The 72,089-nt window shown below is 41.5% G+C and overlaps 2 protein-coding genes across 2 annotated transcripts; both read right to left on the bottom strand.

Annotated features, from left to right (window-relative positions):
• Positions 1–23,963: 23,963 nt before the first annotated feature.
• On the bottom strand, positions 23,964–24,911 carry LOC120524155 (olfactory receptor 13G1-like). The gene has a single exon (XM_039746034.1). The coding sequence runs from the start codon at positions 24,909–24,911 to the stop codon at positions 23,964–23,966; it is 948 nt and encodes a 315-aa protein (XP_039601968.1).
• Positions 24,912–49,885: 24,974 nt separating this feature from the next.
• On the bottom strand, positions 49,886–50,833 carry LOC120524154 (olfactory receptor 1052-like). The gene has a single exon (XM_039746033.1). It carries the CDS (start codon positions 50,831–50,833, stop codon positions 49,886–49,888), a length of 948 nt encoding a protein of 315 aa, XP_039601967.1.
• Positions 50,834–72,089: the final 21,256 nt, after the last annotated feature.

Genomic DNA, 72,089 nt, shown 5'->3' with positions numbered 1-72,089 from the left:
ATGGTGTTCCACAAGGCTCTATCCTGGGTCCACTGCTCTTCTCAATCTACATGCTTCCGTTAGGTCAGATTATCTCAGGGCACAACGTGAGCTACCACAGCTATGCTGATGACACACAACTGTACTTATCAATAGCACCTGATGACCCCGATTCTATTGATTCACTAACACAATGTCTGACTTGTATCTCAGATTGGATGAATAGTAACTTTCTCAAGTTAAATAAAGAAAAAACTGAAATCTTAGTGATTTGCAATAATGGATACAATGAGGCTATTAGAAATAAACTGGATACATTAGGATTAAAAGTCAAGACGGAGGTAAAAAGCTTAGGGGTGATTGTTGACTGTAATCTGAATTTTAAATCGCGTATTAATCAGATCTCTAGGACAGCATTTTTTAACTTAAGAAACATAGCAAAAGTTAGACCTCTTATATCACTGAAAAATGCTGAGAAATTAGTTCACATTTTTGTTTTCAGTCGACTAGATTACTGTACCGCAATCCTCTCAGGACAACCCAAAAAAGACATAAATCACTTGCAACGAGTGCAGAATGCAGCTGCTAGAATCCTAACTAGGAAAAGAAAATCCGAACACATTTCTCCAGTTTTGATGTCACTAACTGGTTACCTGTGTCATTCAGAATTGACTTCAAAATTCTGCTTATGGTTTATAAAGCCTTAAATAATCTCGCCCCATCTTATATATCGGAATGTCTGACACCTTATATTCCAAATCGTAACCTTAGATCTTCAAACGAGTGTCTCCTTAGATTCCAAGAACAAAACTTAAAAGAAGTGGTGAGGCGGCCTTCTGCTGCTATGCACTTAAAATCTGGAATAGCCTGCCAATAGGAATTCGCCAGGCTGATACAGTGGAGCACTTTAAAACACTGCTGAAAACACATTACTTTAACATGGCCTTTCTATAACTTCAATTTAACTTAATACTGATTCTCTGTATGTTCAATTATTCATAATAACTATTCATGGTGGCTCTAAAATCCGTACTGACCCCAGCTCTCTCTTCTGTCTCCTTTTCCAGTATCCTTTAAACTACTCAAAGCACCATGATGTTCCAACAATGAAGGATGGATTAAAAGCCAGAAGTCTGTATGACCATTAACATCAAGTGACTCCATGAGAACCCTAACTACAAAGAGGACTGTTTCATTTATGTTAGGTAGAATGCCCAGAGGGGACTGGGCGGTCCCGTGGCCTGGGACCCCTGCAGATTTTGTTTTATTTTTTTCTTCAGCCGTCTGGAGTTTTTTGGGTTTTTTTTCTATTTTTTTCTCTCCACCCAGGCCATCGGACCTTACTCCTTTTCTATGTTAAAAAAATAAATGTTGTCTTATTTTAATTTCTTATTTTGTCTTTTATTTTTCTTTTCTTCATTATGTAAAGCACTTTGAGCTACTTTTTGTATGAAAATGTGTTATATAAATAAATGTTGTTGTTGTTATCAGCAAGTGCTGAGGGTCTTCTGTGGCGATGCTCTGCCAAGCCTCTAATGCAGACATCTTCATGTGGGGCTTTTCCTCTTAAATATTTCTTCAGTATGTGGAAGGCCTACTCAGCTGGATTTAAATCAGGTGACTGGTTTGGCCATTGAAGAATTTTCCATTTTTTGGGTTTGATAAACTCCCCAGTTGCCTCACCAGTATGTTTGGCTCATTATCTTGTTGGAGGATGAAGCACCGCCAGTGAGTTTGGAGTCACTTACTAGAATCTGAGAAGATCAGATGGTTCTGTACACCTCAGAATTCAATGTGCCACCACTGCTGTCAGCAGTTCCATCATTAAGTGTGCCAGGACCTGTGGCAGCCATGCATTTCCAGGCCATAAAACCTCCACTGCCATGTCTAACAGTTGAGGTGGTCAGCTTTGGATCTTGGGCAGTTCCTTGTCGTCTCCACACGCTGCTCTCGCTAACACTCTGATCAGGTTCACCTTTGTCTCGTCTGTCCACAAGACCTTTTTCCCAGAATTCTGCAGGCTCTTTGAATTTCTTTTTCTCAAACTGTCATCTGGCTGTCCTGTTTTAGTGGTTTACAATTTGGAACTTCTGGTCTGTCGTACAGGCGTTTGGGGCTTTTTCTTGACCATAGTGGGGATTCTTCCGTCCTTAGCAGTGGTGGTCTTCCTTGGCCTAACAGTCCCTTTGTGATTACTGAGCCCACCAGTGTGTTCTTTCTTCTTCATGATATTCCAGACAGTTGATTTCAGTTATCCTAAGGTTTTATCGAAGTCTCTGATGGTTTATTTTTATTCTTCAGCCTCCCAATGGCTTCTTTGATTTTCACTGACACAGCTCTTGTCGTCATGTTGAACAAAGACAACTGTAGACACCAAAGGGTAGAAGAATTGTTGTAATTCAGCTTTATTTGAGGGTTTTCTAGCATGAACCACCTTTTTAAGGTCATGCCATAGCATCTCACTTGGATTCAGGTCAGGACTTTGACTAGGCCACTCCAAAGTCTTCATTTTGTTTTTCTTCAGCCATTCAGAGGTGGATTTACTGGTGTGTTTTGGGTCATTGTCCTGTTGCAGCACCCAAGATCGCTTCAGCTTGAGTTGACGAACAGATGGCCGGACATTCTCCTTCAGGAATTTTTGGTAGACAGTAGAATTCATGGTTCCATCTATTACAGCAAGCCTTCCAGGTCCTGAAGCAGAAAAACAACCCCAGACCTTCACACTACCAGCACCATATTTTACTGTTGGTATGATGTTCTTTTTCTGAAATGCTGTGCTCCTTTTACGCCAGATGTAACGGGACATTTGCCTTCCAAAAAGTTCAACTTTTGTCTCATCAGTCCACAAGGTATTTTCCCAAAAGTGTTCGGCAGCAGCTTTAAAACTTACAAACATTTTAAGCAATCAGTCCATTTATAGTGCCAGCTATAATAGTGAATAGTAAATAGTAAGGTGGAAAGATTTAATACTAAAGTGAGAGCTGCTGTTGACAGAGTTGCACCTGAAAAGACAGTGAAAAAATCTTCTAGCATTGTTATACCATGGAAGACCCAAAGAGTGTCTGATTTAAAGAGAACATGCCGCAGAGCTGAGCGTCAATGGAGGAAGACTAAACTTACTATCCACCATGAAATATTAAAAGTCAAAATAACAGAATACAATAACACTGTCCGTCTTGAGAGACACTGCTATTTCTCCAAGATTATAAATAACAATGCTAGTAATCCCAGAGTCTTATTCTCTACAATTGATCGCCTACTAAACCCAGGTAACTCAAAGGAATGCCTCCTAAGTGCTTCCAGTGAAACCTGTGAGGCTATCGCTGTATTTTTCAATCAAAAAATTAATGATATTAGAAATAACATAGTATATCCCTCCAACACTAAGGATCCTCCTAAACCCCAGCATCCTGTTATAAACAAATTAAACTCTTTCACTAGGATAGATTTACCTGATTTACAAAAAATAATATCTCAATTAAAACCCTCCACCTGCGTCCTTGACCCGATACCAACAAGGTTTTTCAAAGAAGTATCAGGCGTGCTAATTGATAATGTTCTTGACATAGTAAATTCGTCATTAGATAGGGGTCTTCCCAGACTGTCTTAAGACTGCTGTAGTTAAACCCCTACTTAAGAAACATAATCTTGACCCCCAGCTCTTGAAAATTTTAGACCCATCTCTAACCTGCCTTTCTTAAGTAAAGTTCTGGAGAAGGCAGTCATTATGCAGTTAAATGACCACCTAAATAAACATGCTATTCTTGATAAATTTCAGTCAGGTTTTAGAACAAATCACAGCACAGAAACTGCACTCGTTAAAGTAGTAAATGATTTGTAGGTAAATGCAGACAGAGGCCATTTATCTGTTCTCATCCTCTTAGATCTGAGTGCTGCATTTGACACCATTGATCACAATATTCTTAGAAATCGCCTTAGTCAATGGGTGGGCCTCTCTGGCAGTGTCTTAAATTGGTTTGAATCCTACCTGACAGGGAGAAAATTTTTGTTAGTTGTGGGAATTACAACTCAAGACACATGATATCCATATGGTGTTCCACAAGGCTCTATCCTGGGTCCGCTGTTATTTTCAATCTACATGCTTCCGTTAGGTCAGATTATCTCAGGGCACAACGTGAGCTACCACAGCTATGCTGATGACACACAGCTGTACTTATCAATAGCACCTGATGACCCGATTCTATTGATTCACTAACACAATGTCTGACTTGTATCTCAGAATGGATGAATAGTAACTTTCTCAAGTTAAATAAAGAGAAAACTGAAATCTTAGTGATCAGCAATAATGGATACAATGAGGCTATTAGAAATAAACTGGATACATTAGGATTAAAAGTCAAGACGGAGGTAAAAAGCTTAGGGGTGATTGTTGACTGTAATCTGAATTTTAAATCACATATTAATCAGATCATTAGGACAGCATTTTTCACTTAAGAAACATAAGTAAAGTTAGACCTCTTATATCACTGAAAGATGCTGAGAAATTAGTTCACGCGTTTGTTTTCAGTCGACTAGATTACTGTAACGCACTCCTCTCAGGACTACCCAAAAAAGACATAAATCGTTTGCAACAAGTGCAGAATGCAGCTGCTAGAATCCTAACTAGGAAAAGAAAATCAACACATTTCTCCAGTTTTAATGTCACTACACTGGTTACCTGTGTCATTCAGAATTGACTTTAAAATTCTGCTTATGGTTTATAAAGCCTTAAATAATCTCGCCCCATCTTATATATCGGAATGTCTGACACCTTATATTCCAAATCGTAACCTCAGATCCTCAAATGAGTGTCTCCTTAGAATTCCAAGAACAAAACTTAAAAGAAGTGGTGAGGCGGCCTTCTGCTGTTATGCACCTAAAATCTGGAATAGCCTGCCAATAGGAATTCGCCAGGCTGATACAGTAGAGCACTTTAAAACACTGCTGAAAACACATTACTTTAACATGGCCTTTTATAACTTCATTTAATCTTAATTTAACTTAATCCTGATACTCTATATGTTCAATTCCTCATAATAACTATTCATGGTGGCTCTAAAATCGGTACTGACCCCTACTCTCTTTTCTGTTTCTTTTTCCGGTTTCTTTGTGGTGGTGGCCTGCGCCACCACCACCTACTCAAAGCTTCATGATGCTCCAACAATGATGGATGGATTTAAAGGCAGAAGTCTACGTGACCATCATCATCATCAAGCCCTTCCGTGAGAATCCTAAATCCAAAGAGGACTGTTTCATTTATGTTAGGTAGAATGCCCAGAGGGGACTGGGTGGTCTCATGGTCTGGAATCCCTACAGATTTTATTTTTCTCCAGCCGTCTGGAGTTTTTGTTTTTCTGTCCCCTGGCCATTGAACCTTACTCTTATTCGATGTTAATGTTGATTTATTTTGTTTTATAATTGTGTCTTTCATTTTTCTATTCTTTAATATGTAAAGCACTTTGAGATACTGTTTGTATGAAAATGTGCTATAGAAATAAATGTTGTTGTTGTTTGTTGTTGAAGTCTTGGCAATCATTGAGATGTTTCTTAGCAAAATTGAGATGAGCCCTAATGTTCTTTTTGCTTAACAGTGGTTTGTGTCTTGGAAATCTGCCATGCAGGCCGTTTTTGCCCAGTCTCTTTCTTATGGTGGAGTCGTGAATACTGACCTTAATTGAGGCAAGTGAGGCCTGCAGTTCTTTAGATCTTTGTGACCTCTCGGATGAGTCGTCTCTGCGCTCTTGGGGTAATTTTGGTTGGCTGGCCACTCCTGGGAAGGTTCACCACTGTTCCATGTTTTTGCCATTTGTGGATAATGGCTCTCACTGTAGTTCGCTGGAGTCCCAAAGCTTTAGAAATGGCTTTATAACCTTTACCAGACTGATAGATCTCAATTACTTCTGTTCTCATTTGTTCCTGAATTTCTTTGGATCTCGGCATGATGTCTAGCTTTTGAGGTGCTTTTGGTCTACTTCTCTGTGTCAGGCAGCTCCTATTTAAGTGATTTCTTGATTGAAACAAGTGTGGCAGTAATCAGGCCTGGGGGTGGCTACGGAAATTGAACTCAGGTGTGATACACCACAGTTAGGTGATTTTGGAACAAGGGGCAATTACTTTTCACACAGGGCCATGTAGGTTTGGATTTTTTCTCCCTAAATAATAAAAACCATCATTTAAAAACTGCATTTTGTGTTTACTTGTGTTATATTTGACTAATGGTTAAATGTGTTTGGTGATCAGAAACATATTGTGTGACAAACATGCAAAAGAATAAGAAATCAGGAAGGGGGCAAATAGTTTTTCACACCACTGTATGTGCAACATGATGGTGATGATAGGATGGAGGTTTGTGGGTATTTTTCTGTATTTCAGAAAATGATATGACCAATGTGATATATTATTATAACTTCAGGATATGAGCACATTATCTGTGGAATGATATGCATAAATATGTTGTAGTTAAACAGGCCTCATGTATTATTTGCAAAGTTATAAGTAGCCATAACACATAGTGGTACACTCTACATATTAATAGTCCTGTTAATTATTTAATTTCTTTGTCATTAAAGATGACGCTGGCCCTGTGGGAAGGGAAGAAGTCAGATCAACTGCAGAATCCATGCCAGAGACAAGAGAGGGTCTTGCATCTAGATAGATGACAGAGGCAACAACAACTGAGCAGGATAAAGAAAAAGATACTCAGGAAAATGGAAGCGATGGAGAGAAGATGTCTGATGACTTTTGCCTGTCCCCACTCCAAAGATCTTGATCTGTTTTTCTACTATCATCACCTGCAACAACCCCCAAGACATAGCGTGCTATGGTTGGAATAAAAGTGATTGGAAAGAGGGTACAAAGCCAAAACTACCTCTGCTCTACCAGGCAACGCTCTTGACACCTACTTGCAGCAACATCACATTATTACAATGGAAAGAGCAAGAGAAGATGTCTGTCTCTTTTCTTTTGTTAGCAGCTAGAATTACCCACACACCATTATTTTATTTTTTACTGACTTTTTATAGAAGGTAATAGGCTCCATAATCTTGGCTGAAACTGCTTGGCTGATCTCATTAATGGCTGTCAGGGTTTACTTTCTTCCCTGTCCACATCCTGTAAATGCTGCTTTTGATCTCCTTGTTCCTGAAACTGTAGATGATAGGATTCATCATGGGGGGCACCAGAATGGCTATGATGACCAACACATTGTAAGCTTCAGCAGAGATCTGCACTCCAAATCCTGGCAATACATAAGACATTATCTATGCCACATAGAAGAGACTGACAACCAGAAGATAGGTGAACATCACGCTGAAGGCTTTCTACTTCCCATTTGCTGAAAAAATCTTCAGGGCAGCCACCACAATTCTGACATCGGATAGAAGACAAATTTCTAAACCTCCTACGCCAATGATCATTGTGGTGCTGGGCAAAAGAGTAAGGGGTACTTGGGGTCCTTAGTACAAGAAATTTGAACCATATAGTTACAAAATCACAGAAACAGTAAGGCAGGATGTTATTGCAGCAAAATGAAAGTTCTGCAGAAAAGGGGATGAGGGTGGCAGCTGAAGCAAACAGGGCCCATAAGGGACTGTGGTGGATCTGCACATCCTGACGGTCAGCATTGGCAGGAAGAAGTTGCTGCTGTTCACCACATTAATCAGCACTAGGGCGAAAATTGTAGAAAAACAAGGGGTTCTAGAGATGAGGGTTTATGAGTATGCCCACAATTAGCAGCAGATTTCCAAAGAGTGTTCCCAGGTAGATGAGGACAAGTGCGCAGATGATAAAGGTCATTAAGTCCCTTTCAGTTGTGCACTGCAGAACAAACTTAGTGGTCTTTGGCATCATTAGAGGATCACCTATTTAGGGATGCTGTAAGGGAACCATTTTTGATTCCCAACGACCACAAATAGCTGGTAACAGATTTGTGAAATATGGTCCTGACATAAAATGGACTCCTGTGGCATATGACAACTCAGGCTCAGTTCAGATTTTCTTAATCTGCTAGTATCCTGTTAGGTAGCCTACCATACATTAAGATAATTGATTTAGCAGTGCCTGTTGGTGAGGGTACTCCATCTATCCATTTTTCAATTTTTTTTATTGTGGAGGCAGCAGTCTACGCAAAGATGTCCAGCTGTTCCTTTTCTTCGAAACCTACTCAAAACCCTCAGTTGGGGTTGCCAAGGTAGTCAACTAGTCTGGGAATGCCTTGGTAACCCCAACTGAGGGTTTTGAGTATGAGACAATGTCAATCATGTTACGTTATTATTAAAATGTTTCCTTTTCTTTTTCATTACTTCTTTAACACACTACTTCTCCGCTGCGAGGCGCGGGTATTTTGCTATATATATATATATATGAATGACCTCCAAAGAGCGTTGAGACTTTTGATATCGTGAACGTGTCTGCAAAAACTGGGGTCTCCTGCCCAGCAAAAGTCGAGCAGCCAGCGCGCGCATAGCTGTGCCGGCCTTTGAGACGCTGACTGCGCTTCTGCCTTAAGTCAAAGTGAGCACTTTTAATTTTTTTCATCCTCCCCCTGCGCTATAGCCCAGACAAGTGCAAACACGGGACCCCTTTACTACACCGCGGCAAAATAATATTAAGGCGATTCACACTTTCTTTTGCACGTATACGATTATGAGGTCCTCAGCTCGGATCATGAAGACACGCACAGGAGTCGAGGACTGACAGTGCCATCACAGCTGATTAATGGCAGGGACGTCTCACCAGTCTACACAAGACCCACCGCGACTGTCCCCAAAAGGCGATCATAACGTCAGCGAACACATCTCTCTATACTATATAAAAGAAAAAGGCAACTTTCCTTTCTTTACACCTTTTTTCCTTTTATCCCAAACCAAAGCCTTTCTCTCTTAACACTACAGAGGACACAAAACTAATTGTCTTTAATTGCTGGTAAGGCACATTACCAGAGGCACAAATTTGAACGTTCACATAGAAAATGTAATTTCTATACCACAGCCGTTGTGTAGCGCTTTTCAAAAGGGATCTACTACCGAGAGATGATCCATATATATTTTAGCTGCTGTTAGTTACTTACCTGTTGTGTTACACCGTCTTTAAAATGTAGTTTACCCGCAACCACTCCAGTAGTGCTCAATGTAGCTGTACTTCTTAAAACGTTAATGTTTTACTGTTTAATAACTTATAGACTATATTTTATTATTTTTCCCTTGCACTCAGTGACCAAAGCTATACACACACATATAGACACATACAAACATACACACAAGTATATATATGTGTATATATGTATGTATGTGTAAATATATATACACACACACACACACACATACATACATACATACATATGCACACACAAACATATATATAATGTGTGTGTGTGTGTACAAAGTATGTATGTGTGTGTATATACAGTATGATGTAGATAGGTATGTATATAGATAGATAGATAGATAGATAGATAGATAGATAGATAGATAGATATATATGTGTATATGTAAATATGTGCTATATATAGATATGTATATATGTATACAGATATGAAGATATGTATGTATATATATATATATATATATATATACTATATATATATATATATATATATATATGTAGACTCAAACACATTATGACAGCAGCAATCTAAGCTGTGAGAAAACAGTAAAAAGGAAGCATGTCAGACGTCGTGGTACATTTTCTGATGCAGCTAGACGAAAACAACTTCGTGCCGCTGCCGCCAAATACACAAAACAATTACATTGACAATCATGTTACGTTATTTTTAAAATTTTTCCTTTTCTTTTTCATACCTTCTTTAACACACTACTTCTCCGCTGCGAAGCGCAGGTATTCTGCTAGTCTATACTAATAAAAGGCAAAGCCCTCAATGACTCACTCACTCACTCAACACTCGTCACTAATTCTCCAACTTCCCGTGTAGGTAGAAGGCTGAAATTTGGCAGGCTCATTCCTTACAGCGTACTTACAAAAGTTAAGCAGGTTTCATTTCGAAATTCTACACGTAACGGTCATAACGGTCAACAACGTCCGCCATGTTGAACTTTCTTATTTATGGCCCCATCTTCACGAAATTTGGTAGGCGGCTTCCCTGCACTAACCGAAACCGATGTACGTACTTATTTCGGTGGTATGACGCCACTGTCAGCCGCCATATTGAACTTTCCTATGTCAATAATTCTCCAACTTCCCGTGTAGGTAGAAGGCTTAAATTTGGCAGGCTCATTCCTTACAGCTTACTTACAAAAGTTAAGCAGGTTTCATTTCGAAATTCTACACATAATGTTCATAACAACTGACAACATTCGCCATGTTGAACTTTCTTATTTATGGCCCCATCTTCACGAAATTTGGTAATTGGCTTCCCTGTGCTAACCGAAACCAATGTACGTACTTATTTCGATGGCGACTGTCAGCCACCATATTGAACTTTCCAACGTCACTAATTCTCCAACTTCCCGTGTAGGTAGAAGGCTGAAATTTGGTACTTATTTCGGTGGTATGATGCCACTGTCGGCCACCATATTGAACTTTTCAACGGTGTTTGTTACTTATGGGCCCATTTTCAAGAAATTAGGTACGCAGGTTCCCAACGCTAACTGAATCCTACTTATGTACATATATATACGTCCATAGCCTGCAGCTCAGTCACCGTGTGAGGCAGCGTTGGGTCCCCCATCCCAACACCTCCCACGTTGTTGGCTGCCTGCCTATATAAGGCCGTCCGTCGCTCCGGTCTCTACATTCCCTTCCTTGCTTCGCCACGAGATTCACATCTCCCTGCTGATAACTACAGCCTTTTTATTTAATCCACAGCTTCTCCGCTGTTTTATTGTTCATTTATTACGATTATAGTTATTGTGTAGGTATTTTAGACTTACTTTACATTGTTCAGGTACCCATTTCCTTTATCATTCCAACCGTACCCGCATTAACATGTCTATCGAGGTGATCACCATCAATCAAAGAACTGTCACTTACCAAGTGGTTTCCATGCCCGGAGATGGCACCTGCCTTTTCCATTCTCTGTGTTACATATTGCACGGCCATATCAGGCTCACTCTTGATATCCATTGTGTCTTATGTATTGAATGACTGGCACAGGTTCAAGGTGTGGACTGATGACGGTTCAGGAGATAATTAGACTACACAGGAGCACTAGAAGAGTGAAATGCTTAAGCCCTTCACCTATGGATCTGCATGTGAGTTGATGGCTGCCGCTGAATTGTTCGGTTGTCGCTTTCAAGTGTACCGAAATGGTCAAATATTTTACACCTTTGGACAACCACCAATGCCTCTTAAACATCTTAGATTCACAGGTGACGATTTCAGTAGTGGACACTTTGATGTTTATGAATGTTTAAACTCTCAAAAGCTGGATGTGAAGTTATCGATGAAACTGGTTGTATACTTACAACGTTTGACAGATGCCGAATGTCACTTCAACACAAGTCCTACAAATACTGTCGTAATTGAAACAAACCATGAAACTCAAACCGATTATGACAGCAGCAATCCAAGCGGTGAGATTTGAAACAAGATTACTGTTCACATGGCCGACTGTACGTTACATGCTCAAGAGTAAGCTCAGTGCACAGATTGGTCATATTACAATCGGAGGGACGAACTCACAATGTGGTACACAAATTAACAAATAATTATTGGCATATTTTCCCTCAGTTTAAAAATGTTTAATTTTCTTCTAATAAAAATTTTAAGGCAGTACTTCACCGCTGCAAAGCGCGGGTATTTTGCTAGTACTTTTTTTATATATATATATATATACATATTTAGAGAAGAGAAAGAAAGAAAGAAAAAAAATCTGTACCTGGATTGAATGAGATAATGGATGGTCTGGGAAATGCCGAAGATCGTGATTGGTTTCATCCCCACCACAGTAGGTTGCAGTGGTCCTAATATGGTAACCCAATTGGGACATCCGCAGGGGTGCTTGGGACTTGGAGTCTGAAAGTGCAGTCCTTTCGGGATCTCTGGGGATCAATAGAGGGTGCTGTTGGAGGAGGACCTCCCTACTTTTTCTGTAGCCCAGAAGTGCTTCCTGGAAGACATGGAATGACACCAGAAGCAATTTCGGGGCCGACATAAAAGGACTCCGCCGCCTCACTTCAAAGACCTACATATCACACATATCGTCTTCTGTGCCGTCTTTTTTTTCCGAGGCTTCTTCTAGACCTGACAGCAGCGGCAAACAGCACTAGATCACCACACAGAACGAATCACATGTATGATATTCCAATTCTCTGCAGATTTAGAAGTCTAAGATATCTATCTATCTAAGATTTAGACTTGATATCACTTTCATGGTGAAATGCATTAAAGTATGTATGTTGCATTTTACAGATAAATCATTAATTTCATTTAAATAATGAATACTGTTAATAATTACACACATGAGGGGTGACACGGTGGTGGAGCAGTAGCACTGCTGTCTCGCAGGGGGTCAAGTCGCTGGTATTCCCTGCCTGGAATTTGCATGTTTTCCTGCTGGTTTTTTTCTACCATGTGCTCCGGTTTCCTTCCAAAGATATGCCAATTTGGTGACACTAAAATGATGCCAGTGTGTATGTGTGTGCTTGTATTCACCTTGCGATGAGCTGATGCCCATCCAGGGATTGTTTCTGCCTTGTGCCCAATTCTTGCTGTAATGGACAAATCCCTGGATTGATGGATTTAATTATTAAGCATCCTTTTCGGAGATATTGCGGTAAGGTGTCATCGGAATTTAATGGGTGTTTCAGGTGACACAGTGAAGCTGAACCTGTTCTCACCGTGATGAGATCTCCTACTGCCACCTGCTGGATTCTTCCAGATTTGCGCGTAAGTATAAACAGTAAAACACTTGCGTAGCAGGAGTGTCTGCAGCAGCAGGCGTCGTGTCGCGTGAAGCATAAACTCGGCCTAAAGGTTAGCTTTGTTTTTTTTTTTAATTCAGTTTTATTCTCTCAGCCACGTTCACGTGTCCACCGATCTGACACTGTTATTTTCACATAAAGACATCCCATAACAGAGGTGATCTCAGATTGGAGAAAGAGAACAGAAGCCCTCCCCTTCCCACAAGAAACGTCCACTCACATATAAGAACAACGCAGCTGCACCAGGTGTAATGGCGAAAGATGGCACCGTTTGGATGTACCAAGAGGACGGGCATCATCCCGCTAGTCAGTCTGCCACACACTATGTCAATGTCAATTTATTTATATAACACATTTAAAACAACATAGTAATGCTGCGGCCAAAGTGCTTTACAATAATAGAATGAAAGTAAAAGCGTGGCTTACAGAGATCGCCAAGTCCAGTTTGTGATTGTGTTGTGTGATGGTCCTTACATAAAAAACATTTATATATTACTTATATAATTTGGTAACCTTTCTGAAAACATGCCTTCATTTTGTCATTATGGGTCATTGAGTGTCAATACAATAAAACGTGCAGAAAGCGATGGGGTTGGAATACTTACTTAATGCGCTGTAATTCCCTGGTCGATCAATATTAAGCCATAGGATTTCCATGTTTAATGAAGTTATGGTGCCCAAGACTGTCAGGGTCTTTAAGTGATTCAGCAGTAAAGACAGATCTTCCCACCATGTGTATTTTAGTTCAGCTATTTGCCACTAACCAATAGAAAATTATCCAAAATATTTAAAGTACTATAAATAAGAGTAACATGCAGAATGATGGCAATCTTAGTTATGAGAAAAGTGGAAAAAGCAACTTCCAGGGCCCTCCATAATGTTTGGGACAAACACACATTTGTTCTTGATTTACCCCTCTGCTCCACAATTTAAAATTACAAATCAAACAATTCAGACATTGAGATTAAAGTGCACACTGCAGACTTTCATTTCAGGGGATCTGCACACATTTCCGGTCACACAACACTTCTTCTGCACCGGTCCCCCCATTTCTGGGCACCATAATGTTTGGACACAGCATTAAAGCCATCGTATTTAGGATTTTGTCACATATCTCTTGCATTCAGTGACTGCTTGAAGTCTGCAATTCATAGACATCAGCAGGTTCTGAGGGTCTTCTCTGGTGATGCTCTGCCAAGCCTCTAATGCAGCCATCTTTATGGGGGGCTTTTTCTCTTAAATTTTTTCTTCAGCATGTGGAAGGCCTACTCAGCTGGATTTAAATCAGGTGACTGGTTTGGCCATTGAAGAATTTTCCATTTTTTGGGTTTGATAAACTCCCCAGTTGCCTCACCAGTATGTTTGGCTCATTATCTTGTTGTAGGATGAAGCACCGGCCAGTGAGTTTGGAGTCACTTACTAGAATCTGAGAAGATCAGATGGTTCTGTACACCTCAGAATTCATTGTGCCACCACTGCTGTCAGCAGTTCCATCATTAAGTGTGCCAGGACCTGTGGCAGCCATGCATGCCCAGGCCATAACACCTCCACTGCCATGTCTAACAGTTGAGGTGGTCAGCTTTGGATCTTGGGCAGTTCCTTGTCGTCTCCACACGCTGCTCTCGCTATCACTCTGATCAGGTTCATCTTTGTCTCGTCTGTCCACAAGACCTTTTTCCCAGAATTCTGCAGGCTCTTTGAATTTCTTTTTCTCAAACTGTCATCTGGCTGTCCTGTTTTTGTGGTTTACATTTTGGAACTTCTGGTCTGTCGTACAGGCGTTTGTGGCTTTTACTTGACCATAGTGAGGATTCTTCTGTCCTTAGCAGTGGTGGTCTTCCTTGGCCTAACAGTCCCTTTGTGATTACTGAGCCCACCAGTGTGTTTTGTCTTCTTCATGATATTCCAGACAGTTGATTTCAGTTATCCTAAGGTTTTATCGAAGTCTCTGATGGTTTATTTTTATTCTTCAGCCTCCCAATGGCTTCTTTGATTTTCACTGACACAGCTCTTGTCGTCATGTTGAACAAAGACAGCTGTAGACACCAAAGGGTAGAAGCAAGCCAATGTAAGTTATGAAGCCATCAAACCCACTTGAGCAGTAACAACACCTGTGATGCCAATTGTCCCAAACACTGAGGTGACTTGAAATGGGGGGACCACGTAGAAAATGTGTGGTCATTTCTATACGGTGTTACTGAAATGTCTGCCAGTCTCCTCAAAACTAACCACAATGTCTGAATTGTGTGATTTGTAATTTTAAACTGTGGAGCAGAGGAGGAAATCAAAGAGAAAGTGTGACTGTGTCCCAAACATAATGGAGGGCCTTGTATGTAGAATAACTGAATATGTAATGGCAGCCATGACAGTTCTAGGAATTTAACATGTCAGGTCCAGCTTATGATGGCACAAGAATTGGCTTTGCACTGTCTGTTATTTATTTATTTTATCGGTTTGTAGTTTATTTAATTTAATTTTAATGACAGTGAAGATGAAACAATAAAAAATTTGAAACACAAAATGATAATAATTATAATTATAATAACAACAACAACAATAATAATAATAATAATAATAATAATGCAAACCAAGTCTCAAATCCTAGACACAACACATTCACATTAAAGTCGAAAAAAAAAATAAATTAGGAAACAGGTCAAACATAAACGTTACTGTACCCCAATAAAGCCCGTCTAGATCAACCAACAAGGGGTAATCATTCATTAAAGCCTCCATAACCCCAGAGCTGAAGTGAGATGTCCTTTTATTTGGTTTGATTTTATTGCAAATTTCTGAGGGGTGTGCATAGTGACACGACAGACATTTGAGGCTCATCCTAACAGAATATTATTTGCTATTTGCATATCATTAAAATATTCACTGCGGTAGGCTAGCACCCTGCCCGGGATTTGTTTCCTGCCTTGCACCTTGTGTTGGCTGGCATTGGCCCCAGAAGACCCCCGTGACCCAGTAGTTATGATATAGCGTTGGATAACGGATGGATAAATTGATTAATTAATGTTCACTACTGCAAAAATGCATCCATTACTCACATATAATTACATAAAAAGACCTTAACAAAGGCTTCTTTGGGTCTTCATAACACTTATAAAGCATCAGTAAAGTGTTTATTCTTCTCTGCAGTGCGACGTACTAACAAAATGTCACATGTGAGTGGTCTGAGGTGGCTTAGCTGAGACCCGTTTCTCTTGATATTTCATATTCAGCATTAGACCTGTGAATTCTTCATATTAACAAGTAATTTTACCACATGTCAATATGGCGCACAGCACAGAGATGAATAGATAGATAGATAGATAGATAGATAGATAGATAGATAGATAGATAGATAGATAGATAGATAGATGTGAAAGGCACTATATAATAGATAGATAGATAGATAGATAGATAGATAGATAGATAGATAGATAGATGTGAAATGCACTATATAATAGATAGATAGATAGATAGATAGATAGATAGATAGATAGATAGATAGATAGATAGATACTTTGTATAATGTTAACATTTACCCCCGCAGGTGGAATTGAAGAATTGAAGAATGACCCATCTTCTGATCTTTCATAAGCGTTATGAAGTCCAAAATAAGCTTTTGTTAAGGTCTTGGTACATTAGAGTAATAATAATAAAAATTCTTTGCATTTATATAGCACTTTTCTCACTACTCAAAGCACTCAGCAATTGCATGTTAATGGCCCAGCAGAGTCCCTTTTGGCGTTTATGGGATTGAAACAGCAACCTTCCGATTGATTGCCAGTGCAGATCCCTAGCCTCAGAGCCAGCACTCCGCTGGTGTATACGAGTAAAGGAGTAATAGAGTAGATGCATTTCTGGAGTGTTACCAAATGTTTAAACAATTCTTAACATGAAGATTCAACAGAATGGCCTCCTCATTCTCCACATTCTCCAGACTGACTGTTCAGTTGTTAACAGCGGATACGTTTGGTTGCTTTTGTTTTGTGGATGGATGATTTCTAACTATCTCACTAGAGTGTGGTGTGACTTAACAACCATCCGAATGGACAGACTATGGGACAAATGAAGGTCTGTGCATAACTTGATGCCCTCACAATCTCCTGGATTGTGGACTGCCTGACCAACAGATATCAATTTACAAGGACTGTGTGTCAGAGATGATGGTGGGTAACACCAGGGAACTGTCCTGTCTCCCTTACTGCCTACCCTCAACACAGTGGACTACCTGTATAATACCAGTGCTTGCCACCTACAGAAGTCCTTAGATGACTACTGCATTATTGGGTGCATTGATAAAGTGATGAGTCAAAGTACAAGAATCTGGTGGAGTACTTTGCCTTGTAGTGCAGGGAGAGCCACCTTCAGCTCAGCATCAACAAGACAAAAGAGTTGGTGGTGGACATCTCTCACCAACAATGAAAAAACCACATACAGTATGTTACATCTTTCAAGTTTTCTGAAAATTGAGAAAATGATGTCGCCCCTATAATTATCGATCTCCAGATTTTATTTTTCCTGAGCTTCATGTAGATAATATTGTTTTTTTCAGCAAATCAACAACACCTGCCATTTAGATCACGCAGTTGCAGCATTAAAATCACCTGATCATAGTCTGAGGTTTTCATTGGTTGGCGGTCTTTTCTCATTGGTCAGTGGAGTTACAAGGCTTTTGTTTTGCAGTATGTAAAATACTGTGTGCATACGAGTTTCTTCCATCGTGCTATAACTGGAATGAAGACATAATTGGCCATCACCTCTACCTTATAACATCAGGAGAGACCAAGTAACTCCAAAAACGAAAATAAACTCAATTTTGAAAAAAATGACAGTTACTAGAATTTTTCCATCGCACGTGAGGTCTAAAGTGATGAAGACTCCTGAGAGAAGCAATCATCCAAGATGAGGAAGTGAAGGTGCTGCAGAGCTATAAGTACCTGGGGATGGGGGGGTCCATATGAACAGCAAACTGGACTGGTCTGACAACACAACGTTGCTGGTTGTACAAGAAGGACCAGAGCAAACTCTCTTTACTAAAGGAGGTTCAGGTTTTTTGCATTATGCAGCAACACAATGTGTTCTTCTAGGCGGTGGTCTCCTGGAGATGCAACTTGAGTTCAGGTGATGCAAAACGCCCTGAACAGACTTATCAGTCAGGCCAACTCCACCACAGGGCTGAATAACTATGGACACGCTGGAGGCTGTGGTGGAAAAGAGGATGTTGGCACAATTGGATGCCATCATAAACAGTTCGGTCCATACCCTTCTAGGGGGTACCTTCTTGGAGTTCTTTTTTCCACTGGTTCATTTCTTTACGGCAAGAGGTGTCCAACATTTTTTCCCCTGAGAGCTACTTTGACAAAATTAGAATGGCCGAGAGATATTCAGGTTTTCTAACATTTATTCTCATAGCTTATTTCAAGTTAGTCAGATGACTGGCACTGAGGTGTCTGGTGGAGTGGAGCCACTGAGATTCCACTCTTATGGAGTCATTTGAATGTTCGTCTCTCAGTTTTGATCTGAACTTTGATTTCATGACATTCACGTCAGACTCACAGAGGTATGGAGACCCAAACAAAGCAGACATTTTCAGAGATGCTGGGTGAAGATTCCTGTAGTTATCTGGCTCTACTAAGCTCCAGAAATGCTCTTGAGAGTTTAATTGCACATTATTTTGAAGGTTTACTAATATATAATATATAAAATCCAATGTGTGTTTGTCTGTATGTCTGTCCGCTTTTCACGAGAGAACTACTTAACGGATTTAGATCGTTATTTTTCTCTAATTTGCTTGAACATTCTGGTCGATTTTGCAATTTCTCTCATTTCGCTGTGTATCATAGTTTGCTTGCAGTACCGATTTATTTGCACGAATCCGAGATCCATGCAGCGGGCCGAGGGGATGGGGGGCCCTTCCTCACTCCCTCACCAGCTTAGGGGCGTGTTCTTTAACTCCGCTTATCTAGTGAACAAGAGAACAATTGAAGTCAACTTTCTTTGATATTTGCAATACAAGTGTTACTTAGGTCTTGTTGAGTTTGTCCGGATATTCTCTTAAGTGTATGCCACATTGAAAAGAGAGATTGCAATTCAGATTGTAGATTTTGATTTTGTGTTAAAAGGATTATGATGTAATTTTGTGGAAAGATCACCCACCCCTAATTCATTAACCCTTTGGCAAGCTACTTGGAAAGAGGTTGCGAGCTAGCAATGTGATGGAGACCCCTGCTCTACGGTTTAATTAAGTAGGTCTCTTGGAGTCTTTTAGGCAGTCCAATGCTTCTTCCCAACATGTCATCCTTCACTCCAACAAGAAGAAGAAGGAAAGTTGTGCATACTTCAGTACTATATCATTGGTTCTCAAACTTTCGTATTTTGCGTCCCGCCCCTTCTACCTGGAATAACTCTGTGCCCCCTGCATAATATAAGATAGATGAGAATTTCTCATGATACAACTAACAAAGGTATGATACTCGTACGGTGTCGCAGTATCCTATCATTTTTACTTCCATAAGATTTGCATGTGTTCGGCTAACTTCGATGAAATATTTGCAATTTATTTTTTTTTAAAGTGGTTTAGTAACTGTTAAAATGCCTTGTGTGGTTTTTGGTAGTAACTCTAATCCCAAAAACAAAGAATAAATTATTTATTCTTATTTAATTTTTTTTTATGTAAAGAAACGATTAATTTTCCGCGTACCAAGAGCCAGTTAGTGGAGCCGAGGATCAGAGCACCAAGGTCCCCGACCCAACTCACACTGCACCTGACCTCCTTGGCCCCTCCCATAGGTGGTGAGCCCATGAGAAGGAGTACCCACGTTACCTCTTCGGGCTGTGCCCGACCAAGCCCCATGGGTGCAGGCCCGACCACCAGGCGCTTGCCATCGAGCCCAACCTCCAGGTCTGGCTCCAGAGGGGGGCCCCGGTGACCCGCATCCGGGCAAGGGAAAACGTTGTCCAGAGTTTTTGCTCATCGTTGGAGCTTTGTTGTACTGGAACCAATCTCCTTGAGAGGGGCTGGACTCTCTACCACTCTGGAGTTGCCCCCGGTGAGAGGCGCCAAGCAGGTGTGGGCATACTTATTGCCCCCCGACTCGGAGCCTGTGCATTGGGGTTTACCCCGGTGGACGAGAGGGTGGCCTCCCTCCGCTTTCGGGTGGGGGGAAGGGTCCTGACTGTTGTTTGTGTGTATGCACTGAACAGCAGTTTGGGAGTATCCACCCCTTTTGGAGTCTCTGGAGGGGGTGCTAGAGGGCGTACCTTCTGCGGACTCCCTCGTTCTGTTGGGAGACTTCAATGCTCACGTGGGCAATGACAGTGAGACCTGGAAGGGCATGATTGGGAGGAATGGCCCCCCGATCTGAACCCGAGCGGTGTTTTGTTATTGGACTTCTGTGCTCGTCACGGATTGTCCATAACGAACACCATGTTCAAGCATAAGGGTGTTCATATGTGCACTTGGCACCAGGACACCCTAGGCCTCAGGTCGATGATCGACTTTGTGGTCGTGTTGTCGGACTTGCGACCATATGTCTTGGACACTCGGGTGAAGAGAGGGGGGCGGAGCTGTCAACTGATCACCACCTGGTGGTGAGTTGGGTTCGATGGTGGGGGAAGATGCCGGTCAGACCTGGTAGGCCCAAACGTGTTGTGAGGGTCTGCTGGGAACGGCTGGCAGAGTCCACTGTCAGAAGTAGCTTCAACTCCCATCTTCGGCAGAACTTCAACCACATCCCGAGGGAGGTGGGGGACATTGAGTCCGAATGGGCCATGTTCCGTGCCTCTATTGTTGAGGCGGCTGACCGGAGCTGTGGCTGTAAGGTGGTCGGTGCCTATCATGGCGGCAATCCCTGAACCTGTTGGTGGACACCGGTGATGAGGGATGCCGTCAAGCTGAAGAAGGAGTCCTATAGGACCTTTTTGTCCTGTGGGTCTCTGGAGGCAGCTGATAGGTACCGGCAGGCCAAGCAGAATGCGGCTTCGGTGGTTGCTGAGGCAAAAACTCGGGCATGGGAGGAGTTTGGAGAGGCCATGGAGAACGACTTTCGGACGGCTTCGAGGAGATTCTGGTCCACCGTCCGGCATCTCAGGAGGGGGAAGCAGTGCAGTGTCAACACCGTATATGGTGGGGATGGTGCACTGCTGACCTCGACTTGGGACGTTGTGGGTCGGTGGGAGGAGTACTTCGAAGACCTCCTCAATCCCACTAACATGCCTTCCATGAGGAAGCAGAGCCTGGGGACTCTGAGGTGGGCTCTCCCATCTCTGGGACTGAGGTCACCGAGGTGGTCAAAAAACTCCTTGGTGGCAGGGCCCGGGGGTGGATGAGATACTCCCAGAGTTCCTCAAGGCTCTGGATGTTGTAGGACTGTCTTGGTTGACATGTCTCTGCAACATCGCATGGACATCGGGGACAGTGCCTCTGGATTGGCAGACCGGGGTGGTGGTCCCCAACTTTAAAAAGGGGATGACCGGAGGGATCACACTCCTCATCCTCCCTGGAAAAGTCTATTCAGGGGTTCTGGAGAGGAGGGTATAGTCGAACCTCGTATTCAGGAGGAACAGTGTGGTTTTCGTCCTGGTCACGGAACAGTGGACCAGTTCTACACCCTTAGCAGAATCCTGGAGGGTGCATGGGAGTTTGCCCAACCAGTCTACATGTGTTTTGTGGACTTTGAAAAGGCGTTCGACCGTGTCCCTCGGGAAATCCTGTGGGGGTGCTCCGGGAGTATGGGGTACCGGACCCCCTGATAAGAGCTGTTCGGTCCCTGTACAACCGGTGTCAGAGCTTGGACCGCATTGCTGGCAGTAAGTCGAGCCCGTTTCCAGTGAGAGTTGGACTCCGCCAGGGCTGCCCTTTGTCACCGATTCTGTTCATAACTTTTATGGACAGAATTTCTAGGTGCAGCCAGGGTGTTGAAGGGGTCCAGTTTGGTGGACTCAGGATTGGGTCACTGCTTTTTGCAGATGATGTTGTCCTGTTTGCTTCATCAGGCCGTGATCTTCAGCTCTCTGGAAAGGTTCGCAGCTGAGTGTGAAGCGGCTGGGATGAGAATCAGCACCTCCAAATCCGAGACCATGGTCCTCAGCCGGAAAAGGGTGGAGTGCCCTCTCAGGGTTGGGGGAGAGATCCTGCCCCAAGTGGAGGAGTTCAAGTATCTCGGGGTCTTGTTCACGAGTGAGGGAAGAATGGACCGTGAGATCGACAGGCGGATCGGTGCGGCATCCGCAGTGATGCGGGCTCTGCATCGGTCTGTCGTGGTGAAAAAAGAGCTGAGCCGTAAGGCAAAGCTCTCAATTTACCACTCGATCGACGTTCCTACCCTCACCTATGGTCATGAGCTATGGGTAGTGACCGAAAGAACGAGATCGCGAATACAAGCGGCTGAAATGAGTTTCCTCCGCAGGGTGTCTGGGTTTTCCCTTAAAGATAGGGTGTGAAGCTCAGTCATCCAGGAGGGGCTCAGAGTAGAGCCGCTACTCCTCGCATCGAGAGGAGTCAGATGAGGTGGCTCGGACATCTGATCAGGATGCCTCCTGGACGCCTCCAAGGTGAGGTGTTCCAGGCATGTCCAAACGGGAGGAGGCCCCGGGGAAGACCCAGAACACGCTGGAGGGACTATGTCTCCCGGCTGGCCTGGGAACGCCTTGGGATTCTCCCGGAAGAGCTGGAAGAAGTGGCCGGGGAGAGGGAAGTCTGGGCCTCTCTGCTTAAGCTGCTGCCCGCGACCCGACCCCGGATAAGCGGAAGAGGATGGATGGATGGATGGATGGATGGAAATGATTAAATATGTTTTAATTTTTAAAAATCTCATAAACAAGAACACCAATGAAATCAGTCTGCGCAAGACAAACGTATTTTCGTCTGATAAATAATATACAGCTGTTAGTTGTATCATGAAAATAACCCAACACGCAGTAAATTATTGAACTCAATTTGGCAATATTGGCTATGCTGCCAATGTGGTGCAGTCGTGCCGCATTTTCTGGATTGAAAATACATGACTATAAAAGCTGCAGCAGCGGCGCCACTCGTCATAGAAACAAACTTCAAATAGAAAAGGAGCTCAGAGTGTCTCGATATCTTGAATATCAAACCAAACCTGGACAGGCTGTGCACTTTAAAGCAGGCACATGTTAGTCATTAGATCTATGCCTTAGAAATGTTTTATTTTAATTTTAGTTGTAATGCATTATATGCTTGCAAATTTAAATTTGAAATAAAAATATAAAAAAATAATTTTGACGTCTTGTTCTTTTATTTGATGCCCCCTCTTGTACAGCTTCAGTGCCACCCCCAGTTTGAGAACTGCTGTACTATATGATGTTTTTCATTCAATCATTTTATATCATAATTTGAGTCAATGTCTGTGTATGTTATGTTTTTATGGTTCTTTTTTTGCTCAAGATTGAAAAGGAAGATCTACAGGATGGTAGTGACACCAGCTAAGATACTAAGATTTCCATTGGGTGTGACGAGGATGGACAGGATTAGAAATGAGGACATTAGAGGGTCAGCTCAGGTTAGGTGGTTTGGAGACAAAGAGAGGCGAGATTGTGTTGGTTTGGACATGTGCAGAAGAGAGATGCTGAGTATATTGAGAGAAGGGTACTAAGGATAGAGATTCCAGAACAGAGGAAAAGAGAAAGGCCTAAGAGGTGGTTTATGGATGTGGTGAGAGAGGACATGAAGGTAATGGATGTAAGAAAGCAAGATGCAGAAGACAGAAAGATATGGAAGAAGATGATGGCATCCACGAAAGAGAGCAGCTCAAAGAAGAAGAAGAAGATGGATTTTGTTTTGCTGTGGCATGAAATTGAATTTCCCATTGGGGATCAATAAGGTATACCTAATCTAATCAAATCAAATCTAATCACTCAGCTATAATGTCTCGATGGAATCGTGTGTTGGCTAACGCCATTGCCGGCCAGTTCCCTAAGCAGAATAATTTTATTAACTCTGCTAATTTGCACTGTTCATAGCTCATCGTCCTTAATTTTCAAACATTTTAATCAGGTATATTTATTCATTCTGTGTTTCTAAAGTAAAAACTCTTAACCCACTCATGGTGGGCAAAATATAATAAATACATCAAACTGTCCACCTTTTCATTAATAGCTGTCGGGGTCTAATCTCTTCCCTGTCCACAGTCTGTAAATGCTGCTTTTGATCTCCTTGTTCCTGAAGCTGTAGATGATAGGATTCATCATAGGGGGTACCAGAATGGTTATGATGGCCAACATGCTGTAAGCTTCAGCAGATACCTGCACTCCTAATCCTGGCAATATATAAGAAATCATGAGTGGTACGTAGAGGAGACTCACAACCGAAAGGTGCGTGACCGTCGTGCTCAAAGCTTTCTTCTTACCCTCTACCGAGGAGATCTTCAGGGCAGCTACCACAATTCTGATGTAGGAAAGGAGACAGATTCCCATACCTCCTATATCAATGATGATTGTGGTGCTGGACAAGAGAACAAGGTGTCTTGGGTCTTCTGTACAAGAAATATGAATCATTGTAACAAAATCACAGAAACAGTAGGGCAAGACGTTACTGCGGCAAAACGAAAGTTCTTTAGCAAACACCATGTAGGGGACGAGAATGGCAGCAGCTAATATATTCACCAGTAAGATGGCGAGTCCAGTCGTCTTATTTGTAACAATGGAAGGATATCTTAGGGGGTACACAATTGCTAAATAGCGATCACATGCCATAACAGGGAAAAGAATTCCCTCCGTTAACCCAAGATGGTACACTATCGATAGCTGAAACAAGCAGGGCCCGTAAGGGACAATGGTGTCATTAAACACCAGAACGGCCAGTATTCGAGGGATGAGGTTGGTGCTGTTCACCAAATCGATCACCGCAAGGGTGAAAATGTAGAGGAACATGGGGTTCTGGAGATGAGGGTTTAATATTATGACCACAATCACCAGCAGATTTCCAAAGAGAGTCACCACGTAGATCAGGGCAAGAGCAACGATGGTAAAGGTCATCTTGTCCTCTTCAATGGCACATTGCAGAATGAACTCCGGCACATAGATGGTGGCGTTAGGCATCTTTATAGACTCCTCAGTTTAGCTGGAAAACAATCAAAAAGAAGAAGAGAAGAAGAATCAGTTTCTTTTTGGTAGTGATGCACTTTCATGTTGTGTTAGAGGTCTCATACCAAATTTAGTTTTCTGGATGTTTTTGGCCTTTATCATTGACTGTGTTTCTGGATGTATTTTATATGCGTTTACTTCAAACAATTTGTATGATCAGACACGTCTTTTGGGATGGTGTGAGGCCCTAGATTTCATTTCTGATGTTAATTTTTCATTTTATTTGGAGTTGTTGAAATGTTTGGTATGTTTTGGTTGCCATCTTGTATTTTAACAATCACCGCTGTATTGCTTCTCGTGTTTGCAGTTGCGTGTCCTCAGAGGTTGTGATCTGAGGGTAATCAATGTCATGGGTTAAAAGATCAGCTGAAATCCACCTCCTCATCCAAGTTACAGATTCAAAACCCTTTTGTCTATCCATTGCTTTAAACATTTCTCATTTGATCTTTTGTGATTCTGGTCCTATTTGCTAACGCTTTTTGACTGCAATTTTTGATTTACATCTTTGCTCGATCTTCTAGTTTTGACCATTTCCTCACAAAAATGGCCTGTCAGCTTTCTGACATAACAATCATTGTGTTTGCTTTGACCCTTTGATAATAGATTTTCGTTAAGAACATGGGAACATAGTTCATAACCTGGTATTGGTAAATTTTACACAACAATTAGGAAGTTTTTAGGAAGTTTTTTAGGAAGACACTTGGAATGTGTGACCAAGTAGTGTGGCGGAGAGTAGGACTTTATGAACCTTCAGAACTTATTTTAGAAGAATTAAGTGAATAGGACTGGTGAACTTTGTTGGACTGAATGGCCTGTTCTTCCTAGATTGTTCTAACACTGATGTGACGGGTTGAACAATCAGCTGAAAGTCACTTCCTCATCATAGCTGTGGATTCAATGCCCATAGAAGGCCACATAGATAGTGGTGTTAGAAAGAATAAGAAGAAATAAACACAAAAACAAAGATCAAAGGGTTGGGGGAATTCCCTGCATAATGTTTTCGGACTTCATGTAGTTGGGAGGGACTGAAAATGTGGTCAAAATTTGTAAAACAGACATCTGACAACCAGAAATTTATGTAAAAAAAAAATAATTACAACAATTTGTGCGTTATTGTCAATCAGAATTTAATATTGTGATATTATTAATTAATACAGTTACAATTTATTAGTGGCAAATCCGAAAACTAGAAGGAAAATAAATATTAGTTAAATATAATAAATAGTTGAAGTATATATATATATATATATATATATATATATATATATATATATATATATATATATATATATATAAAACTGCTCAAAAAAATGAAAGGAACACTTTGAAAACACATCAGATCTCAATGGGAAAAAGAAATCCTCCTGGATATCTATACTGATATAGACTGGGTAATGTGTTAGGAACGAAGGATGCCACATCGTTTGATGGAAATGAAAATGATCAACCTACAGAGCCCTGAATTCAAAGACGCCCCAAAATCAGAGTGAAAACATGATGTGGCAGGCTAGTCCATTTTGCCAAAATTTAATTGCAGCAACTCCAAATTGTACGCAGCACTTTGTATGGCCCCTGTGTTCTTGTATACATGCCTGACAACATCGGTGCATGCTTCTAATGAGATGACAGATGGTGTTGTGGGGGATCTCCTCCCAGATCTGGACCAGGGCATCACTGAGCTCCTGGACAGTCTGGACCAAAACATAATGTCCCAGAGGTGTTCTATTGGATTTAGGTCAGGAAAGTGTGGTGGCCAGTCAATGGTATCAATTCCTTCATCCTCCAGGAACTGCCTACATACTCTCACCACATGAGGCCAGGAATTGTCGTGCACCAGGAGCCACTGTACCAGCATAGGGTCTGACAATGGGTCCAAGGATTTCATCCTGATACCTAATGGCAGCCAAGGTGCCTTTGTCAAGCCTGTAACGGTCTGTGTGACCCTCCATGGATATGACTCCCCAGACAATCATTAACCCACCACCAAACTGCTCATGCTGAATGATGTTACAGGTAGCATAATGTTCTCCATGGCTTCTCCAGACCCTTTCACTTCTGTCACGTGCTCAGGGTGAACCTGCTCTCATCTGTAAAAAGCACAGGGCACCAGTGGTGCATCTGCCAATTCCTGTATTCTATGGCGAATGCCAATCGAGCTGCATGCTGCTGGGCAGTGAGCTCAGGGCCCATTAGAGGACATGGGGCCCTTGGGTCACCCTCATGAAGTCTTTCTGGTTGTTTGGTCAGAGACATTCACACCAGTGGCCTGCTGGAGGTCATTTTGTAGGGCTCTGGCAGTGCTCATCCTGTTCCTCCTTGCCCAAAGGAGCAGATACTGGTCCTGCTGATGGGTTATGGACCTTCTACGGCCCTCTCCAGCTCTCCTAGAGTAACTGCTTGTCTCCTAGAATCTCCTCCATGCCCTTGAGACTGTGCAGGGAGACACAGCAAACCTTCTGGCAATGACACGTATTGATGTGTCATCCTGGAGAAGTTGGACTACCTGTGCAACCTCTGTAGGGTCCAGGTATCGCCTCATGCTACCAGTAGTGACACTGACTGTAGCCAAATACAAAACTAGTGAAGAAACAGTCAGAAAAGATGAGGAGGGAAAAATGTCACTGGCCTCCACCTGTTAAACCATTCCTGTTTTGGGGATCATCTCATTGTTGCCCCTCTAGTGCATCTGTTGTTAATTTCATGAACACCACAGCAGCTGAAACTGATTAACAACCCCCTCTGCTACTTAACTGACCAGATTAATATCCCATAAGTTTCATTGACTTGATGCTATACTCTGATTAACAAAGTGTTCCTTTCATTCTTTTGAGCAGTATATATACAGTATATATTAGCGACAGGGAGCCCAATCAAATCGGGCTACAAATTCTACTTTTGTGAAAGCCTTACTTTCTCTGCAAAGAATTATTATTTTTTTCTTTGCAGAGAAAGTAAGGCTTTATTAAATTAAATTAAATTTATTTATTAAAATTTTTTTTTTTTTTTTTACTTCTTTATAGATAATAACTTCTTGCCTAAGATTAAATCTTGTAAATACGATGCTATTGTTATTTCAGACCATGCTCCGATGATCTTGGAGCTGAAATTACTAAGCCCCATACACTCACCCCGCAGATGGCGTCTCAATCCGCTTCTATTAGCTGACGAGAATTGTACTGAATTTATATCCAAACAAATTGAATTCTTTCTAGAGACAAATACATCCCCTGAGATCTCTGCAGGAATACTCTGGGAAACTCTTAAGGCCTTCTTAAGAGGACAGATTATCTCATATCTTTCCCACAGAAATAAATCGAAGCGAAGAAAGTAGCAGAGATAAAAGCGAAATTACTAAAATAGATGAAGAACATGCCAGACTACCAAGCGAGACTCTACATAAGAGGAGGCAGGCTCTACATTCAGAATTAAACCTCTTGACAACTAAAGAAACCGAACAACTAATTTACAAATCCAGACATCATTATTATGAACATGGAGAGAAAGCTAATAAGCTTTTAGCGCAACAAATTCACAAGCAAGAAGTGCGCAACGCAATCTCGGTAATTACTAACACGAATGGAGATAAAATCATCGAACACAAAAATATAATGTACACTTTTAGAGACTACTATAAATCCCTATATACTACTGAGTTTAAAGAAGACAATATACAATCTAATGCATTTCTGGATAAATTACAGATACCACAAATTGACGCTATTAGTGTGGAGGAGCTCGATAAACCTCTGTCATTATCAGAATTACTGGATGCTATAAAGTCACTCCAAGGTGGAAAAGCAGCAGGCCCTGATGGCTACCCTGCAGAGTTTTACAAGAAATTCTCCGCTCAGCTAGCTCCCCTCCTATTAGCAACATTTACAGAAGCCAGAGATAACCAATCTCTTCCACAAACCTTTCGCCAAGCACTAATCACTGTCTTTCCAAAACAAAATAAGGACTTATTACAATGTGCATCATACAGACCAATTTCACTTCTGAATAACGACGTTAAAATACTCTCTAAAATCATAGCTAGAAGGATGGAGAAAGTGCTCCCTCAGTAATATCACAAGACCAAACTGGATTTATTAGGGGCCGACACTTATCTTCAAATCTTCGACGCCTGTTTAATGTAATATACTCACCAACTAAATCAAACACCCCAGAAATATTATTATCATTGGATGCAGAAAAAGCATTCGACATGATTGAATGGAAATACCTTTTTACTATTTTGGAGAAGTTTGGGTTTGGCCCAACATTTGTGCATGGATTAAATTACTGTATACTAACCCAGAAGCTTCAGTTTGCATCAATAACATTTGCTCAGACTACTTTAAACTAGAACGTGGCACAAGACAAGGATGCCCTTTGTCACCACTGCTGTTTGCAATTGCCATTGAACCACTGGCAATACATTGTCGAAATACTGATCAGATAAAGGGGATTAGCAGAGAAGGACTGGAACAGAAAATCTCATTATATGCAGATGACATGGTACTGTATATATCGGACCCAGAAAATTCTGTGCCTGCAGTCTTAGCAGCACTCACAGAATTTCAAAAGCTCTCTGGTCTCAGAATTAATCTGAATAAAAGTGTACTCTTTCCGTGAATTCGCAAGCATATAATATTAGATTAGACACCCTTCCTTTTATCATTGCAGAACAGTTTAAATACCTCGGGGTAAACATCACAAGTAAACATAAAGCTCTTTATCAACAAAATTTCGTCGTCTGTATGGAAAAAATTAAACAAGACTTGCATAGATGGTCAACCCTTCATCTCACACTAGCTGGAAGAATTAACACTGTTAAGATGAATATTCTTCCTAAGCTCCTTTTTATTTCAAAACATACCAATATACATTAATAAATCGTTCTTTAAGCAATTAGATTCAACAATAACCTCATTTATTTGGAATTCTAAACATCCACGCATCAAAAGAGCGACCCTACAAAGACAAAAGGCAGAAGGCGGCATGGCTCTACCTAACTTCCAGTTTTATTACTGGGCAAATATACAGTCGATAAGAACCTGGACACAAATAGAAGAACATACACAGGCATGGACCGCAATAGAAGTAAAATCCTGCAGTACTTCTTTGTATTCCTTGCTTTGTGCTCCAATAAACACACGCTATCGGCAATACACTAATAACCCAATTGTGCTCCACTCACTTAGAATCTGGAACCAATGTAGAAAGCATTTTAAGACGGAGAAGCTTCTTTCTGTGGCACCCTGCAAAAGAACCACCTCTTTCAACCCTCACAAACATATGCAGTTTTTAATATCTGGAAAAATTTGGAATTAACTTGCTTAGAGATCTTTATATAGACAACGCCTTTGCATCCTATGAACAATTACATTCCAAATTTAACATTCCAGCTACAAATTTCTTTCACTATCTTCAAATCAGGAACTTTGTTAAACAGAACCTTCCAGATTTTCCTCATCTTGCACCCTCATCCACGCTGGAAAAATTATTGCTCAATTTCAAGGAGTTAGACTCCATCTCTACAATATATAAAATCCTTTTACAATCCCTTCCTTTCAAAGATCCAAGAGGACACTGGGAAAATGACCTCTCAATTAATATATCAGAAAAGGAGTGGAAAGTAGCAATGAAGAGAATTCACTCAAGCTCCATATGCAAAGCATACAATTATACAACTCAAAATTATATATCGAGCACATCTGTCTCACTAAAACTCTCCAAAATGTTTCCAGGGCATGATCCAACCTGCGAACGTTGCAACCAAGCCCCAGCCTCACTAGGTCACATGTTCTGGGCCTGCTCCAAATTAACATTATTCTGGACAAAAATTTTAATTACCTCTCAGACAGTCTTGGACTCACAATCCCTCCTAACCCATTAACAGCTGTGTTTGGGGTTCTTCCAGAGGGTCTTAAAGTGGAGAAAGACAAACAAACTGTGATTGCATTCACTACACTTTTGGCACGCAGACTTATTCTGATAAACTGGAAGAACCCAAACTCTCCTCTTTTAAGTCAGTGGGAAACTGATGTGTTATATTATTTAAAATTGGAAAAATCAAATACTCAGTTAGAGGATCTGTGCAGACTTTTTCAAAACATGGCAGGATCTAATCAGTAATATTTTGAAATGATTTTATAAAGCACAGAGAATTTGTTGATTTAGGTATTTTTAAAAGCCTTAAATTTTACACCGTTTGGCTTGCTCTCTCTCAAGGGTGGGGATCGATCTGTTCTTAGCATAATTCTTTTTTTTTGTAAAACTTGATTGCTATGTATTGATTGTAATAAAATTAATAAATAAATAAATTAAAAAAAAAAAAAAAAAAAGAATTATTATTTTTTTTTAAGTCCTTGAAATGATTTTGTTATCATGGCACAGATTTGTGCTTAAAATAGACCTTTTTGGCCGATGTAATAAAGAGCTTCCTGTTTTAACGGGGCTGCAAGACGTGAACTCAACTCTTCGGCGCACCTCATTAGATTTTTTCCAGCAAACAAATTTTCAAAACAAACTCGGAGTAATAATTATGTTGGCGTGGTCCTTTTAGATGTGAGATTGGTTCAAATTTAAACAATGGCCATTGTTAATACCCAGCCGTCATTACTCAGTATGCCAATAGATGTCAGAAGGACAGATGCCAAAGCCGAGCTGCCCAAAGATAGATTTCACAGCGGCTGTCACGGATATTCTAGCATGTAGTTCCCCTTTCATTCATTAAGTCTCCTTGCTCTACTTCAGGCAAACTTGACTGTGCCCCCAAAACTTGGGACACCTGGGCTTTCACTCTTCCTGCCACCACCAGTCAGAACCCACTGGGAACTCACTCCAGAATGCCTTAAAAAATAACCAAAAAAAAATTACTTTATTAATTTTGTGAGTGGTCAGATTTTTGATTTTTTTTCCCTTCCTTTATAGCAATAATCCTAATACATGCAAGGTGTTGAGGGGACACCCAAAAAAGCATGCGATGTCTGCAATTATTTTTTTTTCCTCATTCCACCATGGCAGATAATCATGAGACAACAGTGATGAACGTGTTCATAAATATGTTCCCCATGAACAGACTGTAAATCCACGTCATTTTGTTGAACTACTGATAGCAGAGTGCAGAAACTACATGTCTGGAGAAATGGAGTACGTTAAAAATGCATTTTTGCACCACAAGAACGCACCTACACAGACCACTTTGTGTCAGTCAAAACTAAATAAAAAATAATGTGGTTGTGGCTTCAAACTCTTCTGGTATTCACCAGATCTCACTCTCCATGACTTCTTTTTTTCCCTAAAACGTATTATTAGATGTCTTCTCCACTGCTCTTAGCTGCAGCAGATCAGGGCGGACCCCATCACAGAAACCGTTCGGCCCCATTTCTTTCAAGCAGAGGCACATCAACTTGCGTTCCCACACCTTCCTCAGAGCAGCACCCTGCACAATCCTTTTTCTTGATAAGAGTAGGTCTTAGCTATCCAAACATTCTGTATATCCGTCATCTATAATTAATATTTATCTAAGCTGACGTTTAGTTTCTCTCTGGCGTCACCTACCACCTTTCGCCCCAGAGTCTGGCTTTGTTTTGTTATCTTTTGCACTTTGTCATTGTGTTCTTCACTGAGTCATACTGTTTTTATTATCTTGTTCATTTGCTTTCCTTTTTGGTTAACTGTTTTGCTCTCTTCTACTTTAGCTTAATTGTTTTTTTCCAATATTTCCTTAATTATGTCATTTATAGCTTGATTGTTTTTGAAGCTGGTGGGACAACGATCCTAATGAGACGACAATCCCGAGGGGCTATGATTAGTCATCTATGTAGCATCAGGCAATTGTTAAAAACCTTCTCAATCATTCCTTAGCTAATTTGACATTTGAGTCAACAGTATCTGTGCCCTCATTCCCTTTTGTAAATACTGAAGCCTGTTGACCACTTCGTAGAGCTTTTCGTTCTTTGACTTTGGTATTTAGTCATCTTGATTGCATTATGGGTAATTTAATCAGTTTACAATATTTATTTCAGTATATTGAAATTTAATTTTTTCAGTTCTGACAAAAAAAGGACGTCACATTTGGTGCAGTGGTAGCTCTACTGCCTTGCCATAAGGAGGCCCGCGTTTGCGTCACAGGTCCAGCCTGCGTGGACTTCCTTTGGGGGCTCTGGTTTCCTCCCACTGTCCATAGACATGCAGATAAAGGGACATGGTGACACAAAATTGATCAAAAGATGTTAATTAGAAGAAAAAACAGGCCACTCATTAAGAAAAGGGTTAGAAAGAAAACCTGCAGGCACTGGGGCACCTCGGGACCAGAGTTGGGGACCCCTGTTGCAAAGAATGTCTGGAGTCCTGTGTGCAGTTTTGGTCTCCAGGCTACAAAAAGAGAAGAGCAACTAGGCTGATTCAGGGGGTACAGTGGATGAGCAAAGAGGAATGACAGAAGAAGCTGAGGCTTGACATGACTGAAGTGTTTAAAATTATGAAGGGAATTAGTCCAGCAGATCAAGACTGTTATTTTAAATTGAGTTCATCAAGAACACAGGAACACAGTTAGAAACTTGTTAAAGGTATTAGTAAGTCTTTCTTTGCAAAAAGAACCAAAAACACTTGGTGACCAAGTAAGGTGGTAGACAGAAGGACTTTAGGTACCTTCAAAACTGAACAATGTTTTTTTTGAAGAATTAATTGGATAGGACTTGTGAGCTTTGTTGGGCTGAATGGCCTGTTCTTGTCTAGATTGTTGTTATGTTCTAAAAGTTACGGGGTGGGGCCTCCATGGATCGCATCCCACAATTGCTTGATCAGATTGAGATCTGAAGAATTCAACACCATGAATTTTTTTGTAATGTCCCTCAAACCATTTCTGAACAATTCTTCTGCAGTGTGGCGGGGCACATTATCCGCCTGAAAGAGGCCACTGCCATAAAGGATTGCCATTGCCCACGCACAGGTGTGCACAATCTGCAAAAAGGTGTCAATGTTTCATCCACATGGATGCCAGGGCCCATCAAAGCATTTTCTAGTGCATCATAATCCAACATTGGCTTGTCTTCTTCCAATGGTGCATCCTGCTGATATTTCTCCCAAAGGTAAAAAAATAACACAACCCTACCTGGCTGTCCACATGATCTCAAAGAAAGCATGAACATGAGAGACCAGGGCACCTTCTTCCATTGCTCTGTGGTCCAGTTCTGATGCTCATGTGCCTATTGTGGGCACTTTTGGGAAAGGGTCAGCATGAGCACAGCAAACTCCAATACCCCCGTGTGTTCTGACACCTTTCTCTAATGGCCAGCATTAAGTTTTTCAGCAATTGTGTGACAGTAGCTCTTTTCTGGGATTGGTCCAGAGAGGCTAGCCTACACTCCCCATGTGCATCAATAAGCCTTGGGTGCCCATGACCCACCGTTTGTCCTTCTATGGGCCTCTCTTGGTAGGTACTAAGCACTTCATACTGGGAACACCCTCACAAAACCTGCTCTTTTGGAGGTCCTCGGACCCAGCCATCTAGCCCTCACAATTTGGCCCTGGTGAAAGTTGCTCAGATCCTTCACGCTTGCCCATTTCTCCTGCTTCCAACACATCACCTTCAAGAACTGACTGTTCACTTGCTTCCCCGTAAATCCCACACCATTTTACCATTGGTGCCATTGTAATCAAGAGTATCCATGTAATTCATTTCACCTGTCAGTAGAATTAGAACATTTGAACACTCTAGACGAGAGCAGGCCATTCAGCCCAACAAATTTCACCAGTCCTATCCACTTATTTCTTCCAGATTTACATCAAGTCGAGTTTTGAAATATCCCTAAATTTAATGTTGGATTGGATTTACATCTAATTCAAAAACATCATACAGGAATGAAAACTGAACTGAGCCACTTTTAGTTGCAATGTGAAAGCAGCCATAGGCCTGCCTCTGTAGAATATTAAAACAATTTTCACCAGAAGAGGACATTAGGTCCAACACACCTTGTCTGCTGAACTTTGAAGGTCCCCAAAGTTCTACCTGTCAACCACATTACCAGATAACTAACTCCTTATATCTCTGGTTCTCTTATTTGTACCGACATTTGTGGATTTATTATGTTAAAAGCAATTAAAGTGTACAGTGGAAACCTCGGGTCACGACCGTAATTCATTCCAAAACTCTGGGTGCAACCCGATTTGGTTTTGACCTGAAGTAATTTTCCCCATAGGATTGTATGTAAATACAATTAATCCATTCCGGACCGTAAGAGCTGTATGTAAATATATATTTTTTAAAGATTTTTAAGCACAAAAATGGTTAATTATACCATAGAATGAACAGCGTAATAGTAAACTAAATGTAAAAACATTGAATAACACTGAGAAAACCTTGAACAGAGAAAATTAACATTGCAAGAGTTCACGCTTTAGCCTTATGAGCCATAAACACTTTTTTTAATGAGTTTTAAGCAGAGGGAAAAAAACAACATTTGAAAAATCCGTAATTTATACAAAAACTAACCATAAACAACCAAGAAAACTAACCTTGCATGAGTCGAGTTCTGGCATGAAGGAAGTGATGAGGAACTGGTTGGAGAGGAGATTACAGTTTTGAGGGAGAGTCCCCTCTGCACAATTCACGTCTGACTGAGAACAATGTACTGTATAGGGAGAGACCAAACACGTGCGTAAATCTTTAGCGCGTACCAACCAGAAGGGAAACGAGATAGAGCACAAAGAGTTCACAGCGACTGCACAGGGAGAGACTGGACACGTGCGTAAATCAGCGGCGTGTACGAAACAGAAGGGAAACGAGATAGAGCACAAAGAGTTCACAGCGAATGCACAGGGAGAGACTGGACACATGCGGAAATCATCGGCACGTACAAACCGGAAGGGAAACTGGCTTTTTCGCCACCTGAAGTGTGTGGTCGTGAACAGATGCAAAAGTTGAAGTTGAAGTTTTTGGTCGTAACCTGATTTGTATGTGTTCCAAGACGTTCATGACCCGAGGTTCCACTGTATTTAATTTTACTCCTATTACATAGTGTCTATCTATCTATCTATCTATCTATCTATCTATCTATCTATCTATCTATCTATCTATCTATCTATTATATAGTGCCTTTTATTATCTAATTATCTATCTATCTATCTATCTGATAGATAGATAGATAGATAGATAGATAGATAGATAGATAGATAGATAGATAATAGATAGATAGATAGATAGATAGATAGATAGATAGATAGATAGATAGATAGATAGATAGATAGATAGATAGATAGATAGATAGATAGATAGATAGATAGATAGATAGATCTTTCTATATGCAGAAAAGGCAAATAATTTACTGGTTGACACAGTTTTATGACAAACACTGTGGCCAGCAGTATTTTTGTTGTAGTGTCAAATTCAGAGCTCTGTGGAAATCAGATTCTAAAGAATTCATTTGACAGCCTCTTTTTACTTAATTTACTTAAACTCGATCCATTCAGTAAGGATGGACACATTTCCATGGCAAAATTAATAATAAGGAGCCTAACGAAGTAGAGGGGTGTGGATTGTGAGGTACAGTAGGTCCAGCTGCAGACTTCTGTAGTTCTGTGATTCAGTTTCTTCACTGAGCAGCCAATTGGATTGCTGGTTTGCATCACATGATTTACTCTTCTTGAGTCAGATGACCCTGCCCCAACCCTAATCTTAGCTGTAGTGTAACCAGGCATATCACTGATGTATAGAGTAAGATGACAACCACCTCAATGGCAAGAGTCATTTTCTGTTGATTGGACAGCCATATTAACTGCTCTGTGAATACTTGCTGTATAATAATAAAGCAGTGAAAACATCAAGCGGGGTGGATACTTTTCATAGGCACTGCATGTTGTATTGACTCTAAGGTTTATAAGCAAATACATGTAAACACTATTAAACTAATTATTTCTAAAATATTAAGTGCTGCCACGGTCATCTTCTCTACTTACTTACTTACTCTTTCTTTCTTATTTTCTTTCTTTCTTTATAGCGCCTTTCACTCTTATACCAAACTGATTTTGTGTGATTTGAGTTAATATTTCTTTCTTTCTTTCTTTCTTTCTTTCTTTCTTTCTTTCTTTCTATTGTGTTATCTGACCCGGACACAGACAGGCAGACACGTTCATGTCACCCACAACACGTTTAATTACCATTATTTACAAAGTGCACATACCCCAAAGTCTCCAAAAGTCCTGGCCAACAATACAATGCCATCTCTTCCTTCAGGCTGACTCCTTGCCTTCTCCAGAGACCTTGACCTCTTCCACCCAACTCTAGCCCTCGTATGAAGGGAGGCGGCCCCTTTTATGCTCCCACGGATGTGCTCCAGGTGCTTCCTGGAAATCTTCCACCAGCACTCCCCAGTGTGGCCGAAGTGCCGGCTGCATCCCCGGAAGCACTCCGGGTGTCCCTGCTCCTCTTCCCCCCGGCACTTCCGGGTGTGGTGGAAGTGCTGGGGTCCAGGGCTCCCAAGGCATTGGTGTCCCCCCTGCTGGTGACCACGGGCCCCTACAGTCCCCAAAGCCACCAGGGTGGTCGCCCCCTTGTGGTCTGGGAGAGGCGCAAGCCCTCCTCCAGTCGTCCTGGGCGTCCCAGCTGGGTGCCACCCCCAGCTGCGTGCCACACTATATAGCGCATTTCACTCTTATACCAAACTGACTTTGTGTGATTTGAGTTAATATTAGTTTCTTTCTTTCTTTCTTTCTTTCTTTCTTTCTTTCTTTCTTTCTTTCTTAGCCATTCCACAAATCCACATAACTACAAAACGTTTGTAGATCAGGGTTATGAAAGAAAAATTCAATTTTTTGCTTTTGCATGAGTACATTACAGATCACCATTAATATGTGCGTCCACAGCATTTACATCAAATCCTTTTATAATTTATAATAAATGATATTATAATAAATGTATAATAAATTAAGGAGATTACCATTTAAATGTATACTAAATTAGAGACATTACCATTGCTGAGTATCTGTAGCTGTGCACTTCTTCTTTAATGTTATCTCTCCAATCCTCCAGTCCCTCATGCCAGTGTTCAATGATTTGGTTTTGTTTACTGTCTTGCTGTTTAAAAACTTTCTTCCTTGTGAGGGTCTCAAAAGATCCTGGGACCCTTGTGAGGGAGAAGACTCAGCCTCTAATTTATTCCAGATGGAAAATGCTTTTTATTGTCTATGACATGGCGCTCACATTCCCTCCTGTGTCATTTTAGTGTCTGATCCTCAGAGACGTTAGCCAGCAGGGTCCATTAGAGTTGTTGGTTTTAGTCATCTGGCTCCTCGCATGGCGGTTACTGCTGCTGCCCCAGCTCAGTGGATATGACATCCTCATAAAGGGAGGCAAGTTTAGTTGGAATTTATTTCTGCTTCATTTGACTTTTTGGCACACTTGGTTTGCTTTTGATGCATTTTTCTCTAAAAATCATTTAATGTGAAGAAAGCCATTAAAGCAGGGGTCTCCAACTCTGGTTCTAGAGTGCTACAGTAGCTGCAGGTTTTCATTCTACTCCTTTTCTTAATTAATTCTTAATTCTTAATTAATGACCTGTTTTGATGCTAATTAACTCTTTTGCTTTAATTTTAACCCTAACCTTAACCCTAACCCTAATCGCTATTTAAGACTCAGCCCCCGGAATTGTTTCTTTTTTCTTAATTAGCAGCCAAACATAAATGAGATGCAAAATGAGTCAACACATGACCAGCTAGCCTGTGTCCATAAACAAGCACTTGTGGAAATTACAAACAAATGAATTAAGTGAGAGGACAGAGTCATAAAAAAAATGAAAAATAAAATGAGGGGAAAAGGAGTCAAAAAGTTGATTCAGCTGCGGGCGCCACCAGGGCAACAGGCAGGTGTGAGTGAGGTGAAGACTTGTGGACGATGGCCTGGTGGGTGTCAAGAAGGGCAGAAAAGAAACCAAGAGAAACGTCAGGGACAGACTGATATTCTGGAATTGGACTGCTGAGGACTGCTGGGGTCAAGTCATTTTCTCCAATTGTTTGGGCCATCTGGAAAAATGATCCTGAGACCATTCATGTCAGCCAAGGCAGTGGGCTCACTTACAATTTGGCTTAAGAACACAGCCATGAATAAAGAATGTGACCAAAACATCCTCCGAGAGCAACTTCTGCCAACCATCCAAGAACAGTTTGGTGACCAACGATGAACAATCCAGCGTGATGAAGCACCGGGCCATAAGGCCAAAGTGACAACTAAGTGGCTCGGGGAACAAAATTTCGAAATTTGGGGTCCATGACCAGGAAATTCCCCAGACCATCTTAAAGCATAGGCTCGCTGGACAGTTGCCCGGGTGCCACACAAGCATAGGGGCCCCATGCTAATCTATATACAGTGTGTGACTTGCTGAGTGGTTGTGTAGGTAGGGGCCTCAGTGCACTGCTTTGCCTGGGGGGTCTAATAATGCTGTTATGACGGCCCTGCTTGATCCCATCCTCAAGAGGCGGGTTGACAAACAAAAACCCACCAATTCTGATTCTGCAAGAATGGGCATCTGGCATCAGTCAGGATTTGGCCCAGAAGTTGATTGCCAGCCTGCCAGGACCAATTGGAAAAAGAAAGAAGGCCCAACACTGCAAATATTGACTCTTTGCCTACACTTAAGGAATTATCAATAAAAGCCTTTGAAACTTATGAAATGCTTGTCATTATACTTCAGTATCCCATAGAAACATCTGACACAGAGATCTAAAAACACTGAAGCAGCAAACTTGGGGGAAATTAATACTTTGACCATGACGGTATATATTGGTGGCAAATCAGAACAGATAATTAATATCATGGCTTCTAGGGTCTAAGTAATATAGGAAATAACCAAACAAAGTAAGAACTGAACACAACATACCGTAAATGGAGTGACTCATTCAAAGAGTGACTGCAAGTGTAGGTGTGTGAATTGGAAAACCCAGACACAAAGCAAAGATCTCTGCTGGCAGCAGATTTTGAACATTGAGAAGAAGCTTGGGTACAAACAGATGTCTTTATGTCAAGAACGTTAATCTATATTTGATTAAAATTATTTTAAAACTAATATTTAGGATAAATCTGGAGACCTTTATGCCGATGTCAAAAACTTTGGTAACAATTTTGATTAATTGATCTGAGAGATCAAAAGAGAGGAATTGTAAGAGAAAAGAAAAGAAAACGGCTTGCCTGCCTTATTAAATTAGGGCATCTTGACTTTATTTGTCCGAGCACAAAAAAATAGAAAAGGAGATCATATTTAACATTTACCGTTATGTTTTGTTCTCTAATAACAGTTCACATATAACAATTCTTATATCTGTGATGCAGAGATGCGTCCCCAAGGCAGCACACAGCAGCGCCACAAGGTGTTTAAACAACACACTTCTAGTAGGCAGGAAAGCAGAGTGAGGATATTTAAATAAAAGTACCGGTTGGTCATCTGCGCATGAAGTTGGGGGGTCACCGTAGTTCCTTATTTTCCAGCCGTCTCCTTGCAAATAGAGATGCGTGTGCAAGTCAAGATGCAATTTTGCACATGGCGCTTTGGTAAGGTGCATGCTCAGTGCACTGAAGGTGTAACGCACATTCACAAACACACTTCATGAGGGTGGCCTGAGGACCCGACAATGTCCTCTAGTGGGGGCACTGTGCTCACTGCCTGGCCAACACCGTGGAGCTCGATTGGCATTTGTCGTAGAAAACCAAAATTGGCAGGTCCATCACTGGCAGACACCCTGTGCTTTTCACAGATGAGAGCAGGTTCACCCTGAGCACATGTGACAGATGTGACAGCCGTGGAGAATGTTATGCCTCCTTGTGACATCGCTTAGCATGACTGGTTTGGTGGCTTGCATATCCTTGGCGGGATGCACAGACCTCTACAGGCTAGACAATGCCACATTGACTGCTATTACGTATCTGGATGAAATCCTTGGCCCCATTGTCAGACCCTATGCTGGTTCCTCCTGGTGCATGACAATGCCCGGCCTCATGTGGCAAGAGGATGAAGGAATTGATACCATTGACTGCCAAGAGAACACCTCTGGGTGGGACGTTATGTTTCGGTTCATCCGACGCCTCAGACGGTGCAGGAGGTCAGTGATCTCCTGGTCCAGATCTGGGAGGAGATTCCCCAAGACACCATCCGTCGTCTCATTAGGACGTGGTCAGGCCTGCATACAAGCATGTACGGCATACAAACTACTGAGTTGCTGCAATGAAATTTCAGCCCTCTGTAGGTTGATCATTTTAATTTCCATCCTTTCATTCCTAACACATCATCATATCAGTCCATAGCAGTAGAGATAGCCAGCAGGATTTTTTCCCATTGAGATCTGACGCGTTTTCAAAGTGTTCCTTTAATTTATTTGAGCAGTATATTTTTACTTAGAATGATTTGTCTGCTGGCAGCACGGTGGCGCAGTGGGTAGAGCTGCTTGCCTCGCAGTTAGGAGACCCGGGTTCACTTCCTGGGTCCTCCCTGCGTGGAGTTTGCATGTTCTCCCCGTGTCTGCGTGGGTTTCCTCCCATAGTCCGAAGACATGCAGGTTAGGTGCACTGGCGATTCTACCTGTGGTGGGCTGGCACCCTGCCTGGGGTTTGTTGGCTGGGATTGGCTCCAGCAGACCCCTGTCATTAGGATATAGCGGGATGAATGATGGATTTGTCTGCTTGAAGTATTTGGTGTATTTTTCCTTTATTCTTATTTTTTTGTGTGTGCATTGTTATTTATCCTCACACAAGAATTTTACTTTGTTTCAAGAGACTGCCATAATAAAATATCTGATTGTCTTTTAATCTTCCATTGCCTTAACGTTTTGTTTTGACTACTGGTCCCAGTCGGTCCCAAACTACTAACAGGACACTTACTCCTGTAGGTGACTTGTGACAACTTAGGACTGCGAACACATTTCTGTTTTGTGTTCATCTAATTTTCTATTTTCTCCTCTATAAAACACCTCAGAAAACTCAAATGTCTCTGTCAAATGTGTTCTTGTACCGTTTATGACAGCATTTCAAGCTCAAACGACCGATCCACAAAGCCAGACATTATACGGGGAATTTCCCCAACCCTTGATTGCTTTTCTCTCTGTTTTTTGTCGATCACACTGTTTACCACTAAACCAGCAGAAAATTATTCAAAATTCAGAGCACTGTAAAAGATGAGTGATCAAGGGTGGAGTGGGCTTTGGGAAACACTGAGAGATTTCCTGGTGGGCTTGTGGTGCTTCTAGGGTGGTCAAGGTTTCCTCCACACCTCTGTAAATTCCTTATAAATATACAGTGGTGTGAAAAACTATTTGCCCCCTTCTTGATTTCTTCTTCTTTTGCATGTTTGTCACACAAAATGTTTCTGATCATCAAACACATTTAACCATTAGTCAAATATAACACAAGTAAACACAAAATGCAGTTTTTAAATGATGGTTTTATTATTTAGGGAGAAAAAAATCCAAACCTACATGGCCTGTGTGAAAAAGTAATTGCCCCTTGTTAAAAAGAACCTAACTGTGGTGTATCACACCTGAGTTCAATTTCCGTAGCCACCCCCAGGCCTGATTACTGCCACACCAGTTTCAATCAAGAAATCACTTAAATAGGAGCTGCCTGACACAGAGAAGTAGACCAAAAGCACCTCAAAAGCTAGACATCATGCCAAGATCCAAAGACATTCAGGAACAAATGAGAACAGAAGTAATTGAGATCTATCAGTCTGGTAAAAGTTATAAAGCCATTTCTAAAGCTTTGGGACTCCAGCGAACCACAGTGAGAGCCATTATCCACAAATGGCAAAAACATGGAACAGTGGTGAACCTTCCCAGGAGTGGCCGGCCGACCAAAATTACCCCAAGAGCGCAGAGACAACTCATCCGAGAGGTCACAAAAGACCCCAGGACAACGTCTAAAGAACTGCAGGCCCCACTTGCCTCAATTAAGGTCAGTGTTCACGACTCCACCATAAGAAAGAGACTGGCCTGCAAAAACAGCCTGCATGGCAGATTTCCAAGACGCAAACCACTGTTAAGCAAAAGAACATTAGGGCTCGTCTCAATTTTGCTAAGAAACATCTCAATGATTGCCAAGACTTTTGGGAAAATACCTTGTGGACTGATGAGACAAAAGTTGAACTTTTGGAAGGCAAATGTCCCGTTACATCTGGCGTAAAAGGAACACAGCATTTCAGAAAAAAGAACATCATACCAACAGTAAAATATGGTGGTGGTAGTGTGATGGTCTGGGGTTGTTTTGCTGCTTCAGGACCTGGAAGGCTTGCTGTGATAGATGGAACCATGAATTCTACTGTCTGCCAAAAATCCTGAAGGAGAATGTCCGCCATCTGTTCGTCAACTCAAGCTGAAGCGATCTTGGGTGCTGCAACAGGACAATGACCCAAAACACACCAGCAAATCCACCTCTGAATGGCTGAAGAAAAACAAAATGAAGACTTTGGAGTGGCCTAGTCAAAGTCCTGACCTGAATCCAATTGAGATGCTATGGCATGACCTTAAAAAGGCGGTTCATGCTAGAAAACCCTCAAATAAAGCTGAATTACAACAATTCTGCAAAGATGAGTGGGCCAAAATTCCTCCAGAGTGCTGTAAAGACTCATTGCAAGTTATCGCAAACGCTTGATTGCAGTTATTGCTGCTAAGGGTGGCCCCCAGTTATTGGTTCAGGGGCAATTACTTTTTCACACAGGTAGGTTTGGATTTTTTTTTCTCCCTAAATAATAAAAACCATCATTTAAAAACTGCATTTTGTGTTTACTTGTGTTATATTTGACTAATGGTTAAATGTGTTTGATGATCAGAAACATTTTGTGTGACAAACATGCAAAAGAATAAGAAATCAGGAAGGGGACAAATAGTTTTTCACACCACTGTATATATACGCACTTTTAGTTAATTCATAAAATGGCGACCTGTACCCAAGTGGTATAACTTCATCCCTCCATTTGCTTAACCTTCTTACCACATTGAACTGCTTTACAATGGACACCAAAGGTAAAAGAAACAAGAAAGGTGGTGCTGAGTGTTATGTCCAGAATTGAACCCCGTGTTTAATTAAGAGTTTTGTACATAGCTGATTTCATAAAAGACAAGGGGCAGGATGGGAATAAGGGGGTGTGGTGAACTGGGGGTTTTTTGAGAGAAAAAGGAATGAAAAAAAGGAAAATGTTTTGGGCAAAACATGATGTCTGGATACAACACTGAGAAAGCAAATATTAATTGAAATACACAATAAAATGGAGGTGGAGGAGAATGCAGCGCAATATGCGAAAATATCAGATTTATTAAGAACAAGTGAAAAAAATTTCACCTGTTAAGTTTCCAACCCTCCATAGGTTCACAACATCAGTAGCGCTGGGTGACAGCCACATCAATAGTCTGCTGCTATAGCAAATGAGATTGGCCTTAGAATTTGTCATGTTACCTAAAAAGCATCTGAGCTTCTAACGTCAGTAACAAGCTTTGTCGAGCGGACATTGCTGCTTCACACGACGACACCACTAACATTAGCTCACTAAATAACAGAAACAACAATGTATTTCTTTTATAGCCCAAAATCACACAAGGAGTGCTGCAATAGGCTTCAACTTAACATAACTTAGCGACCAATAAGTGCAGTGGTAACTTAGCGCCAATATTTTGGCTCTGTGTAGCGAATTAAGAAAAGGGTTAGTGAATTTACAATGCAAGAAGGCTGTTACGTAAACGAAATGCAACCGGCTATGAATGCCCTAACCCTAACCCTATAGGGGATTCTAACCTATCCAGAATGAAAAAAGTTGGGAGGAGATGCAAAGTAAGGGAGCAATCTTTCCTAAATGGGAAGGGATGGATTTGTACCCATGAGAGGTTGGTGAGCGGATGAATAGTTCTGGAGTTGAAACAATAGGATGTCAAAAATGGTGTGACCCCGAGGAAGGGAGTGGGAGTTTTGAGGAGGTTGTGATTTTTTGATGGGAGGATGAGTATCTCGGATAATAATAGTAGGAGAGCCATCCCATCCCTCAATCCTAACCTTAAGGCCTATGAGGATGGGGTCTCTGAGGTTAAAATCATGACCCCGCAGGTTAGTAGGAGGAACTCTGAGATTAAGGGGGTGAACCCTAATGTTAGTAAGGGGAACCCTGGGACTCTTATGGAGTTCCCTGATGTTAACAGGGTGAACTCTGGGGACATAGGGACCTCTAATACTATAACTATACACCCCATGGTGGACATCAGTACAATCTCCCCTTTATCAAATCCTAACCTTAAGGCCCATTGGGTGGGGCAGGGGAGGATGGGTGGCCCTAATGTTAATATTAGAACTCCGAATATTCCCATCAAGAACCCTAAGATTAATTTGGGGAACCCTAGTGATGAGGAGAGGAAGAGCCCTGAGGTTAATGGTGGGACCCCGAATTGGGTCATCAGGAGTCCTAAGGGGATGACCCTGAGTGGTCATGGGTGGGGTGAGAGACCCTAATAAGATCTGGGTTTGGGGATGGAATGGTGGAAAATTAACTTTGGGGATAATGGGCAGAAATGGTGGTGTGACCCCGAGGAGGAAGATCAGCTGATCTTAGTTTGAAAGAACTGGTTTGTGAATGGGTACACTTTAAATTCTTTACCTGAAACTGAGTGGAGGAAGACAGAGAGGTACAAGGGACAGGTTTGTGGTTCAAAAGGAAGATGAGTGGGGAATTCAACAGGGGGCCAGTAGTCTTTGGGTGCCCAAGATGAGAATGGAAAGGTGGAAAGTTGAAGGGAGACAAATTAAGATTGTATTTAGAGATGGAGCTGCATGGGAGTTGAAAAAAGAGTTCCAGAGGGGTTTATGGAAGAAAATGATGAAAACGGAAGGGTGGTGGAAACCTTGGATGAGAGACCCACATAAGGAATTTGAATTTTTTTTATAAAGGACAAAATGTGGTCGAAGTAGAGAGTATGGTGGGATTGGGGGAGTGGTTAGAGCAGTTGAATATGCAACAGGAAGGATTGGTACAAATAGGGGAAGAGATACAGGAGGAAGATGAACAAGGGGGTAAACAAGTAGTCCCAATAGGTATGACATTTTCAAGGAAGGCATGTGAGGTGTGTTGAGGTGGAATTTTGGACAGGCACAACAAGGAGATACAGATTTGCAACAATGCAGGATAGTGGCGGCCTACCGAAAGAATAACAACTTAAGAGATTTAGTGGTCAAGGCGTCATGTACCCTTAGAAAACGTAATAGGTGTGCTTGGCAAATTCCTTATCAAAATAAAAAAAATGATAGAGAATCCAATAACGGGGATAGAGAGACCAATTTTCCAGGATCTAAGGTTAACCACAAAAAACTGCATTTATGCTATTCAATGTAAACAATGTAAAATGTTGTACATTGGTGAGACAAAAAATTCTGTGAAGGCTAGATTTGTCTAACATTTACGATGGATGGAAAATCAGGGGAGGCAAACTATTTTATATACACATTTCGCACACCAGGATCATAGTCCAATCATGTTCCCTATAGAACACGAGACATATTGGACTAAAACTTGCGAATTAAAAAAGAAACGGAGTGGATAGAAACATTAAAGACGAGATTTCCGATGGGGCTTAATGAAAAATAGGAAATTTTAATAAAATATTATTCTTGAGGCAATGTGTTGAATTAGGATCTAATTGGTTAATTCTTGGGCTAGTGAACCCGTGTGTGCCAGCTTGGCTGGCAGTCCCCTACCCTAACGCCTAACCCTGTGTGTTTCAGTTCTGATCCAACTAGCAGCCAGAGTCAGTCAGTCCAGTGACGGTGGTAAGGCAGAGCACAAGGCCGTAAAGGAGGGACAGCAACAGGTATGTGCAACATGGTGGTGATGATAGGATGGAGGTTTGTGGGTATTTTTCTGTATTTCAGAAAATGATATGACCAGTGTGATATATTATGATAACTTCAGTATATGAGCACATTATCTGTGGAATGATATGCAATAATATATTGTAGTTAAACAGGCCTCATGTATTATTTGAAAAGTTATAAGTAGCCATGACACATAGTGGTACACTCTACATAGTAGTAGTCCTGTTAATTATTTATTTTCTTTGTCATTAAAGATGACGCTGGCCCTGTGGGAAGGGAAGAAGTCAGATCAACTGCAGGATCCATGCCAGAGTTGAGGGAGGGTCTTGCTTCTGGGTACATGACAGAGGCAACAACAACTGAGCAGGATAAAGAAAGAGATACTCAGGAAAATGGAAGCGATGGAGAGAAGATGTCTGATGACTTTTGCCTGTCCCCACTCCAAAGATCTTGATCTGTTTTTCTACTATCATCACCTGCAACAACCCCCAAGACAGAGTGTGCTATGGTTGGAGTAAAAGTGATTGGAAAGAGGGTACAAAGCCGAAACTACCTCTGCTCTTCCAGGCAATGCTCTTGACACCTATTGGCAGCAACATCACATTATTACAATGGAAAGAGCAAGAGAAGATTTCTGTCTCTTTTCTTTTGTTAGCAGCTAGAATTACCCACACACCATTATTTTATTTTTTACTGACTTTTTCTAGAAGGTAATAGGCTCCATAATATTGGCTGAAACTGCTTGGCTCATCTCATTAATGGTCGTCGGTGTTTACTCACTTCCCTGTGCATATCCTGTAAATGCTGCTTTTGATCTCCTTGTTCCTGAAACTGAAAATTATAAGATTCATCATGGTGGGCACCAGAATGGCTATGACGACCAAAACATTGTAAGCTTCAGCAGAGATCTGCACTCCAAATCCTGGAAATACATAAGACATCATCTATGCCACATAGAAGAGACTGACAACCAGAAGATAGGTGAACATCACGCTGAAGGCTTTCTACTTCCCATTTGCTGAAGAAATGTTCAGGGCAGCCACCACAATTCTGACATAGGACAGAGGACAAATTTCTAAACCTCCTACGCCAATGATCATTGTGGTGCTGGGCAAAATAGTAAGGTACTTGGGGTCCTTAGTACAAGAAATTTGAACCATAGTTACAAAATCACAGAAACAGTAAGGCAGGATGTTATTGCGGCAAAATGAAAGTTCTGCAGAAAAGGGGATGAGGGTGGCAGCAGCGAGAACGTTCACTAGTAAGATGCTGAAGCTCACTGTCTTATTTATAACAAGGGAAGGATATCTCAGGGATTACACATCAGCTACATAATGATCACATGCCACAACAGATAACGGAAGGCCTTCTGTAATCCCAAGATGGTGCACCACTGACAGCTGAAGCAAAAAGGGCCCATAAGGGACTGTAGTGGATCTGGACATCCTGACAGTCAGCACTGGAGGGATGAAGTTGCTGCTGTTCACTACATTAATCAGCACTAGGGTGAAAATGTAGAAAAACAAGGGGTTCTAGAGATGAGGGCTTATGAGTATGCCCACAATTAGCAGCAGATTTCCAAAGAGCGTTCCCAGGTAGATGAGGACAAGTGCGCAAATGATAAAGGTCATTAAGTCCCTTTGAGTTGTGCACTGCAGAACAAACTCAGTGGTCTTTGGTATCATTAGAGGATCACTCATTTAGGGATGCTGTAGGGGAACCATTTTTGATTCCCAAAAGATCCATGTGCATAAAGGTTGCAGAAAGAACCTTGGTTTATTTAGATCTGTAACAGGCTCCATACAGTTAACGACCACAAATAGTTGGTAACAGATTTGCAAAATATAGTCCTGATTTTAAACAGACTAGGGCGGCATATGACAACTAAGGCTCAGGTCAGATTTTCTTAATCTGCTAGTATTCTCTTAGGTAGCCTACCACACATTAAGAGAATTGATTTAGCAGTGCCTGTTGGTGAGGGTACTCCATCTATCCATTTTTTATCATGGAGGCAGCAGTCTACGCAAAGATCTCCAGCTGTTCCTTTTCTTTGACTCCTACTCAAAACCCTCAGTTGGGGTTACTAAGGTAGTCAACTAGTCTGGGAATGCCTTGGTAACCCCAACTGAGGGTTTTGAGTATGTGGTAGAGAAAGGGAATGTTTGGAATTCTTTCCATAGACTTCAAGGGTTTGACCCAAGACCTCATCCTGAAACAGCTCAACAGGGAGATGTCCAGGAGGACAGAACCTCCTCTGCTGGCTCCTTTTGATGTTGAGGTGCAGCAGTTCTACCATGAGTTCCTCTCGAATGTCTGTGCTCCTAACCCTCTCCCCAAGGCTGGGTCTCAATACCCTGTGAAGGAAACTCTTTTCCGCTACTAGTATCTGTGATCTAGTTCTTTTGGTCACTATATAGAGTTTGTGACTATTAGTAATGGTGAGAACATAGATCGACTGGTTAATCGATAGCTTCACCTATTGGCTCAGCTCTCTCTTCACTGTGACTGACCAGTACAACATTTTTAAAACCGCGGACGCTGCTTTCAATACACCTGTTGATCTCTACACTCCCTTCTTCTCTCACTTGTAAACAAGACCCTGAGCTACAGTACTTAACCATTACGAAAATTTTATCAAGGACCCGAAAAAGGGAAACAGGGAAATGTATTTATGTTTTTATTTGTATATTAATTTATTAATTTGCAAATAAGACCAAACAATGCAGTTAATCCAAATACAAGCACAGAATGGTAGCATTGATAAAAAGGGAAAATGGCAAGCTATTATTAAAATGGCCACTGTCTTCTCCAGATTCAGCAAGGGATTTAACAGCTTTGGTGAACACACAATTTCCAAGTATCTCAATGGGTCACTCCAAATTTACTCAACTATGATGACTTAATAGAAAGGTGTGACGCCCAATGTTCTTACCAGCCAACTTTCATTGTGGTATTCCATGCCGAAGAGTTTACGAAAGAAACTCTACTAATTATACCTCTTCATCTTATCCTTCATTTTAAAACACGTCATTCCATTGTACGTATTTATTCTCTCTTTCTAAAGTAAAGCTTCTAACCTGGTAAAGATACAGTTAGACGTTCTTCTTTGACAGAGTCATTACTGGCTGACTGGGTTTGTTCGTTTCCCAGTACACAGCCTACAGATGCTGCTTTTGATCTCCTTGTTCCTGAAACTGTAAATGATAGGATTCATCATGGGGGGCACCATAATGGCTATGATGACCAACACATTATAAGCTTCAGCAGACAGCTGCACTCCAAATCCTGGCAACATATAAGAAATGATCAGAGGCATATAGAAAAGAAAGACCACCAGAAGGTGTGTGAACATCGTGCTGAAAGCTTTCCTCTTCCCGTCTGCTGAAGAGATCCTCAGGGCAGCCACAATAATTCTGCTGTAGGAAAGGATACAGACTGCTAAGCCTCCGAAACCAGTGACTATTGTTGTGCTGGACAAAAGAGTGAGGTGCCTGGGGTCTTCGGTACAAGAAATATGAATCATTGTAACAAAATCACAGAAACAGTAAGGTAGGACGTTAGTGCGACAAAATGAAAGCTCTGTAGCAAAAACCAAGTAGGGGGTGAGGATGGCAATAGCATATATATTCATTAGTAAGATGCTGAGCCAAACCATCTTGTTTGTAGCAATGGAAGGATACCTTAGGGGGTACACAACAGCTAAATAGCGATCACATGCCATAACGGATAAAAGAAAGCCCTCAGCCAGTGAAAGGTAGTACACCATTGAAAACTGGAGCAAGCAGGGCCCATAAGGGACAGCGGTGGCATTGAATAGCAGGACGGCCAGCATTCGAGGAATGACGTTAGTGCTGTTCACCATATCGATCACTGCTAAGGTGCCGATGTAGAAGAACATGGGGTTGTGAAGATGAGGGTTTATTATCACAACTATAATTACCATCAGATTTCCAAAGAGCGTTACCAGATAGATGAGAGCCAGGGCAATGATGGTAAAGGTCATCTTGTCCTTTTCAATTGCACAATGTAGAACAAACTCAGAGACCAGGACACTGGCGTTGGACATCTTTACAGGATCCCCGGTTTAGCTAGAAAACAATGAAAAGAAGTGGAAGAATCAGTCTCTGGTAGTAAAGTGCTTGGTTTGTTCATTAACATTATCAATTCATTGACTTCAAGGTTCAAAACACCTCCAGTATGAATCAAGCAGAATAGTTTTACAAATCTGATAACACAAATGCTACTCATCCAGAGAGCAGGAAGAGATTTGGTATAAAAGGTTTCCACAGTATTATCAAATGACCGCTGGTAATGTTTGAGGAATTTTGGCAGCAGACATCTTACTTGCTCTTGCACTTGATCACAATTATTTTAGTTTTTTGTCACACAGCTACTACCGCACCAGAGCAGAGCTTCATGTGACTGAATTCACTGGGCGTATCTTGACGGTTTGGTTATACAGTGCCCTATGCATTAGTTTCACTATTAGAACATCAGAACACTCTAGATGAGAACAGGCCTTTCAGCCCAACAAAGCTCGCCAGTCCTATCTACTTATTTCTTCTAAAATAACATCAAGTCGAGTTTTGAAACTCCCTGAAGTCTTACTGTCTACCACACTTCTTGGTCATTTATTCCAAGTGTCTATCGAAGAAAAACTTCCTAATGTTTGGGTGAAATTTACTCTTAACACTAGAATTACCAGAGCATACGAAAAAACTTGTAGATCCGGCCAACCTTAAATTGTATCTCACCTCTCCGTCAGCGTCTTTTGTCCTTTAAATGTGTTGATAAGCAGCAAGCAGTCTGCTTCCACATCCTCCACTGGCGCACAGTTTTCTCAGCTCAAGTCTGTTTACCTGCGTGTCAGTTGCTTAGACTTGTATAGAGTGAGAAGTCAAGCAAAAGCACACCTTTAATAAATACTATATCGTTATTTGCAACACATACATTTCATGTGTGTTCCGTGTCTACAACGATCTATGTAAACACATTGTTAAAAAAGAAACATTTTTTTATGTATTAGTAATAATTGACAAAATGTAGACATGAAGTTTATAATGTGTAAAGCCTGAAGTCCAAATATCAAAGAAACACTTTCACAAAAGGTACAAATATAACAGAATAAGTGCGTTTTTATTCAAAAATATAACTGCAGAAAAAGAACACGCATTAGGGTGCAATTATATTTTTGAATAAAAGTGCATTTGGACTTCAGGCTTTACACATTATAAACTTCATGTCTACATTTTGTCAATTATTACAAAAACATGAAAAACATTTCTTTTTTAAAAATGCGTTTACATAGATCATTGTAGACACGGAACAAACATGAAATGCTTGTGTTCCAAATAAACAATATAGTATTGTATTTATAAAAGGTGTGATTTTGCTTGACTTCTCACTCTATACAACTCCAAGCAACTGACACACAGGTAAACAGACCAGAGCTGAGAAAACTGTGTGACAGTGGGGGATGTGATAGCAGACTTCATGAGATTATCAACTCATTTAAAGGACAAAATACGCTGACGGAAAGGTGAGATACAATTTAACTCTTTTAGGGCTAATTTTTTTTTTGTTATCTCCCAGGGCTGAATATTTTCCCAAAAACTAACATTTTTTAAAAAAGAACACACAGCAATTGTTTAACATATCAAATCAACAAAAAATACTTACTTTTGACAAATATTACTGTCTTGCATGTTGTATGAGCCTGCATACTCTATGACTTCACATACATATCACATAAATTTTACACAGCAAAGTCTGATCTCACTCAAAGCAGCCAATTTCAGTCATTGCCACATTGCACTGCTTACAATACGTGTTGCTGTGGTGCCTACTTTTCAATTGTCTGTTGCTGCACTTTCTCACATATATTGTTAGTGTGTACTGTAGAGAGACAAGTCACCCTTTTGCCATTGTGCCATTCCACTGCCACCAAGTTTTCTGCCCGCATGAAAACCATATTGTCACCTCTTTTCATCTTCTGAAACTTTATGAACTTTATGCATGGCATTATAGCCTGGCTCACCCCATGGGATTTGCTTCTGTTTATTACAGAAGTGAGTAAAACTTTGCAGCAGCCCGTACCTATCACCATGCTGCATAACCTGTCCAAAGCCACCAGGGGACAAAGCACGTTTGGACCAATGCTCCCTGAAGTTATATCATCAGTTCTGTCCCATCTCTATTTGTAATACCACAGCACGCTTCATCTCGTCTTTTGTTGTGGGTTTACACTTTGAAAAACGAGAATGCGATGCAAGCAGCCACGATTCAAAAATTTCTCTGCCTACCTGTTTATCTTGTCTGACGGTAGCTGAAAAGCAGCATCAGGAGAGAGCAGCCTGAAGTACAGCAGCTGGTGATCTGTCGTGTCCAACAGCAAGCCATGCCGTCTTGTGAAGTCCAGCAGCCAGATTGGCTCTCAACGGATCAATGTCTGTGTATTTATTCCACGCGAACCTTGCCGTAGATGCATCGGCGCGGCGCGCTCAACTGGCAGCAGATCCGCTGGCGCGGCATCGGCTGGTGTTTGATCAGCTGATGCCGGCTTCTCACTCTCTTGCTCGATCTCCTGATCATTGTCAATAAAATCCGATTCTGAAAAATCAGAGTCAGACTCCACGATAATGCGCAAAACATTGTCTGCCGAGTGTTTTCTTTTGTGCACTCACTTCGCTCCCTCGTCACATGTCGATGCCATCTTGTCATTGTTTACATTTCGCAACTCACGCACACGCTAGGATTAGTGGCCGAGTCAACGAGTCTAGCATTCCTCCAAGCATAGAGGGAATGCCTGTGACGTGACAGTGAGATTTGTCACCATTAACAGCTGATTATCGCCCTCTATCCCTGGATGCCGACTTTAGTCGACATTCGCCCTCAACCCCTCCTGTCGACAAAAGTCGACATCCGCCCTAAAAGAGTTAAAGTGAGACGGATCTACGAGTTTTTTCGTAGGCTCTGGTAATTCTATTGTTAACAAGCTTCCAACTGTGTCCCTGTGTTCTTGATGAATTCATTTTAAAGTCACAGTCTCAATCCACTGGACTAATTCCCCTTCATAATTTTAAACACTTCCATCATGTCACCTCTTAATCTTCTTTTGCTTAAACTGTAAGGGCTCAGCTCTTTTAATCTTTCCTCATAATTCAACCCCTGTAGCTCTGGAATCAGCCTAGTTGCTCTTCTCTGATCCTTTTTTAGTGCTGCTATCGTCTAATTTTTAAACATGAAACCTGAAAACCAGGAGGACTGATTGAAATCATTAATGTTAGGGGGGGCTCGGTGGTCTCGTGGCCTCGGAATACCTGCAGATTCTGTTTTTTTTCTCCAGCCCCCTGGAGTTTTTTTTTTTCTGTCCTCCTGGCCATCGGACCTTACTTTTTTCTCTGTTAATTAGTATTGCCTAATCTTATTTTTATATTTTTCTTTTGTCTTTCTTCATCTTGTAAGGCACTTTGTGCTATCCAATGTTAAATATACCCTGCAGTTTTTTTCTAAGACTCTGTGAAGCACCTTGAGCATGGGAAAGGTGCTATATAAATAAAATGTATTAATATTATTACATAATTTGTATGTAATTGTAATTTGTATTGTGGTGGGTTGGCACCCTGCCCAGGATTGGTTCCTGCCTTGTGCCCTGTGTTGGCTGGGATTGGCTCCAGTAGACCCCTGTGACCCTGTGTTCGGATTCAGTGGGTTGGAAAATGGATGGATCGATGGATGTAATTTGTATTGCATAATGTGTAATATAATTGCATATTACTTAATTTCTAATTACATAATTTGTAATTAAAGTGCTATGGAAATAAATGTTGATGTTGTTGGAGGTGTATAAATATGTCAAGGTTTCAAAGAGCATGTCAAATTAAAAATCTCTTTATTTTAAATGGCCTATTTTTAAATAACACAAATTAAATACCATTCAGGGAACAGAATATTGAAGGTTACAACCTTATTACTTGTCTGAGGTGTCACAGGACATCTCAAAGATATTGATCTCAACTGGATGATATTTTTCATACCAAGTTTTAAATATACTGCAATATGCAAAAATGACAAACGTGTTATATTTGTCCCTAATATATATGTTATAAGTATATTGAGAAATATATTTTTATATTAAAAAAATGATCAGATTACAGATTTTAGAATATATTTCAATGTACTCCCAGATATTTTGATACATTAATTCTTGAAGTATATTGTTTGATATTTTAAAATATATTGTGGTCCCCGGCCGGGACGCCCAGGAGGAGGAGAGGAGGGCTTGTGCCTCCTCCAGACTGCGAGGGGGCGTCCGTCCTGGTTATATTGGGGACCACGGGTACAGGGCTTGGAAGCCCAGCCCTGTAGGGACCGTGGTCACTGCCAGGCGGCGCCCCGATGCCGGTTTACCCCGTGTGGTCTTTGGCCGGGGATGGAGCCCGGCCGGGACACCTTGGAAGACCAGAGGAGGGCGTGTGCCTCCTCCAGACCGAGAGAGGGCGTCCGTCCTAGTTATGCAGGAGGCCTCGGGTTGGGGGCTTGGAAGCCCAGCCCTGTAGGGACCCGTGGCCACCGCCAGGCGGCGCCCCAGTGCCTATTGATCCCGGGAGCCCGGCACTTCTGCCACACCAGGAAGTGCCGGGGGGAAGACGAAAGGGGATACATGGGCGGCTTCGGGCGCAGCGGCACTTCCGCCACACAAGGGTGTGGCCAGGACTAAGTGCCGGGAAGCAGCTGGAGCCCATCCGTGTTCCCATAAAAGGGGCCGCATCCCTCCAGTCATTGGTGGATGTCGGGAGGTAGCAGGACTGATCTGGAGAGAGAGGACGGGAGGCGGCCAGGAAGGCACAAAGACTGTGGGCCCTGGACTTTGGGGAGATCGGTGCAAGAGGCACTGGGGATTGTGAGTGTGCACGTGATATTGACATTGTAAATAGTGTATATAATAAACAGTGTGTGGGAGAAATATGCTGTCCGTCTGTCTGTGTCCGGGCCAGCTTTCACAATATTCATATTATTGATAATATTTTTTTAAATATGTTTTACATATATTTAATTTTTGTAAGGGATGGACTTTAACATTATTTCTTACTAAACACATGGAATCAGCAGTGTGTGGTAAATAAGTAAGCGGATTTCGGTTTTCTAATCAATAAAATCGTCTCCTTTAAATACATTTTATGTCGCATTGGAGATTGGTGATATGTGCCATGTAGGTCAGACATGCGGTAAGACGTTCACTGAACGCTGTTCACCTGACAATTCTGCAATGATCACGACAATTACTCATCTCACACTACCGCTCAGTTCTGATGTTTTCCACTCACGTAAGGCACAGAATCAGTGTTGTTAGAGAAGTGTGAGCCAGACACAACTCAGCCAAACACAATTACAGGTAAAATAAAAGGATGCTTAATATGCAGTAATTCCCTGACAGGGTTAAATCAGTCCAGCACAATAACTCCACACACATAATTGTTCACCTTCAGTCTCCTTTCATACCCGTCCACAAGTGTCGTCCACCTCTTCCCGACTCTGACTCATAGATGCAGTGCAGATAAGGTGCCATCTTTTATGCTGGACCTGGGAGTACTTCCTGGATCAAAGCATTGCCTCCGTGCCAGGCGGAAGTCCCACAATGTAAGGACAGTGCTCTCCTGCAGTTCCCCCTGCTACCACCCAAGTACCCCAACAGGGCTGCCTCTCAGGACTACAGCTCCCAGTATGCCCTATGGGGTTTACATACGGGAGTTCCAGCAGAGGGATGCGGCCACCCTGAGTATAGGGAGAATGAATGACCCCCAAAAAGTAGCCTCCCTCTCTCCTACTATTATGTCCTCCTGTCTGGGAAAGGTACCAGGAACCAACCTGATAGACGATAGACACTTGGAATAAGCTACCAAGTAATGTGGTAGACAGTAAGACATTAGGGACTTTCAAAACTCGACTTGATGTTTTCTTGGAAGAAATAAGTGGATAGGACTGGCGAGCTCTGTTGGGCTGAATGGCCTGTTCTCCTCTAGAGTGTTCTAATGCTCTAATGTTCTAACCCAACTGGGATGCCTGCCCATCCAAATCATTTCCATTATGGCTTCCCGGTTGAAACGCTTACAATGAACAGCACCAAACTACAGGGAAGCAAAACTTGAATGAGACTTACAAATTAATGCCTTGTTTGGAAATTAATTTTTCATCATTGCTTCTGCAAACTTCATCCAATCTCGGCCTGCTAATAGAAAGAAATGAAGGTGAAGGACATGTCCTGTGGAAGAATAATTTTATGGTAACATAGCTTTCATCTTAAAGAAATAGCATAAATGGTTAATAAATGTCAGAAATCTTGGCCAGCATATCAGGAAACCAGATAAAGGACAAGTGAGCAAAGAAATGGTCTGAAAGAAGAAGAATCAGCAGATGTCCTATAAAGAACCAGAATGGACAGTTGTGACATGCACAGAAATTTCAATGGTGGTGGATCAACTCAAAGGTATAAGAAGAACCAAGAATATAATATAAGAGACTTTTATCTTATATAAGTCATTTGGGTGTAACCCAATGAACCAATCAAAGTAAATGTTTGCCTTGATTGACACTGTATGTAAATTCAATAATTTATCAAATGAGCCTCTATTCTTTGTTTCTCAGCTCATTCTGACCAGGCTGTAACTGACTGCTCTCTCTAAGGTATTTGGCTGAGGAGTAACTCAAAGATACCATGAACAGCTTTTCTCCTACCCAATGACTGATTTGTCCTGTTAGAGGATGAGTTTCTTTCTTTAATAAGACGTTAAATTTCTAGCACAGTTTACATGACATCAATCAGATGGTAAATATGAGATCCTGACTTACAAATTCCTGGTGAAAGCCCCATAAACTCAGAGCTATGAGTCACACAATTCGGTGAATACTGGTGGAAATGGCATATTTATGTTTGAATTACATTTAGAGCAGCGTAACATGTTTAATATGTTTGCTTTAGAGAACGGGAGGGAGGCCAAAGAAAATCTGAAGGAAAAGGAGCTGGACTGGTGAGGAAGCGTAGAACCGAGCTAGTTGGAGATAGCTGATCCCATACATGGACCACACATAGAAGTGGGAAAAGAGGAAGAAGAAGAAAAAGAAGACTTTGCTCCCTATTTTCACTAAAAAAAAAAAACAATAATTGCATAACAAATTTACAGCGACCTTGGTATCTCTCTGAAAATTCTGACCCGAAATTATGTGGGAAGGTGAAACATCACAAGTCGGAGCTCCTAGAACGCCAAAAGCATGTGAACGCAGCCATAACAGACATCTGAGATGACCTTACTATCGATACTTTCTGCCAACACCCTATGTGAATAATTTTTTTCCAGGAGAGTCTTGCAAACAAATAAGTGAATCAATTCTGAAAATGTCAGTTCAAAATCGTCCAGACCTCGCTTCCACCTGTGCTACTGTAGCAAAGTGTAATATGTAATTTTTAGTTTCGCTTTGTTTTAGTTATGAACTTCCGCAAAATTAGTTGACCCCATTAAATAGTTAATAGCCTACTGATAATATAATCTGTTTTAGTACGGGTGTTAATTGGCGTTACACCTCACAAACTGCAGGCACCATGTTTCCTGGCTCTGCCGCCAGAAGAGTGGTGGATGCTGTGGGGGTCGCTTGTGGGTTCAGTTCTCCCTAAGCTTTTCCTGATATTTTCTTTATATTTCATTTAGTTTGTATTAATGATTTGTTGAAAATAATTTTTAATTGATTTAATTTATTATTTAATAGGCATAGGGGAGAAGCCGCTTATGTGATGGCCCTCTTCCCTTTTTTCCTTTTGTTTTGGAAAGGTATGCTATACTTTTTGTTTTTTTTTTTGTTGTTAAAGAATGTATAATTATAAAGTTTATTGTATAAAGCTATGTGTATTGTAAATATACGTGCGTATAAGTCGGGTCTTCATAAAATCAGACCCCGACTTATACACCCGTTGCCTCCTCTAATCTCGCATCATTTTCTCAGACACATCTAATTTTGTTGCAGCAGCACAGCTACCAATTTCTTTCGCCACTTCAACGACGTTTAATTTAAAACCAGCTTCATATTTTCTTCTGATCGAACGGTCCATCAGTGACAAGGGATGCTCTTACGATAAAGGTGTATGAAGGTGTGAGATACAAAAAACACAAAAAACAGTGCAAACATCGCTTAGGAATAGTTCGGGTATTGCAGTGTGGTCACGTAGGCACAATACATAGAAAAAAAAGGCTGTGTGCTCCGTGGCGACTTTCTCAGGTGGGCGTTAGCATATCATAATTTCTTCTCCAATAGCGTGAGTTTTCCGCATTCGACTTATATGATCGACATTATAAAATACTGGAAAATTATACGGTAAAATCAAGCCTAGACTTATCTGCGGGAGAACTTAAAAGCGAGTATATATGGTACTTCTCTCTCCAAAATTTATATTGCATTTATATGCAATGTGTTTATTGTATAAATAAAAGGCTAGCAGTGCAGTGAATGCTGTGGGAGTGTAGGGAAGAAGCTGCTTATGTGACTCCCTGTTCCTTTTATTTTGGAAAGTTTCCTGGAGAGGAAAATAAAAGTTTCTGTTCTAACCCTTCGTGCCCCTGACTTGACGGCCATTTACATGGCACAGAGGAAGGCAGATTACAGTCAGTTACACTGCCTGCTGTCGTTTGTCCATAGGTTACTACATTCAGACACAGCAATAATTACTTAATTTTTGGATTTTCTGTTTCTCTGTGTTGCTATGACAAATAAAAATGATGTTAAGTAGTGTGGCACCCAGCATGCTGTTCTTGCTCCTGGTAGTCTATTAGGTTACTTTGTACTAGGTTACTGTCTGGCATTTTTTTTTATTTATTTCGATTGTGTGGGACACATGCAGGATGGATATTTGGGATAACTTGTGTAACATTTGTAGTTTCCAATTTCTTTCGCCACTTCAACGACGTTTAATTTAAAACCAGCTTCATATTTTCTTCTGATCGAACGCTCCATCAGTGACTACTGTCTGGCATTTTTTTTTATTAATTTCGATCGTGTGGGACACGTAGGATGGATATTTATACACACTTTTGTTGAACTTGGGATATCTTGTGTAACTTGATCATTTGTATTGTATTTATGTGGATTATGTGTATGTCTCAATTCAGGATTTGTGTTCTTCTCTGTTAGCTTTAAATCCTATCACTTGCGACAACAACAACAGCTGCATTTCTTTATATCTCAAAGTGCTTTACAAGATTAAGAAAGAAAAGTTTATATAAAAATAAAAATAAGATTAGACAATACTAATAAATAAATAAATAAAACTAGCTGTGTAAGCCTGTGCTGTAAAAAGCCCAGGGTCCTAGAAACTATTGAAATCGTCATATAAAAAACTTGAAATGTAGAGCTGTCTAGTAAATGAAAGGAACTACTCTGGGCGTCTCTCTCCTAGGAGGATTCGTTTTGCCAACATGGTTGAATCGTATGTGCATTAGCAGGTAAGCGGCCTTGTCTTTCCTTGAAGGTTTCGTTTTGCCAATGTGCTCACATCGCTTGTGCATTAGCGGCTAGGTGACTTTGTCTTTCTTCAGAGATTTTGCTTTGTCGATGTGCTCACCTCACTTGTGTATTCGTGGCTAAGCAAGGGTCTCATTCTTCAGAGATTTCGCTTTGTCGATGTGCTCACCTCACTTGTGTATTCGTGGCTAAGCAAGGGTCTCATTCTTCAGAGATTTCGCTTTGTCGATGTGCTCACCTCACTTGTGTATTGGTGGCTAAGCGAGGGTCTCATTCTTCAGAGATTTCACTTTGTCGATGTGCTCACCTTGCATGTGCATTAGTGGCTAAATGACTTTGTCTTTCTTCTGAGGTTTCGTTTTGCTGATGTGCTCGCCTCGCTTGTGTTATTAGTGGCTAAGCAAGTTTTCTATTTCCTCGAAGGTGGAGCTGTTACCCCGACTCCACCTCCGGGCCGGACAGACAGACAGACACACACTTCCATGTGTAGATGTTTATATGTAAAAAAAAATATATATGTATACTGTATATATATATATATATATAAATATGAAACATTAATATAAAATATAAAAAAAAAAATATGCAAAATATACTTTGTTGTTTCACAATACGTCATAAACTGCCTTTCATGTTTCCTACTACTTTATTTTTTTTCTAAGTTTTAACCAAATCTGTACCCCTTGAGATACTCATTACGTATATCCATCCATCCATTAATCAGCCTGCTATATCCTAGATATAGGGTCACGGGTAAATATATCATACCCATAAAATATTTCCACAGGCGGTCATTAATGTTATGTGAAGGTGACGTGACTTATGTCCTGCTTTTGTTAATCGAGGATCTTGGAGTTTAAAGGCAGCCTGTTACTAATTAATGATCTCTGTAAGCACTAAAGCTGATGACTAACTAAGGGTTACCAAAAAGTCATCGGACGTGACCCGAATCCTCTTTGGTATAAACTAAGCAGTTTGGGATTGATTGTAGAAATGATGGCGATTTTCAAGCTCTATAGAATGTGCACTGTGTTAATTTAAGTCTTGTGTTAATGTTCTGGATCAGCATTAATGCTAGTAAAGACCTCCGTTTGATAAATGAAAACATTGGGGCATATTTCTCCCCAACTTGCAAAATTAATTAGAACAGTAAAACCAAAAAGAGTCAAAAGTCGGAAATTGAGTCACTTTTAGCTCTGAGTGTGACGACAGGCATAATTCTGCTTTCTGTAGAAGGGGAAGGTACTTTGGGCACTTCAAGCACAACTAAGCAGCATTCATTTGGCCATTTCAATGTTGTCTAGCCCTGAGAATAAGGTCTCGCAAAAGTTTAACGTGAAAAATAAGCCAGTTTTAGGAAGGATTAAGAGGGACAGTTGAGAGAAATGTAAAACTGCATACGCTTATGAATGAAGACTCTTTGCCCTTTGCAGAAATGTAACCACGGAGAGAAAAGAATGGCAGCACTTGACTTTGCCGACTGTTATCGAGACAGCATCCTGAAATAGTCTTTGAGGTTAAGAACTTCCTTACCTCTGCAGCAGTGTTGTCCCATATGTACGTGAAAATATAATGAATGTTGTATGTACGGGATAAGGGTTATGCCATAACGTTTTATCATTGTGCGGTTCAGAGTTATTGTAGTTGTTGAACTGGATCCTGGCACAAACAATTCAATGCACTTCATACGAGCAATTAATGTAAAAGCCGATTTCACACAAACATTGATAGTCTGCTCATTTTGAAGACTGCAGATGGATATTTCGCACTTGCGCCATGAAAACGAGCTTCCGGTACAGCGGTTAGATGTCAACTGAACTGTGTGGCTGCCATGATCAAAGATGATGTGCTGATATGGATGGTGAGAATCCATTGTTAGCTCTGTGTGTTGCAGGGTCTCGTATTTCTTATATTTTTTGTTTGTTCAGTTTCTTTGTTAACTTGGGTCTTGGTGAATGCTGGTGTGTCACCCAAAATACTGTGTGTAATAGGTTTGCCATCACTGGCCTAGTTGGTCTTCTCTGGACTTTTTCTAGCACTGTTATGTCCCTTTTATAGCCTTAAGACCAAAACTGCGCCCAGTACTCCAAATGAGGCCTCACCAGTGTGTTATAAAGCTTGAGCAGAAGTTCCTACACATCAGGGCGCTATATAACCTGACAGTTTGTTAACCTTCTTAATGGCTATATGTGATTCTCTCTGATTCTAATCTATTTTTGCACATCTGTTTTATTAAATGCAGTTGTGTCGCACTGACTTAGCTCCTCACACTTATGCACATGACCTTTAACCTTCTAAAATCTTCTAATTGTATGAGAACTTGCATGGCCATCTTCTTTACTATCTCTCTCTCTCTCTTCTATTAGTCCATTACAAGGTTATTATAGTTTTGCCTTTTTATTTTAGTTTTTATTTCTATATTTTTTCTGACCTTACTTGGAAATTCAGTTTAGTTTTAGTTTTCCTTCATCGTGTATTTTTAGTTTTAGTTTTGTTTTTATTTCACAAAGACATTTCTATTTTATTTTTATATCTATTAGTTTCAGTTTTAGTTTTAGTAATTATGACATGGAGCTCCTACGGAGTTTAGTTTTGTGTCACTATCAGACAGAACTGTACACTTAACTGTACACTTAAGGTTTGGATACGAGTTTAATGTTAGTGGAAGCTTACTGCACTACATGGTTTACAATCTGGTTTTGATTTTGTCTGATAAAAACAAGCATAATCAAAACTACTGTAGATAGTGAATATGAACAATTTTCTAAGTTTTGAAATATTTTCTCATGAAAATCACGGGGGGCTTAGGAAGAACAGGACTCTTAGACTTGAATCAGTGTGCAGACCCCACCTAGCAGTATTGAGGGAAACAAAGAACAACAAACATATAGTGTGAAGGTTAGGGTCAGTGAGACTTGAATAGCCCAACATAAAGGACAGCAAACCCATAATTAGCAGAGCAAGAGCAGGTAATAGGAGTACGGATAGGCATAAAACGAAAGAAATAGCATCTGAGAGTAAGAACAATATATACATTATCTAAACCTGTTTATCCAGAGCAGGATTGCAGGAAACCTGGGGCCTACCGCAGCAGGTTTGGATGTAAGGCAGGAAAAATCCCCGGTATGCAATGAGGTTGATGTTAAGAACAAAAAGAATATGATATTTCAACTATCTATATTGACAGAGAGAGAAACATGAAAAAGGGAGACAAATATTTTAAAATATAATTCTGCTAATGGATTACTTTCACAATATCAGGTATTTTGAGTTGAGAATATGAACCAAAAAAGATAAATGAATAATTATAGAATAAATACAAAAAACCCATAGTATGTTTAGTTTTTCATCACTTGGCAGACTCTCTTCGCCTGCCTACCTTTGTTTGTGTCGCTTCATTGTTAAACAATGTTTTTAAAGCCAAAATGATTGGTCAGCAACAATATGCCGACCTTGTATGATGACCTAGTCAGTGTCTCAATCAGTGCCATTGTATTTTCAAAAACCAGGAGTGGTCTCCCATACACTATCTCGTATACTTGGATATGGGGATGGATATTTGAGGTGTAAACCACGAGAAAATTATTATATTTTTATATTATGTACGTTAAGGAACCATCAACAACAAATCAAATCAAATTAATAATATATTGAACAATTATTATAAAATTAAAGTTGAATAAATCGGACTCTGCAGCTGCAAGAGTAAATAAAAAAAAATTGTGTTCAGGTAAAGTACCACTTCCGGGTGATGTATTTGGCCCAAATACACATTTACAATTGTAGTGTAACAACCACATGCCGAATTTCATCCATCTATCTAGTTGCGTTTTTGAGTTATCGTGTTTATATACACACAGACACACTTTCGCACACATACCATTTCAAAAAACGGTATTTTTGGACTCTGGTAGGTCTATAACGTCAAGATTCATCAAAATATCGAGGTCGAATGTTTTCATGATTATTATACTTTCTCTGTACCTCGTATATGAGAAAGTAAACACGATTTCTCCTGTGCGAAGTGGCAGGTGAATTGCTGTCGACAAAAAGCAGTCACCTGAGAAATAAACTGAAACGTTACTCACGTGATTTTTCTGTCCATATGGTAAATGTTTTGTTGACCAGCACGTTCTGATTTCAGCCGTTTCAATTACATCTTGACAAGCGCAAAGAAAGACAGCACGTAAATTGCTTTCTATTTCACACACTTTACATACCCGTATTCAGCTTGCGCTGTCACCACAAATTCTGTTTTATAGTTAAACTTACAAAGGTTAAAGACTAACGGCAAGAATATTCATTCAAAAACGAAAACTAAAAATATTTTAGTAAATTATTATTTCAGTTACTTTAATAGTTTTATTTAGTTTTTAATTTTGGTTTTGTTAATTATTTTATTTCGGTTTATGAAAACGTTTTTTTAATTATAGTTTCAGTTTTGATTTTAGTTTTCGTTAACTATAATAACCTTGGTCCATTAGCCCCCTCAATCCAATATGCTACAATCTTCAAGAAGATTAGGATGAATACATTAAAAGCTGTTCATTCTTTTCTGCTTTTCCTCTGGCTAACTTAGCGATTTCTGTTTGTAAGTCAGTGGCTCGCACATCAGTGAATTGAGAATAGTTTTAAAATTATTTTTTGCTTTGTAACAAATGAAAGATTGTACCTTTGCTAAGTATCTTCAGTCGAGCTCTTCTCTTTTTATGTTCTTTCTCAAATCTCTAATACGACAATGATTCTGTCCTTACATCCTTAACATTTTAGCAGCTTTGTACGCCGGGGTCCATGCGATGATCTCAAAAGATCTTGTCAGGGAGAAGGCACGGTCTCTTATTTATTCCTGATGGATAAAAAAAGCTTTTTATTTTCCCTGAGATGTTTGCTCATATTCCCTCCTGTGTGATTTTACTGCTGAATCCTCAGAGATGTTGACCGTCAGGATCAATTAGTTGTTAGTTTTAGTTACCTGCTTAATAACGACGAGGGATATGGCTGTCTCAGCTCAAGGGATGTCACATCCTGATAAAGAGAAACGACTTTAGTTTTCATTTATTTGTGGTCCGTTTGTTTTGATTTCTGCCTAAAAGGCCGTTTGTCATGAAGAGAGACAGTCAAGTGTGTTGCATATTACCAGTTTGCAGGGTGGAACTCAAAGAGCTTTAAAAGTAAAAAAAAAATAATAATGCAAGTTACAAAAGAAAAATAATAAAAGCAAATTTGTATAGATTATATTGGTCGCGATGCTCTCAGATTCATTTTGTCCTAAAGCAGTGATTTGTTTTGTTTATTGTGAGGAAGGCACACTCACACACAGAGACTCTTAAGCACAAATGAATCGATAACAAAGAAGAAAGTGGACAGACAACATACATTCAAATCCCCACCCAATTTCACTTGCGGTGATAATAACTAACACTGAACAAAATGAAACTCGACAAAACACAATTCAGTCCACAAAAGGGCCAGATCCAGAATTATAAGTGATGACGATTGGGTGAACAGCCTCCTGAATATTATGAGAGGTTTTGTCCTACTGAGTTCCAGTTGTTATATGAGCACTCCCCAGATGAAGACGCATCCAACCAAGACAAAATCACAGAACAAAGCAAAAACATGATCAGAACCTAAATCTAGAAAAAGTTGGAGGGTATTTTCCGTACGTCGCTTAAATCATCCAAGATCAGATGCCTCAACTTGGATGCGGTAATGCTGGTGAAACTCATCCGGGATAAGTTGGTTTTTCAAACGCAGCTGTGTAGTAGTTAACTACTGCAATGCGGTGTTCACTGGCTGTTCAAACTGTTCTTTATACAGCCTCTAGTTAATCCAAAATGCTGCTACAAGAATTATCACAAGAACAAGAAAATACGAAACATAACTCCAATTCTTGCACTGAGCTCCCGGGTTAAGTTTAGGGCAGATTTCAAAATCCTCCTTTTAACATATGGCCGAGGTCCGGCTTACTTGTCTGAACTTATTATGACTTACAAACCAGAGCGCACATTAAGATCTCAAGATGCTGGTCTGCTTATGATTCCAGTATTTATTACATAAAAGTGGGAGGTCAAGCTTTTAGTTACAGGGCCCCTAAACTGTAGAGTGGTCTGCCTGCTACTATATGAGATGCCCCTTCGGTCTCAGCTTTTAAATCCCGGCTGAAGACTCACTACTTCAGTTTAGCACACCCTGACTAGAGCTGCTGATTAACTGTTCAGACTGCATCTCTGTTGTTAGTCATTAGCACTAAAACATAAGTAACATGATAGTTATAATTTGATACTAACCCTCACCTATTCTGTTTCTCTTCTCAGTACTCAAATGTGGCACTTGGTGTCATGGCCCACCTGCCAAGCTGTTGTACCTGCCTAAGGTAAAGTCATCTCTGATGGAGGATCACGGGAATCATGGGAAAGAGGGGTCCTTTCATCAGATTGGCTGGCCCAGCACTGTTTCAGCTGTGGAATGACCAACTGGAGGAGGCAGCTTGATGGCTGAGGTCTCCAGAACTCTAAATAAATCCAAACCATATTATGTGATGTCATCCACTGTTAAATTCTGCTATGTACTTCTAAAATTTTTATTTTTATACTGTATTGAGGGTTTGTTCTGTTCTATGTATTTTATTGTATTGTATTGACCCCCTTCTTTTTGACACCTACTGCACGCCCAAACCTACCTGAAAAGGGGTCTCTCTTTGAACTGCCTTTCCTGAGGTTTCTTCCATTTTTTCCCTACTGGGGTGTTTTTGGGGAGTTTTTCCTTGTCTTCTTAGAGAGTCAAGGCTGGGGGGCTGTCAAGAGGCAGGGCCTGTTAATGCCCATTGCGGCACTCCTTGTATTATTTTGGGCTATACAAAAATAATTGTATTGTATTGTATTGTATAGTAGATTAGTTTAGCTGGGTCTAATCATCCGAGATGATTGCGCGCGCCTGTGCTAACTGAAAAGCTCATGTATATTGAGTCTATAAAACATGATCAGCATGTCTTTGATAGGCTGCAACAAAATGAAGAAAGAACGGGCACATTTTGTTTCACACAAGTGGAGCAGGACCTTTTATTCGAAGAATATGAAGAATTTCAAGATTTAATATGCACAAGGGGTAACACTGCAAAAGCAGCCCAAACCAGAAACGTTTGGCAAAAAGTGGCTGAAAAATTAAACACACGAGTAGTGTGCATTGTACTTACTGAATGCAGTGTTTCATTTCCTATGTGTCAGATTAATTATTATTTAATATGTCATAATTCCTTTCCCATGGACTCACCACTTATGGGAGGGGCCAAGAAGATTGGGTGCAGTGTGAGTTGGGTGATGGCCAAAGGCGGGGACCTTGGCGGTCTGATCCTCGGCTACAGAAACTGGCTCTTGGGACGTGGAATGTCATCTCTCTGAAGGGGAAGGAGCCTGAGCTAGTGCTTGCGAGGTGAGAGGTTCCGCTAGATATAGTCGGACTCACCTCGACGCACAGCTTGGACTCTGGAACCAATCTCCTTGAGAGGGGCTGGACTCTCTACCACTCTGGAGTTGCCCCGGTGAGAGGTGCCAAGCAGGTGTGGGCATACTTATTGCCCCCCAACTTGGAGCCTGTGCATTGGTGTTTACCCCGGTGGACGAGAGGGTGGCCTCCCTCCTCCTTCGGGTGGGGGAGGGGGAGGGTCCTGACTGTTGTTTGTGCGTATGCGCCGAACAACAGTTTGGAGTATCCACCACTTTTGGAGTCTCTGGAGGGGTTGCTAGAGGGCATACCTTCTGGGGATTCCCTCGTTTTGCTGGGAGACTTCAATGCTCACGTGGGCAATGACAGTGAGACCTGGAAGGGCGTGATTGGGAGGAATGGCCCTCCCTATCTGAACCCGAGCGGTGTTTTGTTATTGGACTTCTGTTCTCGTCACGGATTGTCCATAACGAACACCATGTTCAAGCATAAAGGTGTTCATATGTGCACTTGGCACCAGGACACCCTAGGCCTCAGGTCGATGATCGACTTTGTGGTGGTGGTCGCCGGACTTGCGGCCATATGTCTTGGACACTTTCGGGTGAAGAGAGGGGCGAGCTGTCAACTGATCACCACCTGGTGGTGAGTTGGCTTCGATGGTGGGGAAGATGCGGTCAGACCTGGTAGGCCCAAGCGTGTTGTGAGGGTCTGCTGGGAACGGCTGGCAGAGTCCCCTGTCAGAAGTAGCTTCAACTCCCACCTCCGGCAGAACTTCAACCCGCCCCGAGGGAGGTGGGGACATTGAGTCGAATGGGCCATGTTCCGTGCCTCTATTGTTGAGGCGGCTGACCGAGCTGTGGCCGCAAGGTGGTCGGTGCCTGTCGTGGCGGCAATCCCCGAACCCGTTGGTGGACACCGCGTGAGGGATGCCGTCAAGCTGAAGAAGGAGTCCTATAGGACTTTTTGTCCTGTGGGTCTCTGGAGGCAGCTGATAGGTACCGGCAGGCCAAGCGGAAGCGGCTTCGGTTGTTGCTGAGGCAAAACTTCGGGCATGGGAGGAGTTTGGAGAGGCCATGGAGAGCGACTTTGGACGGCTTGAGGAGATTCTGGTCCACCGTCCGGCGTCTCAGGAGGGGAAGCAGTGCAGTGTCAACACCGTATATGGTGGGGATGGTGCCTGCTGACCTCACTTCGGACGTTGGGGTCGGTGGGGGAGTACTTCAAGACCTCCTCAATCCCACTAACATGCCTTCCAATGAGGAAGCAGAGCCTGGGGACTCTGAGGTGGGCTCTCCCATCTCTGGGACTGAAGTCACCGAGGTGGTCAAAAACTCCTTGGTGGCAGGGCCCCGGGGTGGATGAGATCGCCGGAGTTCCTTAAGGCTCTGGATGTTGTAGGACTGTCTTGGTTGACACGTCTCTGCAACATCGCATGGACATCGGGACAGTGCCTCTGGATTGGCAGACGGGGTGGTGGTCCCCTCTTTAAAAGGGGACCGGAGGGTGTGTTCCAACTATAGAGGGATCACACTCCTCAGCCTCCCTGGAAAAGTCTATTCGGGGTTCTGGAGAGGAGGGTCCGTCGGATAGTGAACCTCGGATTCAGGAGGAACAGTGTGGTTTTAGTCCTGGTCGCGGAACAGTGGACCAGCTCTTCACCCTTAGCAGAGTCCTGGAGGGTGCATGGGAGTTTGCCCACCGGTCTACATGTGTTTTGTGGACTTGGAAAAGGCATTGACCGTGTCCCTCGGGAATCCTGTGGGGGTGCTCGGGAGTATGGGGTACGGACCCCTGATAAGAGCTGTTCGGTCCTGTACAACCGGTGTCAGAGCTTGGTCCGCATTGCGGCAGTAAGTCGAGCCCGTTTCCAGTGAGAGTTGGACTCCGCCAGGGCTGCCCTTTGTCACCATTCTGTTCATAACTTTTATGGACAGAATTTCTAGGGCAACCAGGGTGTTGAAGGGGTCGGTTTGGTGGACTCAGGATTGGGTCACTGCTTTTGCAGATGATGTTGTCCTGTTTGCTTCATCAGGCCGTGATCTTCAGCTCTCTCTGGATCGGTTCGTAGCTGAGTGTGAAGCGGCTGGGATGAGAATCAGCACTTCCAAATCCGAGACCATGGTCCTCAGCTAGAAAAGGGTGGAGTGCCCTCTCAGGGTTGGGGGAGATATCCTGCCCCAAGTGGAGGAGTTCAAGTATCTCGGGGTCTTGTTCACGAGTGAGGGAAGAATGGAGAGTGTGATCGACAGACGGATGGTGCGGCATCTGCAGTGATGCGGGCTCTGCATCGGTCTGTCGTGGTGAAAAGGAGCTGAGCCGTAAGGCAAAGCTCTCAATTTACCACTCGATCGACGTTCCTACCCTCACCTATGGTCATGAGCTATGGGTAGTGACTGAAAGAACGAGAATGAGTTTCCTCCGCAGGGTGTCTGGGCTTTCCCTTAAAGACAGGGTGAGGAGCTCAGAGTAGAGCCGCTGCTTGTCCGCATCGAGAGGAGTCAGATGAGGTGGCTCGGGCATCTGATCAGGATGTCTCCTGGACGCCTCCCTGGTGAGGTTTTCCGGTCACATCCAACCAGGAGGAGGCCCTGGGGAAGACCCAGGACACGCTGGAGGGACTATGTCTCCCGGCTGGCCTGGGAAGCATGGGATTCTCCCGGAAGAGCTGGAAGAAGTGGCCGGGGAGAGGGAAGTCTGGGCCTCTCTGCTTAAGCTGCTGCCCCCGCGACCAGACCTCGGATAAGCGGAAGAGGATGGATGGATAGATGGATGGATATGTCATAATTCCAGATCAAGCATGAACACAAGGAGAAAATGGGAACAGGTTAAAGTGAAGTACAAGAATATACTTCAAACTGGTAAATATTGGTATATAAAAATTTAAAGACTTGTTGACATAAAGAATCATATATAATATAAAAAACATTAATTTTAAAGCTAATAAGAAGCTCCTCCTCAGAACCAGTGGCAGGACTCAGTGGTCACTTTGTTTCAGGTAAAGGATGGTCATTGCATATATTTGTCCTCAATGTGTGCCATAGGTATGTTCCACATAGCCCCCTTTTTTGTTGAGTCAGTTGCAGGGAATGCCATATCCCTAGAACCTGTGTCTGACCAACGAGATATTGACAAAGGTCAAATATTTGATGACGACACTGTGTCTTATTTTTCATCAGGAGGAGAGGTAAATTTTCCAAATAATGTTTGATCAAACTCCACTCTGATCAGTCCCACGTGCCCCACTCAAATTTGGAAATCCTGGGTAATGAGAATGTTAGGCTGATTGTGAGATTCTGTATGGAACTGTGGCTGTTTTTGCCTGTGTATTACCTACCTGCAATGGCATGAAATGCCTCTTTTATTGTCTGCACACGCACGTGTCCAGGAAACACTATGAAAACCCAAAGGAAATATTTCAGAAGCAAAAAGACTTTATGAATTACCCAGCAAACTGCACTTTTAGATTTAGATTTTCCACATCGCCTACAGTATATATAAAAAAAAGTGCCGCTTGCAAAAAACCTCAAAGCAATGCAAACTGTCTGTGTGGTTTTGAGAGCCCGACTTCGCTCCGACCTGCTCCGAGAAGGTTTGAAGATTTGGATGTGCTGCTATGACAACACATCCAGCAAAGAGTTTTGAAAAACCGACAGATCCAGGATCATGCCAAATCGTTAACAATTACATCCGGCTAAACGAGTAATCCACATACGAAAAATACCCCCCCCCTTGTACTCCAAGGTGGCTGTATTTGTAATCCAACTGAGCAGATAGACAGAGATGATGGTGATCCTTTCCCGCATCTTATGGCTCCTTTTTAAAAGTAGCACCTAATTACATTTTATCCTTCCAGGGTTACTGGGAGTTGACGTCCAATATTTATATATACAAGTTCAGTATCCCTAATCTGAAATTCCAGAATCCAAACTTCTCCAAAATCTGAAACTTTTTAAATGCCGACATGACGCCTCAACTGTTAAATTTCGCACAAATTTATAAAAATCTGCTTGGATTTAACAGTGAAAATGTGCGTATGCCAGAAAGTGAATGTGAAGATAAGGGCAGATTTGTTCTTTCAAAGTAGAATAGGAGTGGAGCGGAGTCTCCTGTTTAGTTTACAGTGGCACAGAGCAACGACACACAATTGATGATCAAGAGGCGAGCGCCTTCAGGGAATTGGTTAACACATGAAGCATCAAGAGCTGCTAAGCAATGGAACGCAGTCAACGAGCTTTGTAAACTATGAAGCGACATCATAACAGAGGTTCAAAAGTGCCGCACATCCCCAGATGAGATGAGTTGTGCAATCATGGAATGTCGTTGCTTACGGTTAACAAAGGCAGCTTCATTCTTGCTAAAGTGTCCACATTCAC

The sequence above is a fragment of the Polypterus senegalus genome, chromosome 2, assembly GCF_016835505.1.
Source record: "Polypterus senegalus isolate Bchr_013 chromosome 2, ASM1683550v1, whole genome shotgun sequence".
Lineage (NCBI taxonomy): Eukaryota > Metazoa > Chordata > Cladistia > Polypteriformes > Polypteridae > Polypterus > Polypterus senegalus.
Note: the sequence above shows the minus strand (reverse complement) of the source record. Positions and strands in the feature narration are given on the sequence as shown.

Coding starts and splice junctions, on each gene's coding strand:
- LOC120524155 (XM_039746034.1), bottom strand. CDS start 24,911: ATGCCTAACGCCACCATCTATGTGCCGGAGTTCATTCTGCAATGTGCC.
- LOC120524154 (XM_039746033.1), bottom strand. CDS start 50,833: ATGTCCAACGCCAGTGTCCTGGTCTCTGAGTTTGTTCTACATTGTGCA.